General features: G+C 34.5%; 3 protein-coding genes across 9 annotated transcripts in view; 1 reads left to right on the top strand and 2 right to left on the bottom strand.

The window, feature by feature from the left end:
• LOC133647080 (otoferlin-like) overlaps positions 1-7,470 on the top strand; it is an 85,309-nt gene extending 77,839 nt beyond the window's left edge. For all 3 annotated transcript variants that reach the window (XM_062043161.1, XM_062043159.1, XM_062043160.1), the window contains 2 exons: positions 3,811-3,911; positions 7,156-7,470. In XM_062043161.1, coding sequence (XP_061899145.1) covers positions 3,811-3,911; positions 7,156-7,336 — 282 coding nt within the window. In that variant the 3' untranslated portion in view covers positions 7,337-7,470. The remainder of the gene's footprint in view (positions 1-3,810; positions 3,912-7,155) is intronic.
• Positions 7,471-13,082: 5,612 nt separating this feature from the next.
• On the bottom strand, positions 13,083-40,143 carry mapre3a (microtubule-associated protein, RP/EB family, member 3a). 2 transcript variants are annotated; one of them, XM_062043156.1, is made up of 7 exons: positions 39,992-40,143; positions 37,409-37,536; positions 37,201-37,346; positions 31,987-32,179; positions 24,626-24,768; positions 20,611-20,757; positions 13,083-13,757 (listed from the first exon to the last, which is right to left on the bottom strand). In XM_062043156.1, exons 2-7 carry the CDS (start codon positions 37,527-37,529, stop codon positions 13,689-13,691), a joined length of 819 nt encoding a protein of 272 aa, XP_061899140.1. In that variant the 5' UTR covers positions 37,530-37,536; positions 39,992-40,143; the 3' UTR covers positions 13,083-13,688. The 2 variants fall into 2 exon arrangements, with proteins under 2 accessions (XP_061899140.1, XP_061899141.1); XM_062043157.1 differs by having other exon boundaries at positions 32,023-32,179; positions 39,992-40,142.
• Positions 40,144-47,279: 7,136 nt separating this feature from the next.
• The window catches only part of dpysl5a (dihydropyrimidinase like 5a), a 38,209-nt gene continuing 30,488 nt past the window's right edge, over positions 47,280-55,000 (bottom strand). For all 4 annotated transcript variants that reach the window (XM_062043155.1, XM_062043153.1, XM_062043152.1 and 1 more), the window contains one exon: positions 47,280-55,000. This exon is cut by the window's right edge and continues 1,376 nt beyond it. The gene's annotated coding sequence lies outside the window, so the exon portion shown is untranslated.

Genomic DNA, 55,000 nt, shown 5'->3' with positions numbered 1-55,000 from the left:
GCAGCACTTACCAGTGAGCTGCCTCTATTTTTTAAATTGTATTTATTTACTAGCAAGCTGGTCTCGCTTTGCCTGACATTTTTAATTCTAAGAGAGACAAAACTCAAATAGAATTTGAAAATCCAAGGAAATATTTTAAAGACTTGGTCTTCGCTTGTTTAAATAAATTCATTAATTTTTTTACTTTGCTTCTTATAACTTTCAAAAAGACAATTTTAGAGAAAAAATACAACCTTAAAAATTATTTTTGGATTTTTAAACACATCCCTTTTTACCTTTTAAATTCCTTCCTCTTCTTTCCTGACAATTTAAATCAATGTTCAAGTAAATTTATTTTTTCTATTGTAAAGAATAATAAATACATTTTAATTTAATTCTTCATTTTAGCTTTTTCGACAAAGAATATTTGTGAAATATTTCTTCAAACGTATTATTAAAATTCAAAAAAATTATTCTAGAAAATCTGTAGAATCAAATTTAAATCTTCTTTCAAAGTCTTTTGAATTTCTTTTAAAATTTTTGTTCTGGAAAATCTAGAAGAAATAATGATTTGTCTTTGTTAGAAATATAGCTTGGTCCAATTTGTTATATATTCTAACAAAGTGCAGATTGGATTTTAACCTATTTAAAACATGTCATCAAAATTCTAAAATTGATCTTAATCAGGAAAAATTACTAATGATGTTCCATAAATTCTTTTTTAAAAAGATTCGAATTAGCTAGTTTTTCCCTTCTTTTTTTCGGTTGAATTTTGAATTTTAAAGAGTCGAAATTGAAGATAAACTATGTTTCAAAATTTAATTGTCATTTTTTTCGTGTTTTCTCCTCTTTTAAACCGTTCAATTAAGTGTAAATATCATTAATTATTAATAGTAACATAGAGTTAAAGGTAAATTGAGCAAATTGGCTATTTCTGGCAATTTATTTAAGTGTGTATCAAACTGGTAGCCCTTCGCATTAATCACTACCCAAGAAGTAGCTCTTGCTTTCAAAAAGGTTGTTGACCCCTGATATAGTATTTACCGCATGTTATTTTTGTACAACAACAACTTCAGCTGTCGAACGTTACAAGGTACAAATTCAACAAGTACAACGTTAGCACGGGCAGTATAGCCAAGTTGTGGTTAAGAAGGTGGATTTTTGTTCCTTATATTTACCAGAAACGAAGCGATCCGAACACACGACCCGGGACTTTGGGGGACTCCAGTGAGAACCGTCCTCGTTTTCCCGGTGTAAAGCTGCGAGCCATTCGTCTCGTCTCTGTGGGCTTTTATCGCGCTTTGGCAGAACAAAATACAACCTTTGTTTTCCCTGTTTCCAGTTGTGGTTAGCACAACCAAAAACAACGCAGTTTTTCGGCATTTTGGAGGCAGAATGGCGGGTTTAACCAGCGTAGGTCGACAGGTTAAAGAGTAATGGCAACGGTTTGTTTTCAACGCCAGTCTGGTTGCTATGGCTCGAAGAACCCGTATGTAGCTCAGTTGCCCGGATGTCGGCCCTCACCTATATGGGCTTTTTACAGGCCTACTGAAAGCCACTACTAGCGACCACGCAGTCTGATAGTTTATATATCAATGATGAAGTCTTAACATTGCAACACATGCCAATACGGCCGGGTTAACTTATAAAGGGACATTTTAAATTTCCCGCTAAACTTCCGGTTGAAAACGTCTTTGGATGATGACGTATGCGCGTGACGTAGCCAGTGAAACAGAAATATCGGTACCCCATTGAAAACAATACAAAATAGCTCCGTTTTCATCTCATAATTCCACAGTATTCTGGACATCTGCGTTGGTGAATCTTTTGCAATTTGTTTTATGAACAATGAAGACTGCAAAGAAGAAAGTTGTAGGTGCGTGCGGTGTATTAGCGGCTGGCTGCAGCAACGCAACCAGGAGGACTTACTTGGATAGCAGACGCGCTAGCCGACGCCCGCACGGATGATCGGGTGAAGTCCTTCGTCGCGCCGTTGATCGCTGGAACGCAGGTGAGCACGGGTGTTGATGAGCAGATGAGGGCTGGCTGGCATAGGTGGAGCGCTAATGTTTTTAGCATAGCTCTGTGAGGTCCGGTTGCTAAGTTGGCTTCAATGGCGTCGTTAGCATGTTACATGTCCATGGTTTAATAGTATTGTTGATCTTCTGTCTATCCTTCCAGTTAGGGATTTATTTATTTATTTTGTTTCCATCTGCATTTGAGCCCGATGCTATCACGTTAGCTCCGTAGCTAAAGAGCTTCGCCGATGTATTGTCGTGGAGATAAAAGTCACTGTGAATGTCCATTTCACGTTCTCGACTCTCATTTTCAAGAGGATATAGTATCCGAGGTGGTTTAAAATACAAATCCGTGATCCACAATAGAAAAAGGAGAGAGTGTGGAATCCAATGAGCCAGCTTGTACCTAAGTTACGGTCAGAGCGAAAAAAGATGCGTCCTGCACTGCATTCTAGTCCGTCACTCTAACGTTCCTCATCCACGAATCTTTCATCCTCGCTCAAATTATTGGGGTAATGGTCGCTTTCTCGGTCCAAATCGCTCTAGCTGCATTGAAAACAATAGGAAAATATGAGGAGGCGAACAACTTACTACGTCGCACTACTTCCGGTAGGGGCAAGGCTTTTTTTTTTATCAGAGCCCAAAAGTTGCGAACTTTATCGTCCAAAAATATGGCAATATCGCGAAATGATCAAGTATGACACATAGAATGGATCTGCTATCCCCGTTTGAATAAAAAAATGTCATTTCAGTAGGCCTTTAATGAACAATGGAGACTGCAAAGAAGAAAGTTGTAGGTGGGATCGGTGTATTAGCGGCGGACTACAGCAACACAACCAGGAGAACAGAGATGGATAGCAGACGAGCTAGCCACCGAACTCACCTTAGCTTCCTCCGTCTCCGGGCCGCCGACCGCATCTGTGATCGGGTGAAGTCCTTCGTCGCGCCGTCGATCGCTGGAACGCAGGTGAGCACGGGTGTTGATGAGCAGATGAGGGCTGGCTGGCGTAGGTGGATAGCTGATGTTTTTAGCATAGCTCTGTGAGGTCCGGTTGCTAAGTTAGCTTCAATGGCGTCGTTAGCATGTTACATGTCCATGGTTTAATAGTATTGTTGATCTTCTGTCTATCCTTCCAGTCAGGGATTTATTTCCTTATATGCAGTTAAGCACGATGCAATCACGTTAGCTCAGTAGCTAAAGTGCGTCGCCGATGTATTGTCGTGGAGATAAAAGTCACCGTGAATGTCCATTTCGCGTTCTCGACTCTCATTTTCAAGAGGATATAGTATCCGAGGTGGTTTAAAATACAAATCCGTGACCCACAATAGAAAAAGGAGAGAGTGTGGAATCCAATGAGCCAGCTTGTACCTAAGTTACGGTCACAGCGAAAAAAGATACGTCTTGCACTGCGTTCTAGTCCGTCACTCTAACGTTCCTCATCCACAAATCTTTCATCCTCGCTCAAATGAATGGGGTAATCGTCGCTTTCTCGGTCCGAATCTCTCTCGCTGCCGGTGTAAACAATAGGAAAATATGAGCAGTCCTTCCCCCGGTGTTGTCACGCTACTTCCGGTAGGGTCTCCGCTCGGGATGGTCTCCTGCCGGCCCCACTATGGACTGGACTCTCACTGTTATGTTAGATCCACTAAGGATATGCGGTCCTCTCCAAGGTTTCTCATCGTCATTCACATCGGCGTCCCTTGTGTGGGCTCTGTGCCGAGGATGTCGTTGTGGCTTGTGCAGCCCTTTGAGACACTTGTGATTTAGGGCTGTATAAATAAACATTGATTGATTGGTTCTTTGTCTTCTCAGGGCAAAGTGGAGGCGGAGCTTCACCTTCTGACCGGGGAGGAAGCGGAGAAAAGCCCGGCCGGCGATGGACGCAACGAGCCGGACCCTCTGGAGAAACCCAAGTATGGAAGAAAGTCATCTCTCTGCCTCAGATATTGCATATTCACTTAGTAGTAAGGTCGAGAATAAACAATAACCAAATGAAATAATCAGGGGTGTCCCATATTGATATCGGTTATATGTCCGATATCAACAAAAAACAAGTATCGGATTATACGGGTTTGCATCTAAGGACTCCGATACGAGCGTTTTTACTTTTAACATAAAAAAAAAAAGAAAGCTCACAAGGTTGGTCAAAATGTAAACAGGCTATAGGCTACTAGGAGCTAGCAGCTACACAACAGCTAAGCACACCGTAGCACACAAGCTAGACATACGTAATAATCATTGAACAATGCTGCAGTGTAAAACAGCACATTTGTCAACATAAACAAGTATCAAATAATCATAGTTGCATTTTACGTACACATACAAAGTCTCCAAGGCAGAATGACAAAAGTATCCAGTAACAAACGTGTCCGCATCATTCAACTTACTTCTTTAATATCTTAACTTCAAGAATTATTGTGGCAAAAAAAAATGAATTACCATATTAACATAAAAAAAAGCACACGTTTGGTCAAAATATGAACATGCTAGGCTATAGGCTACTAGGAGCTGGCAGCTACACAACAGATAAGCACACAGTAGCACACAAGCTAGACATATGTAATAGTTATTGAACAATATAATAGCTACGAACTATGGGAGACCGGGCTTTCTGCTCCGCCGCTCCCAGTCTGTGGAACGCTCTCCCTGACCACCTGAGGGCACCACAGACTGTGGATGCTTTTAAAAAAGGCTTAAATCCTTCGTTTTTTTAAAAAAAGGCCTTTTTATATATACATACATACTAGTTCTAGCTATTAGGCTGTTGTAGTTTTTATTTTTATTTATTTTATCTTTTTATTATTATTATTTTATTTTAATTGTATTTTTTTAATACACTGTAGCACTTTGAGGTTGTTTGCTCAACGTAAAGTCCTTTTTACAAATAAAATCTATTATTATTATTAATATTGCAGTGTAAAACAGCACATTTGTCAACATAAACAAGTATCAAATAATCATAGTTGCATTTTACTTACACATACAAAGTCTCCAGGGCAGAATGAGAAAGTATCCAGTAACAAACGTGTCCGCATCATTCAACTTACTGCTTCATGATCTTAACTTCAAGAATTATTGTGGCAAAAACAATTTATTACCACATTAACATTGGGAAAAAGCACACAAGGTTGGTCAATATGTAAACGGGCTATAGGCTACTAGGAGCTCGCAGCTACACAACAGATAAGCACACAGTAGCACACAAGCTAGACATACCTAATAATCATTGAACAATATAATAGCTACGAACTATGGGAGACCGGGCTTTCTGCTCCGCCACTCCCAGTCTGTGGAACGCTCTCCCTGACCACCTGAGGGCACCACAGACTGTGGATGCTTTTTAAAAAGGCTTAAAATCCTTCGTTTTAAAAAAAAAGCCTTTTTATAGATATATGCATACTAGTTCTAGCTATTAGGCTGTTGTAGTTTTTATTTGTATTTATTTTATTATCTTTTTATTATTATTATTTTATTTTAATTGTATTTTTTTAATACACTGTAGCACTTTGAGGTTGTTTGCTCAACGTAAAGTCCTTTTTACAAATAAAATCTATTATTATTATTAATATTGCAGTGTAAAACAGCACATTTGTCAACATAAACAAGCATCAAATAATCATAGTTGCACTTTACTTACACATACAAAGTCTCCAGGGCAGAATGAGAAAGTATCCAGTAACAAACGTGTCCGCATCATTCAACTTACTGCTTCATGATCTTAACTTCAAGAATTATTGTGGCAAAAACAATTTATTACCACATTAACATTGAAAAAAGCACACAAGGTTGGTCAAAATGTAAACAGGCTATAGGCTACTAGGAGCTCGCAGCTACACAACAAATAAGCACACAGTAGCACACAAGCTAGACATATGTAATAGTTATTGAACAATATAATAGCTACGAACTATGGGAGACCGGGCTTTCTGCTCCGCCGCTCCCAGTCTGTGGAATGCTCTCCCTGACCACCTGAGGGCACCACAGACTGTGGATGCTTTAAAAAAAAAATGGCTTAAAATCCTTCGTTTAAAAAAAAAAAGCCTTTTTATAGATATATGCATACTAGTTCTAGCTATTAGGCTGTTGTAGTTTTTATTTTTATTTATTTTATTATCTTTTTATTATTATTATTTTATTTTAATTTTATTTTTTTAATACACTGTAGCACTTTGAGGTTGTTTGCTCAACGTAAAGTCCTTTTTACAAATAAAATCTATTATTATTATTAATATTGCAGTGTAAAACAGCACATTTGTCAACATAAACAAGTATCAAATAATCATAGTTGCATTTTACTTACACATACAAAGTTTCCAAGGCAGAATGAGAAAGTATCCAGTAACAAACGTGTCCGCATCATTCAACTTACTGCTTCATGATCTTAACTTCAAGAATGATTGTGGCAAAAACAATTTATTACCACATTAACATTGAAAAAAAAGCACACAAGGTTGGTCAAAATGTAAACAGGCTATAGGCTACTAGGAGCTTGCAGCTACACAACAGATAAGCACACAGTAGCACACAAGCTAGACATATGTAATAATCATTGAACAATATAATAGCTACGAACTATGGGAGACCGGGCTTTCTGCTCCGCCGCTCCCAGTCTGTGGAACGCTCTCCCTGACCACCTGAGGGCACCACAGACTGTGGATGCTTTTAAAAAATGCTTAAAAACCTTTCTTTTAAAAAAAGCCTTTTTATAGATATATGCATACTAGTTCTAGCTATTAGGCTGTTCTAGTTTTTATTTTTATTATCTTTTTATTATTATTATTTATTTTTTTAATACACTGTAGCACTTTGAGGTTGTTTGCTCAACGTAAAGTCCTTTTTACAAATAAAATCTATTATTATTATTAATATTGCAGTGTAAAACAACACATTTGTCAACATAAACGAGTATCAAATAATCATAGTTGCATTTTACTTACACATACAAAGTTTCCAAGGCAGAATGAGAAAGTATCCAGTAACAAACGTGTCCGCACCATTCCACTTACTGCTTCGTGATCGTGCTTGCTGGGGGGAAATGACGTCACAGATTAAACTACCAAATTAAAGGCACATGAGACTTTCCTACATCTGGTCAAAACAAATGTGTTGACGCAGGATTTCCGGCTTTTATTTGTGTAACCTCTTTCTTGGCCACAGCCGCCCCGACATCGCCCTGCTGTGGTTCCTCATCCCGCTGAAGGCGGCCAAGCACCTGGTGTGCGACCAGTACAGGTGGCTGACCATCAAGATCGTCAGCGCGCTGCTGGTGTTGGCCATCTTGGCTCTCTTCCTCTACAACATGCCGGGCTACATGGTGAAGAAGATGCTGGGAGCCTGAACTTTTGATGACATCTTTGTTTACTCGCTGTGATCAGTACACGTTTGTTGGAGTGACTTTACTGCACCATCACTTTCACTTTTTATGGCTTCATTGGCAGCGTATGATATTTCACATTTAGGAATAAATCCACTTCACAATCAGACGTGTTCTTGGTTTCTTATGCAGGTTTTATGTAGGCTGCTTTCATGAACTTCCTCCCAGTGCAGTAACAACACACAAGAGCAACAGTCACGTTTTTATTCATAATTTTTTTTATTTTATTTTTTTTATTATTTTTTTAGCAATAAAAAAATAAATACTAAAATAAAATACTTTTCTTTTTTTTTTTCTTTTTTTTCTTTTTTATTATTGAACAACAAACATACATTTATAATTCACACAAAAAGTCAAAGCACTTTCAACATCAAGGAAAGAAAATAAAAGCAAATACAGATAGAGTAATAATACTAAAAATGTGAAAAAATAAAATAAAAAAGGACAAAGAGGGCTATATAATTTTAACAAAGATATCAATTTAAGTTTTTTTTTTTTACTCTTAATAATTCTCCAAGATTTGATTGATCATTGTAACCCATTAGAGCAACAGTCACGTTTTTATTTAATTTTGTTTTATTATTCTTTTTTATAAAAAAAATAAAATAAAATGCTTTTTTAAAAATTTTATTTTATTTTTTAATTACTGAACAACAAACATACATTTATAATTCACACAAAAGTCAAGGCACTTTCAACATCAAGGAAAGAAAACAAAAGTAAATACAGATAGTGAAGTGAATTATATTTATATAGCGCTTTTTCTTTAGTGACTCAAAGCGCTTTACATAGTGAAACCCAATATCTAAGTTACATTTAAACCAGTGTGGGTGGCACTGGGAGCAGGTGGGTAAAGTGTCTTGCCCAAGGACACAACGGCAGTGACTAGGATGGCGGAAGCTGGGATAGAACCTGGAATCCTCAAATTGCTGGCACGGCCGCTCTACCAACCGAGCTATACCGCCCCAGATAGAGTAATAACACTAAAAATGTGAAATAAAATATGAAAAAATAAAAGAGGGCTACCTAACAAAGTTTTTAACAAAGATATCAATTTAAGTATTTTTTGTACTCTTAATCATTCTCCAAGATTTGATTGATAATTGTAACCCATTAGAGCAACAGTCACATTTTTATTTTTTTTTTATTTTTTTTTTCATAAAAAAATTATTTTTCTTTTTTTTTAAATTATTGAACAACAAACATATATTTATAATTCACACAACAGTCAAGGCACTTTCAACATCAAGGAAAGAAAACAAAATCAAATAAAGATAGAGTAATAATACAAAAAATATGAAATAAAATATGAAAAAAATAATAATAAAATAAAAAAGGACAAAGAGGGCTACCTAACAAAGTTTTTAACAGAGATAACATTTCAGTTTTTTTTACTCTTAATCATTCTCCAAGATTTGATGGATAATTGTAACCCATTAGAGCAACAGTCACGTTTTTTTTTTTTTTTTTTTTTTTAAATTATTATTATTTAAAAATTTAAAATAAAATAAAATACTTTTTTTTTTCTTTTAAATTATTGAACAACAAACATTTATTTATAATTCACACAAAAGTCAAGGCACTTTCAACATCAAGGAAAGAAAACAAAAGCAAATACAGATAGTGCAATTATACTAAAAAATATGAAAAAATAAAATAAAATACATTTTTAAAAAAGGCAAAAATGTCTACCTAAATCACTTTAAATGTTTTTAACAGGGATATCAATTTAAGTTGTTTTTTTTTTACTCTTAATCATTCTCCAAGATTTGATTGATAATCGTAAACCATTAAGCCAATTAGAAAATGTAGGCCTTACTTTCATAAATCGACATTTATATACAAAAAATTTTGCCTGCAGCATAATAATGTTGACAAACATTTCTATGTTACAGTCCTTTATAAAAAAAATACCAAATTTGATCTCTTATGCAGGTTCATTGTAGGCTGTTTTCATTCACTTCCTCTCAGTGCGGTAATAACACACAAGAGCAACAGTCACGTTTTTATTTTTACTTATTTTTTTTATTTTTTTTTTAATAAAATAGAAAAATAATAATAATACAAAAATGATTTTAAAAAGTTTTGTTTTTTTTGTTGTTTTTTTTAAATTGAACTATCAACTGCAGTCATTGGCTGCCGATGCTCATTAGAAAAGTATTTATAACACAAAAGTTAGCTTTTAACACAACTATATTGTATAAAATGTTGCCTCGATTAAAGTTTTTGGCATCAGAAGAAAAAAGAAAAAAAAAGGCACGTTTCTGGTCTACCGTAAAACAGTTCTTCGGTCGTAAACGGCAATGTTGTGACACTCTTAAACTTGTATTTTAATTTTTTATTTTATTGAACAACAAACATATATTTATAATTCACACAAAAGTCAAGGCACTTTCAACATCAAGGAAAGAAAACAAAAGCAAATACAGATAGATTGTTAAATATATTAAATAAATACAAATAGAAAATAGGTCAAAAAAAGAAGACAAAATGACAAAAAAGGGCTACCTAAATCACATTAAATGTTTTTAACAGAGATATCAATTTAAGGTATTTTGTACTTGTAACCATTCTCCAAGATTTGATTGATTAAAAAAAATAAACAAATAAAATACCGCAGGCCAGGCCGTAACTTCCTGTTTATTTTGGCGCCTCGCAAAAAGAACCAATCATACGCCTCTTTCTTCGTTTTCTAAGAATGATTGGTGCGTGACGTCACACTATCAAGCGCAGTCATTGGCTGCCGATGCTCATTAGAAATGTATCCTGGTGCAAGCATTTATAACACAAAAGTTAGCTTTTAACACAACTATGTAAACTATATAAATTATATAAAATGTTGCCTCGATTAAAGTTTTTGGCATCAGAAAAAAAAATTTTAAATCCCGTTTTTGGTTTACCGTAAAGCAGTTCTTCTGCCGTAAACAGCAATTTTGTGACACTCTTAAACAGGACAATACTTTATTTTTATTTATTTATTTAAAAAATAAATGTTTTATTGAACAACAAACATACATTTATAATTCACACAAAAGTCAAGGCACTTTCAACACGAAGGAAAGAAAACAAAAGCCAATACAGATATAGTATTAAATATAATAAATAATAATAATAAAAAATATGTCCAAAAAAAAAAAAGACAAAAAGAGGGCAACTTAAATCACTTTAAATGTTTTTAACAGAGATATCAATTTAAGGGCAATTATTTTTCTTCTTTTACTTTCAACATTTAAGCGTCTAAATCAATTTCCGATCTCTCTGTCGATTATAAATTATTATTTTTCGGATGTTTTGTGTGGCTTGTGTGTGTTTGTGTGTTGAAAGCCTTTTTTGTTGAAGAAAACTATGTTTATATCCTCAAAAATCTTCAAAGCGGAATATTTTGATGTGAAGAAACATAACAACGTTGATTTTGATTCATTATTATTTTTTCAACGATGGCAGTTTTAATAAGATAAATCCCACTAAAATTCTTAGGTATCCAAAACTCATAAAAGTTTTTAAAATAAGTCATACATTTTAATTTTTTTATTCTTAAGTCTTTAGATAAACTTCAAATCAAGTTTTTATTACTTTTTTATGTTTTCCGTTTGTTTGTTTTTTATGCCTTTTTTGTTTGTTAAAGAAAACCTTGTTTTTATGAATATTTGATGTGAAATAATCGAAGCTTTAAATAGGTCAATAATTCATAAAAATATCCATTTTAAATTTTTATTTTTTTTTCAGCAATGACCGTTTAAAAGGAAAAAAACAGCCTGCATGGCAGCTTTGTGTTATTAGAATAGAATAGAATAGAATAGAAAGTACTTTATTGATCCCTGGGGGAAATTCAGCACCACAGTTCGCTCACAATAGACAATAATAATTATAAATAATATAATATAATATATAAATAATATAACTATATTAACATTCTCACTTGTTCTCCTTAAATTCAACCTGTTTTGCTCACACATAAAGATTAACATTTTCTAATAATTTTTTTTTTTACTACAAACAAGTTTTTCAAGTGCAAATAATTGTTTTGGAACGTTTACTGTATCAAGCGAACATTTCAAAGAATAACCTCCAGTTGCTGTCTTCAAAGTAACAATGTAAACATCCAGTGTAACAATGAAGCAAAACAATAATAAACAGTTGAGTGTCTTTCAACAGAATGATGCCATTTTTTCCTTGAAAGTTGATTGGTTAACAACGTGAGTGCGTCAAGCTGATTGGTCAATTTATTTGGGCATTTCCGGTTTTGCCGGAAATGACTTTAAATCCACCTCATTGGTCAATTTAAAATGGGTATTTCCGTTTTTTGCCGGAAATGACTTGCCATCCACCTCCTGGCTGGTGCAACTAAAGCGTTAAATCGGGTAAGTTTAATTTGAAATGTACAAGTGAATTGTTACTTTCTTACACCGTCGATAAAAGTATGTTGAAGTCACTTTGATTCATGTTTTTGTTGCGTCGGTAACTTGACTTCCAAAATTTAAATAAAAGCCGTAAAATGTGCAGCAGTTTATATTTTTGCTTTGTGCGTCGAGGATATTTGCAATGTTTTGTTTTTTAAGGGGTCCAAAAGTTGGAGGATGCGGGCATCGATCCCGCTACTTCTCGCATGCTAAGCGAGCGCTCTACCATTTGAGCTAATCCCCCGACAACGGTGGAGGCTCAGTGGTAAATATATAGACTTTGTCAATGGCCCTGTTGACTGGTTTTTGACGGTTTGGCCACATTTCTAAGATTTTTTTTCGGAAATAGGAAATATTTATGTATTTGTATATATATATAAATATAAATATTTTTCGTCAAAAAATACAATTCCGTACATTTGCTAGACAGACAGAAAATAAAAGACTGGAGGATGCGGGCATCGATCCCGCTACTTCTCGCATGCTAAGCGAGCGCTCTACCATTTGAGCTAATCCCCCATGATGCCTTGCCGTACATAATGTACTTTTCTACCTTAGCATAGGGTACGATATTGATAATGATATACATCACCTTTTCACCTTTTATTTATAAAACATGTACCCTAGGCTCCAGAAAATGTATAGCACTATTAATACCGTCTACTTTTTTCTATATTTTCCTGCTGTCTGCGGCTCTGCTTGTCATAAACATTTATACTAATATATCTTATAACTAATATATGTGATGTAACTACTAATATATGTGATATGACTACTAATATATGTAATATGACTACTAATATATGTAATATGACTTCTAATATATGTAATGACTACTAATATATGTGATATGACTAATATATGTAATATGACTACTAATATATGTAATATGACTACTAATATATGTGATATGACTACTAATATATGTAATATGACTAGTAATATATGTAATATGACTACTAATATATGTGATATGACTACTAATATATGTAATATGACTACTAATATATGTAATATGACTACTGATATATGTAATATGATTACTAATATATGTGATATGACTACTAATATATGTAATATGACTACTAATATATGTAATATGACTTCTAATATATGTAATGACTACTAATATATGTGATATGACTACTAATATATGTAACATGACTACTAATATATGTGACATGACTACTAATATATGTGACATGACTACTAATATATGTAACATGACTACTAAGGCATGTGTTTGTCAACTGCACATCTCCAACAGGACCACAGAGGACAGAGCCACAAAGTCACATCCGACACAACAATTAATTTCACATCCGTTTGAAATTTATTGAAAAGTGCGACGATGAGCGTTCAGTCGACGTCGCAGCTGATGATGATGATGATGATGAAAGTTTCTCAAAGCAGATTAGTCGTTAAAAAAAAACTAAACAAGGGGCTCTTTTGTTGTTGCCCCGGTACCTTAATAAGTAACATGATACAGTAGAAGCTGTCAGCAGGACTCCATTAAAATAACACTAGGAATATTAATAACATCCACCATCTTGCAGGAGGTCCAGCAGCCTCACATCCAAGAAGGTATAAGTTAAATAAATAGCGAGAAAACAAAAGTGTCCGCACGGGGAGTGTCCCAATGGCAAGCGGGCTTGTTGGCCTTCCAAAAGTGTGCAAAGAAAGAACTCTCACGGAGCAAACATCCTGGCTATTTACACACCTCCTCACCACGTCCGTGCTCAGGCCCGTCTCGGCGGCTCTGCTCCGGCTCACGCTGAGTACCAGGATATGTTGGAGACGGTGCTGTTTGGTGGGGTGGAGAGGGTGGAGGACGGTAGCAGCAGGGTGGTGGTCGGGGGTTAGTCGGCAAGAGCGTGCACAGAGTAGAAATAAAGTAAAAGAAAAAAGGAAGGGGTTCAGTATTCATCCTGGTCCAGGTGGCCCTGATCCTCAAGTTCTTCATCTTCTGGAGGTGCAAAACCCTCCTGGAACACACAAATACATACTTCAAGTTAGCCTCCGCATACGTGCCGGATTACCTCCAGCGTTCAAGTCCACACCAGGGTTGTCTCCGTACCAGTATTTTGGTATGTATTTCGATACATTTCTAAATAAAGGGTGTCAGGTTCAAACACTGATGACATTTATCAAACAGGACAAGAAGCAAAGAATCAAACAGAGACAGAATTAAATTTGGTTCAATTTTGAGGAGAAACGTCTGGACTAGAGATGTCCGATAATATCGGCCGATAAATGCGTTAAAATGTAATATCGGAAATTATCGGTATCGGTTTTTTATTATCAGTATCGTTTTTTTTTTTTTTTTTTTTTTAATTAAATCCACATAAAAACCACAAGATACACTTACAATTAGTGCACCAACCCAAAAAACCTCCCTCCCCCATTTACACTCATTCACACAAAAGGGTTGTTTCTTTCTGTTATTAATATTCTGCTTCCTACATTATATATCAATATATATCAATACAGTCTGCAAGGGATACAGTCCGTAAGCACACATGATTGTGCGTGCTGCTGCTCCACTAATAGTACTAACCTTTAACACTTCATTTTACTCATTTTCATTCATTACTAGTTTCTATGTAACTGTTTTTATATTGTTTTACTTTCTTTTTTATTCAAGAAAATGTTTTTAATTTATTTATCTTATTTTATTTTATTAATTAAAAAAAAAAAGTACCTTATCTTCACCATACCTGGTTGTCCAAATTAGGCATAATAATGTGTTAATTCCACAACTGTATATATCAGTATCTGTATCGGTTGATATCGGTATCGGTACTTAAAGAGTTGGACAATATCGGAATATCAGATATCGGCAAAAAGCCATTATCGGACATCCCTAATTATTATTATAATATTGCCAAAATCTTACAATTTTCTTATAAAATTGTGACTTTTGTCGAGTAAAATGACAACTTTTCATAAAATTGCCAAAATGTTAAACTTTTCTTGTAAAATTGCGACTGTTATCGAGTAAAATTCCAACTTTTATCATAATATTGATTTTAATTTTGACTTGCGATGAGTAAAATGACGACTTTTATTATAATACTGCCAAAATTCTAAGTTCTTTAACAGTTAATTTTACTAATTTTCATTAATTACTAGTTTCTATGTAACTGTTTTTATATTGTTTTACTTTCTTTTTTTATTCAAGAAAATGTTTTTAATTTATTTACTTATTTTATTTGATTCATTTTTAAAAAAAAGTACCTTATCTTCACCATACCTGGTTGTCCAAATTAGGCATAATAATGTGTTCATTCCACGACTGTATATATCGGTTGATATCGGTATCGGTAATTAAAGAGTTGGATGTCATAGTAGTATCGACTAGATACGCTCCTGTACTTGGTATCATTACAGTGGATGTCAGGTGTAGATCCACCCATAATATATGTAACATGACTACTAATATATGTAATATGACTACAAATATATGTAATATGACTACTAATATATGTGATATGACTACTAATATATGTAATATGACTACAAATATATGTAATATGACTACTAATATGTGATATGACTACTAATATATGTAATATGACTACTAATATATGTAATATGACTACTAATATATGTGATATGACTACTAATATATGTAATATGACTACTAATATATGTAATATGACTACTTATGTATGTAATATGACTACTAATATATGTAATATGACTACTTATGTATGTAATATGACTACTAATATATGTAATATGACTACTAATATATGTGATATGACTACTAATATATGTAATATGACTACTAATATATGTAATATGACTACTAATATATGTGATATGACTACTAATATATGTAATATGACTACTAATATATGTAATATGACTACTTATGTATGTAATATGACTACTAATATATGTAATATGACTACAAATATGTGTAATATGACTACTAATATATGTAATATGACTACTAATATATGTAATATGACTACTAATATGTGTAACATGACTACTAATATATGTAATATGACTACTAATATATGTAACATGAGTACTAATGTATGTAATATGACTACTAATATATGTAATATGACTACTAATATATGTAATGACTACTAATGTATGTATTATGACTATTAATGTATGTAATATGACTACAAATATGTGTAATATGACTACTAATATATGTAATATAACTACAAATATATGTAATATGACTACTAATATATGTAATATGACTACTAATGTATGTAATATGACTACTAATATATGTAATATGACTACTAATGTATGTATTATGACTACTAATGTATGTAATATGACTACAAATATGTGTAATATGACTACTAATATATGTAATATGACTACTAATATATGTAATATGACTACTAATATACATATATCGGTTGATATCGGTATCGGTTGATATCGGTATCGGTAATTAAAGAGTTGGACAATATCGGCATATCTGCAAAAAGCCATTATCGGACATCCCTAGTCTGGACTGTACTCTTTGGACAGTTTCCAGCACGCTCTGACGAAAAAAGGTTAGGATATTCCCTGTTTGCACAACAACAGCTGTTTCTAAAGGAATGGGGGGGGGGGGGTATGTAAACAGACATTGTTTTCAGTCACATTAACACAAAAGAAAAAGATGCCTCGGGCTTGGGCTGGTCCTGGATCGAGCTTGGGCAAGTCTTGGATCACAATAGATAACCCCCCCCTCCCGTCTCCTCCCATCGTACACAATGGAATTTTCCAAGCCTTTGGCTTGGTGTAACAAAGACAGCTTTCATCTGTCCACTGGGAACTCTAAGAACGGGAAGTTTTTTGATAATTTCTTAAAAAATCCTCGTCCTCCTTTACATTAGTTTTGGGATGATACCACACATTTAGGTATCGATCCGATACCAAGTAGTTACAGGATCATACGTTGGTCGTATTCAAAGTCCTCATGTGTCCAGGGACGTATTTACTGACTTTATAAACATAATATACATACAAATATCAGGTTCAAACACTGATGACATCTATTGAACAGGACAAGAAGCAAAGAATCAAACGGAGACAGAATTCAATTTGGCTCAATTTTGAGGAGAAACGTCTGGACTGTACTCTTTGGACAGTTTCCAGCACGCTCTGACGAAAAAAGGTTAGGATATTCCCTGTTTGCACAACAACAGCTGTTTCTAAAGGAAGGGGGGGTAAGTAAACAGCCATTGTTTTCGGTCACATTAACACAAAAGAAAAAGATGCCTCGGGCTTGGGCTGGTCCTGGATCGAGCTTGGGCAAGTCTTGGATCACAATAGATAACCCCCCCCTCCCGTCTCCTCCCATCGTACACAATGGAATTTTCCAAGCCTTTGACTTGGTGCAACAAAGACAGCTTCCAACTGTTCACTGGGAACTCAGAGAACGGGACGTTTTTTGATAATTGACATACCATTTTTCTGACAAAGGGGACCACAAAAAAATTTCATTATTGGCTTTATTATAACAAAAAATCTTAGTGTACATGAAACATATGTTTATTATTGTAATTTAGTCCTTAAATAAAATAGTGAACATACTAGACAACTTGTCTTTTAGTAGTAAGTAAACAAACAAAGACTCCTAATTAGTCTGCTGACGTATGCAGTAACATATTGTGTCATTTATACACCTATTATTTTGTACACATTATGAGGGACAAACGGTAAAAATTGATTATTAATTCACTTGTTCATTTACTGTTAATATCTTTCTTTGTGTGCAAGAAGTTGGCTTTTCCGTTTGAATGTCAGATCAACTAGAGTAGCCGATATGAATGTTTTGGTTAAGCTGTTCTCCTAAAGCTTTAGTAAAACTTGATAATATTCCAATTCTGTCTTGGTGGTCCTTCTGACTCAGCATATATGTCATGGAAAGAACTTGGGATTGACCAGTAACTTAAATTCCCTGGGAGGAAGAACTGGGTGACGCAACACTACACTTCTGTTAAAATGTAATAATCACTTATTCTTCTCTTCTTTGATACTTTACATTAATTTTGGGATGATACCACACATTTAGGTATCGATCCGATACCAAGTAGTTACAGTATCATACATTGGTCATATTATAAGTCCTCATGTGTCCAGGGACGTATTTACTGACTTTATAAACATAATATACATACAAATGTTTTTTTATGCTAAAAATATCGATGTAATCATAGTAGTATCGACTAGATACGCTCCTGTACTTGGTATCATTACAGTGGATGTCAGGTGTAGATCCACCCATGGCGTTTGTTTACATTGTGACGCCACTTATTCTTCTCTTGTTTGGATACATTACATTAGTTTTGGATGATACCATACATTTAGGTATCGATCCGATACCAAGTAGTTACAGTATCATACATTGGTCATATTCAAAGTCCTCATGTGTCCAGGGACATATTTACTGACTTTATAAATATAATATACATTCAAATATTTTTTGATGCTAAAAAATATCGATGTAATCATAGTAGTATCGACTAGATACGCTCCTGTACTTGGTATCATTACAGTGGATGTCAGGTGTAGATCCACCAATGGCCTTTGTTTACATTGGGATGCCGGTGAGCTATTGTATCCTCCTACGGTGTGTAGTGAAGCATGTTTAGATATTCCTCGTCCTCCAGTGATAACGCTACTTGTAAGAAACTTACTTTGTCGCCATGGAGGCAAGGATTAGTGATTTAGAAGTATGAATTAAAAAAAAAAAAAAGATTTAGTGACGATAAAAAATATTGATGTAATCATAGTAGTATCGACTAGATACACTCCTGTACTTGGTATCATTACAGTGGATGTCAGGTGTAGATCCACCCATGGCGTTTGTTTACATTGTGACGCCACTTATTCTTCTCTTGTTTGGATACTTTACATTAGTTTTGGGATGATACCACACATTTAGGTATCGATCCGATACCAAGTAGTTACAGTATCATACATTGGCCATATTCAAAGTCCTCATGTGTCCAGGGACGTATTTACTGACTTTATAAACATAATATACATTCAAATATTTTTTGATGCTAAAAAATTTCGATGTAATCATAGTAGTATCGACTATATACGCTCCTGTACTTGGTATCATTACAGTGGATGTCAGGTGTAGATCCATCCATAGCATTTGTTTACAATGTGACGCCAGTGAGCTATTGTATCCTCCTACGGTGTGTAGTGAAGCATGTTTAGGTATTCCTCCTCCTCCTTTACATTAGTTTTGGGATGATACCACACATTTAGGTGTCAATCTGATACCAAGTAGTTACAGTATCATACATTGGTCGTATTCAAAGTCCTCATGTGTCCAGGGACGTATTTATTGACTATATAAACATAATATACATACAAATATTTTTTGATGCTAAAAAATATTGATGTAATCTTAGTAGTATCGACTAGATACGCTCCTGTACTTGGTATCATTACAGTGGATGTCAGGTGTAGATCCACCCATGGCGTTTGTTTACATTGTGACGCCACTTATTCTTCTCTTGCTTGGATACATTACATTAGTTTTGGATGATACCACACATTTAGGTATCGATCCGATACCAAGTAGTTACAGTATCATACATTGGCCATATTCAAAGTCCTCATGTGTCCAGGGACGTATTTACTGACTTTATAAACATAATATACATTCAAATATTTTTTTATGCTAAAAAATTTCGATGTAATCATAGTAGTATCGACTAGATACGCTCCTGTACTTGGTATCATTACAGTGGATGTCAGGTGTAGATCCACCCATGGCCTTTGTTTACATTGTGACGCCGGTGAGCTATTGTATCCTCCTACGGTGTGTAGTGAAGCATGTTTAGATATTCCTCCTCCTCCTTTACATTAGTTTTGGGATGATACCATACATTTAGGCATCGATCCGATACCAAGTAGTTACAGTATCATACATTGGTCATATTCAAAGTCCTCATGTGTCCAGGGACGTATTTATTGACTTTATAAACATAATATACATACAAATATTTTTTTATGCTAAAAAATATCGATGTAATCATAGTAGTATCGACTAGATACGCTCCTGTACTTGGTATCATTACAGTGGATGTCAGGTGTAGATCCACCCATGGCGTTTGTTTACATTGTGACGCCACTTATTCTTCTCTTGTTTGGATACTTTACATTAATTTTGGATGATACCATACATATAGGTATCGATCCGATACCAAGTAGTTACAGTATCATACATTGGTCGTATTCAAAGTCCTCATGTGTCCAGGGACGTATTTATTGACTATATAAACATAATATACATACAAATATTTTTTTATGCTAAAAAATATCGATGTGATCATAGTAGTATCGACTAGATACGCTCCTGTACTTGGTATCATTACAGTGGATGTCAGGTGTAGATCCACCCATGGCGTTTGTTGACATTGTGAGCTATTGTATCCTCCTACGGTGTGTAGTGAAGCATGTTTAGCTATTCCTCGTCCTCCAGTGATAATGGTACTTGTAAGAAACTTACTTTATTCGTCAACCATGCAGGCGAGGATTAGTGATTTAGAAGTAGCTAAAACACGGTGGATGGACGTTAGCCTCGTCTTAAAGCACCTCCTCCTGAGGGTGTATCAGTGTTATAACTTCACCTTTATCTTTACTTTTTACACCAAAAATGCGTCCGTTCTCCCTTTTCTGTCTACACACTGTGTCTGCTTGTAAGTACTCTGTGTGTGTGCGCTGCCCAACATGCTCCTCTGCTGGTAAAACCAACAAAGGGGGGGAACCGGTACTTTTCAAACAGAGTATAGTAGCGTTTTTGATTCATTAGTATTGTGATACCACACTAGTAGCGGTATGGGGACGTACCTCTGTGGCGTAAAGGATGTCCATTATCTTGCCGAGCACCGGATTGTTGTCGTTCTCCTGGCAGATGAGCTCGATGTCTCGTAGTTTGCTGAAGTAGAAGTCTCTCTCCTTCTCCAGGCCGTCCACCGTCAACTTCAACTCCATCAGCTGGCAGAGAGGAGACCACAGCCAACATTGCAAGTGTTCTAGTGGGGCGACAGCGGCCTCTGCTGGCGCAGGAGGTAACTGCAGCTGCTTTTACAGGACCATTTCAAAAAGTCCATTTATTATGCAAATATAACTTTTTTTTTAATGAGCCGTAGACATGATTCTAATCTATCATCCAGCACCCCCCACCACCCCGAAAGGGACAAGCGGTAGAAAATGGATGGATAGATGACTACTAATATATGTAATATGACTACTAATTTATGTGATATGACTACTAATATATGTAGTATGAATATTAATATATGTAATATGACTACTAATATGTGTGATATGACTACTAATATATGTAATATGACTACTAATTTATGTGATATGACTACTAATATATGTAATATGACTACTAATATGTGTGATATGACTACTAATATATGTGATATGACTACTATATGTAATATTACTAATAATATGTGTGATATGACTACTAATATATGTAATATGACTACTAATATATGTAATATGACTACTAATGTGTGTGATATGACTACTAATATATGTAATATGACTACTAATGTATGTGATATGACTACTAATATATGTAATATGACTACTAATGTGTGATATGACTACTAATATATGTAATATGACTACTAATATATGTAATATGACTACTAATATATGTGATATGACTACTAATACATGTAATATGACTACTAATATATGTAATGACTACTAATATATGTAATATGACCAGTAATATAGGTAATATGACTACTAAAATATGTAATATGACTACTAATATATGTAATATGACTACTAATATGTGTGATATGACTACTAATATATGTAATATGACTACTAATATAGGTAATATGACTACTAATATATGTAATATGACTACTAATGTGTGATATGACTACTAATATATGTAATATGACTACTAATATATGTAATATGACTACTAATATATGTGATATGACTACTAATATAGGTAATATGACTACTAATATATGTAATATGACTATTAATATATGTGATATGACTACTAATATATGTAATATGACTACAAATATATGTAATATAACTACTAATATATGTAATATGACTACTAATATGTGTGATATGACTACTAATATATGTAATATGACTACTAATATAGGTAATTTGACTACTAATATATGTAATATGACTACTAATATAGGTAATATGACTACTAATATATGTAATATGACTACTAATATAGGTAATATGACTACTAATATATGTAATATGACTACTAATATATGTAATATAACTACTAATATATGTAATATGACTACTAATATGTGTGATATGACTACTAATATATGTAATATGACTACTAGTATGTGTGATATGACTACTAATATATGTAATATGACTACTAATGTATGTGATATGACTACTAATATATGTAATATGACTACTAATATATGTGATGTGACTACTAATATAGGTAATATGACTACTAAAATATGTAATATGACTACTAATATATGTGATGTGACTACTAATATAGGTAATATGACTACTAAAATATGTAATATGACTACTATGTGTAATATGACTACTAATATATGTGATACGACTACTAATATATGTAATATGACCACTAATATAGGTAATATGACTACTAAAATATGTAATATGACTACTAATATATGTGATGTGACTACTAATATAGGTAATATGACTACTAAAATGTGTAATATGACTACTAATATATGTGATACGACTACTAATATATGTAATATGACCACTAATATAGGTAATATGACTACTAAAATATGTAATATGACTACTAATATAGGTAATATGACTACTAATATATGTAATATGACTACTAATATGTGTGATATGACTACTAATATATGTAATATGACTACTAATGTATGTGATATGACTACTAATACATGTAATATGACTACTAATATATGTGATGTGACTACTAATATAGGTAATATGACTACTAATATATGTAATATGACTACTATGTGTAATATGTCTACTAATATATGTGATACGACTACTAATATATGTAATATGACCACTAATATAGGTAATATGACTACTAAAATATGTAATATGACTACTAATATATGTAATATGACTACTAATATAGGTAATATGACTACTAATATATGTAATATGACTACTAATATATATATAATATGACTACTAATATATGTGATATGATTACTAATATATGTGATATGACCACTAATATATGTAATATGACTACTAATATATGTAATATGACTACTAATATGTGTGATATGACTACTAATATATGTAATATGACTACTAATGTATGTGATATGACTACTAATACATGTAATATGACTACTAATATATGTGATGTGACTACTAATATAGGTAATATGACTACTAAAATATGTAATATGACTACTATGTGTAATATGTCTACTAATATATGTGATACGACTACTAATATATGTAATATGACCACTAATATAGGTAATATGACTACTAAAATATGTAATATGACTACTAATATATGTAATATGACTACTAATATAGGTAATATGACTACTAATATATGTAATATGACTACTAATATATATATATAATATGACTACTAATATATGTGATATGATTACTAATATATGTGATATGACCACTAATATAGGTAATATGACTACTAATATATGTAATATGACTACTAATATAGGTAATATGACTACTAATATATGTAATATGACTACTATAATATGTGATATGACTACTAATATAGGTAATATGACTACTAATATATGTCATATGACTACTAATATATGTGATACGACTACTAATATATGTAATATGACTACTAACATATGTAATATGACTACTAACATATGTAATATGACTACTAATATATGTAATATGACTACTAATATACAGTGTATGTGATATTTGCAAGTCAGCATTCATTTCAGTTTGTCCAAGGTGTGTTGCCGTAGTCAGGAAGTAGTCTTTGCCATTAAGTGTTGTCTTTTGTTGAGTCCCAGCAAAGATGTATACTGTAAGTATTGTACTCATGACACACGTGCTTCTTGGTTGTAGTTTTCATTACAACATTTAGAGCACAGGTGTCAAGACTCGAGGCCCCCGGGGGCCACATCTAGGTAACTCAAGGCCCCCGGGGGCCACATCTAGGTAACTCAAGGCCCCCGGGGGCCACATCATAGGTAACTGAAGGCCCCCGGGGGCCACATATAGGTAACTCAAGGCCCCCGGGGGCCACATCTAGGTAACTCAAGGCCCCCGGGGGCCACATCATAGGTAACTGAAGGCCCCCGGGGGCCACATATAGGTAACTCAAGGCCCCCGGGGGCCACATCTAGGTAACTCAAGGCCCCCGGGGGCCACACCTGGCCCGCCCCATTACTCTTTGTGGCCCGCCACTGCCATTATTGACTAATGTATTTACATTTTGACAGAACTCAACTCTTAACTCAACATTATTTGATGCAACAAGCTACAGTAGGAAAGGCCCCGTTCCTGGGCCGATCTCGCATGAGAGGAAGAGGAGGCGGTTAATCATTTTGCAATGCAGTCTGCTGAAAATGAGCGAAAGCGCCACTCTACATAGCAACCGACGCTGTGGTCAAAGTCGTAACGGCGGCTAAAGTGGATTAGTGCCCTCCCGCAGTTGGTCACGTTTCACGTGTCAGGTAAACCAAGTAGTGCCTTCTCAATCAAGGAAGATGGCAACATGACGTGGATGCAGTTGACTAACAACACGGTACAACAAAAGGTGAGGAAAGAAGAAGTAGTCAAATGGGGTGTAAAGTACTGTAATATTGGACTTTGTAAGCGGGCGTTATTATGATGGTAAGTATTGCACCTGTTGATTGAGCTCCATGATCTCAGCGTCGCTGCCACCGTTGCGGGTCACGGTGGGATTCTTCCTCAGGGACACAGTGTTGTGTTGCACCCGCTGCGGTGTGGGCATGTTCTTGGGAACTGTTGGGGAAGTCCTCTGTGGTCCTGTTGGTTGTTGGAAAGATGATGTTCAGTTGGCTTGGCTTAGTAGTCATATCACATGTATTAGTAGTCATATTACATACATAAGTAGTCATATTACATACATAAGTAGTCATACTACATACATAAGTAGTCATATTACATGTATTAGTAGTCATATTGCATGTATTAGTAGTCATATTACATACATAAGTAGTCATATCACATATATTAGTAGTCATATTACATGTATTAGTAGTCATATTACATATATTAGTAGTCATATTACATACATAAGTAGTCATATCACATATATTAGTAGTCATATTGCATGTATTAGTAGTCATATTACATACATAAGTAGTCATATCACATATTAGTATTACATATATTAGTAGTCATATCACATATATTAGTAGTCATATTACATACATAAGTAGTCATATCACATATATTAGTAGTCATATTGCATGTATTAGTAGTCATATTACCTACATAAGTAGTCATATCACATATTAGTATTACATATATTAGTAGTCATATCACATATATTAGTAGTCATATTACATACATAAGTAGTCATATCACATATATTAGTAGTCATATTGCATGTATTAGTAGTCATATTACATACATAAGTAGTCATATCACATATTAGTATTACATATATTAGTAGTCATATTACATACAGTATATTAGTAGTCATATTACATATATTAGTAGTCATATTACATATATTAGTAGTCATATCACATATATTAGTAGTCATATTACATATATTAGTAGTCATATTACATATATTAGTCATATCACATATATTAGTAGTCATATTACATATATTAGTAGTCATATTACATATATTGGTAGTCATATTACATATATTGGTAGTCATATTACATATATTAGTAGTCATATCACATATATTGGTAGTCATATTGCATGTATTAGTAGTCATATTACATATATTAGTAGTCATATCACATATATTAGTAGTCATATTGCATGTATTAGTAGTCATATTACATACATAAGTAGTCATATCACATATTAGTATTACATATATTAGTAGTCATATTACATACAGTATATTAGTAGTCATATTACATATATTAGTAGTCATATCACATATATTAGTAGTCATATTACATATATTAGTAGTCATATTACATATATTGGTAGTCATATTACATATATTGGTAGTCATATTACATATATTAGTAGTCATATCACATATATTGGTAGTCATATTGCATGTATTAGTAGTCATATTACATATATTAGTAGTCATATCACATATATTAGTAGTCATATTGCATGTATTAGTAGTCATATTACATACATAAGTAGTCATATCACATATTAGTATTACATATATTAGTAGTCATATTACATACAGTATATTAGTAGTCATATTACATATATTAGTAGTCATATCACATATATTAGTAGTCATATTACATATATTAGTAGTCATATTACATATATTGGTAGTCATATTACATATATTAGTAGTCATATTACATATATTAGTAGTCATATCACATATATTGGTAGTCATATTACATATATTGGTAGTCATATTACATATATTAGTAGTCATATCACATATATTGGTAGTCATATTACATATATCGGTAGTCATATTGCATATATTAGTAGTCATATCACATATATTGGTAGTCATATTACATATATTGGTAGTCATATTACATATATTAGTAGTCATATCACATATATTAGTAGTCATATTACATATATTAGTAGTCATATCACATATATTAGTAGTCATATTACATATATTAGTAGTCATATTACATATATTAGTAGTCATGTCACATATATTAGTAGTCATATTACATATATTAGTAGTCATATTACATATATTAGTAGTCATATCACATATATTAGTAGTCATATTACATATATTAGTAGTCATATTACATATATTAGTAGTCATATTACATACAGTATATTAGTAGTCATATTACATAATATATTAGTAGACATACTACATATATTAATGGTCATATTACATATATTAGTAGTCATATTACATATATTAGTAGTCATTTTACATATATTAGTAGTCATATTACATAATGTATTAGTGGTCATATTGGTGACTGTACTTTTCTAGAAGCTTCAAATGAGCAGGCGATGAATAGCCGGGCGTTGTAGAGGTGATGTAAACATTGTTTACGTTGGGACTTGGACCGCTGCTTTGCTAAGCTACTTGCAGCCAAACAAGCTAAATGACGACACACGTGTTGTGAAAGACAACAACAACTATACCATTTTCTCAAAGTGTCAAACAAAAAGCTTTCACTGCTCATCAAGCAAACTCCTGTTCATGCAACAAAGGCTCTGCGCTTCAACCCCTAAGCATTCTGGGAGTTTATTTTGGCAAAGACACAAAAAAAAGTTGCACCCAAAGTAAATGGCATGGAACAACTGGGAGCATGAGCTCGGTTATAGGGTCTTTTGAACAACAACGTGTCTCATTCCGGCTGCTGCTAATGAAGGCGACAGGTGATTAGATAACAAGGCCCACTTTTTTGTCCTTAATAGTCCGAGGAGTCAATTTAAGGCCACCAAGTAAAAAAAAATACAAATAAAAACATTTCGAATAGTTGTTTTTTTTTAAGATTTTGCGATAGTTAGTCACACTTTACTCTCCACGTAATTTATGTCCATCCATCTTATGCAAGCATGTTCCACAACATACATGGACTATTTTGAAATGAAAGGGGAACCACACTTATTTTGGAATTTTTGCCTATCATTCACAACCTCTATGAGCGTTAAGGACACAAGTTTTCTTCTTTAAATGCATTATAAATCCTAAATAAACATTAGCAAAAGTCAGCTAACGACGGCGTCATTAGGAGCCGCTCTATTTTGCCTATAAAGTGCTGTAAAAAACCTCCATCATTGTTTTGAATACATGCTGTATATATACTTGGACTAAGATAAGACCTTCTGGAGGAACGTTCCGTGGTCAGGTGAAACAAAAATTGTGCTGTTTGGCCACAATACCCAGCAATATGTTTGGAGGAGAAAAGATGAGGCCTTTAATCCCAGGAACACCAGCCTACCGTCAAGCATGGTGGTGGTAGTATTATAAATTATAAATATTAACATTGCTGTATGTATACTTTTGACCCAGCACATTTGCTCACTGTGGAGGGGGGGCGTGGCCTGCGGGCCTGCCGCGGAACGGGGTGTGCCAGGACCGGCCTCGAAGACAGCGACAGGTGCGTAGATGGCCCAGGTGGGCCTTGTTGTCTAATCACCAGTCGCCTTTATTAGCAGCAGCCGGGATGAGACACGTTGTTGGAGCTGGAGAGAGACACGGACACTAATTTATGCAAATAAAACAGTGTTGTAACCCTGATCCGGGCTCCCCTGGCAGCGTGTGGTGGTCTGCCTTGTTGGGCGCCAAATTGTAAAGGATGCCCTCTAGTGGGTTCTGCAGACCACCACACACTGCCAGGGGAGCCCGGATCAGGGTTACGACACTGATTTATTTGCATAAATTAGTGCAGGGGTTTTTGCTTTTGTTAAAATAATCATGTATATATATTATCACACAACTTTAGTATGCTTAAAGTCCGTTGCTATCGTTATTAGCTATTGTACTCAAGTTATACTTTTGTATCTGTGCTAGGACGAAACTTCTTGTCTGAGGGGTGGCCTCAGCCGCAGATGTCATCTTTGTTTTAGCCCGCTAACAGCCAAGGACTTCAAGGACCTCAACGACAGCACGCAGACGAAGCGGAGACAAGGCGAAATCACAAGGCCCCCAGCACATTCCGTCACGTATTGTGCGTCCTGGACCTGCTTTGCATGATATATGTGACCACTCCTTTTAGAGGCGGCCTCAGTGATGTTGACTGTGGAACCCCTGAATAAATAGAGGGACGCGGGAGCTGAACCTTAGAGCGTAGGGCAAGACTGGGACTAAGTGTGCAGCTCCATGCGTTCTCCTCATGAGCTAAATTGAACTCTGTCTCTGCATGCTTCCTTGCTTCTTGTCTGATTAATAGATGTCATCAGTGTTTGAACCTGACAGCTTTCCAGCAATCTGTCGTCTCGCGTCTCTCTCCAGCTCCAACAACGTGTCTCATCCCGGCTGCTGCTAATAAAGGCCGCAGGTGATTAGATAACAAGGCCCGCCCGGGCCATCTACGCACCCGTCGCTGTCTTCGAGGTAAGGCTGAAACGACGCGTCGACATCATCGGTTACGTAAATACGTCGACGCCGTTTTTGTGCGTCGACGCGTCGCATATAGGAAATGGCCTATCATAGCAGCACAACGGCTATGAACGAAACATTTGAAAAGAAAACACCCGACAGCGTTCTTGCCATCACCATCAACTAGTCAATCGTCCGCGTGAGTATACGTTGTCATCATTACACAAAAACATGAATGTGTCATTTGTATCTGCGTTGTAAAATTTTCTGCTGCTGGGAATATTGTAAACAAGAAAAGAACCAGCCTCACCCCAGAGCATGTAGACATGCTAACCTTTCTTCATTACAACTGTTGGAATGAGTAGAATTGGTTATTGTGTACTGTGTTGGACTGGATGTTTATTTTGCACATTTTAAAAGCAATACTTAATGTTTACAGTGCTCCAGAATATTTAGATTGGCACTTTTTTGTATTGGATGTTTATCTTTATTTTTGCACATTTTAAAGCAAAATAAGCAATACTTTTACTTTTGAAATGCTTATACTACTGCAGAATATTAAGATTTGCACTGGATGTTTACTTTTATATTTGCACATTAAAAAGCAAATAAGCTACTTTTAATTTTGTTAAATGTTAAAAGTTTTAAATGTTTACATTGTTACAGAATATTTTGTCATGTTGTTGTCAATGTTGACTGAGTGGCCATACTTTTTTTTTTTTGTAAATAAAAGCCATGCCTTTTGAAAAAACTGGCCTACATTTATTTTTTCATCTTCAAGTTAAATAAAAAAATAATCGGTAAAAGAAAAAATAATCTACAGATTAATCGGGAAAAATAATCTATAGATTAATCGGAAAAAATAATGTATAGATTAATCGATAGAAAAATAATCGTTAGCTGCAGCCTTACTTCGAGGACGGTCCTGGCACACTCCGTTCCGCCCCCCTCCACACTCACATTTTCAGTAGACCCATAATAAATTCATAAAAGAAGCAAACTTCATGAATGTTTTTTGTGACCAACAAGTATGTGCTCCAATCACAAAAAAATAAGAGTTGTAGAAATGATTGGAACCTCAAGACAGCCATGACTTTATGTTCTTTATGAACTTTTGATCGCGACTGTATATAATGTAGCATCATTCATAATAACATGTTGTGTTTATATATTTTTATTTTGCTCATTTTAAGCATACGGAGGCGTATTAATTTCACAGACGCATCATAACGTTCACTTTTCCTTAACCGCTTAAGGCCCAAGCTGTTTGTTTACATGCTTTTTTTTTATTTCTCTTTGCTATTTGGGCTTCTGGACCCTAATTAGAATAAAAACTAAGAATCATCTTTTGATATGATGTACTTAGTCCATAAGTACACAAACGTGTACTTCATGTTTAGTGACATGCTAATTCTTATTTTTACCCTTTTTTTCCCAAAATTCCATTGTATGTTATACTCTTCTGACACCACCAGATGGCAGTATAAGTGTCCACATAAGCGGCCATAAGACCCCAATTCAGTAGTGTACACAATTTTGAAAATAAGAGCTAAAAGGTGCTGTCCACGCATGTGGACACTAAGCCTTTAGAGCAGGGGTCACCAACCTTTTTGAAAGCAAGAGCTACTTCTTGGGTAGTGATTAATGCGAAGGGCTACCGGTTTGATACACACTTAAATAAATTGCCAGAAATAGCCAATTTGCTCAATTGACCTTTAACTCTATGTTATTATTAATAATTAATGATATTTACACTTAATTGAACGGTTTAAAAGAGGAGAAAACACAAACAAAATGACAATTAAATTTTGAAACATAGTTTATCTTCAATTTCGAATCTTTAAAATTCTAAATTCAACCGAAAAAAAGAAGAAAAAAACTTTAAAAAATAATTTATGGAACATCATTAGTAATTTTTCCTGATTAAGATTAATTTTAGAATTTTGATGACATGTTTTAAAAAGGTTAAAATCCAATCTACACTTTGTTAGAATATATAACAAATTGGACCAAGCTATATTTCTAACAAAGACAAATCATTATTTCTTCTAGATTTTCCAGAACAAAAATGTTAAAATAAATTCAAAAGACTTTGAAATAAGATTTAAATTTGATTCTACGGATTTTCTAGATTTGCCAGAATAATTTTTTTGAATTTTAATCATAATAAGTTTGAAGAAATATTTCACAAATATTCTTCGTCGAAAAAACAGAAGCTAAAATGAAGAATTAAATTACAATTTATTTATTATTCTTTACAATAAAAAAATACATTTACTTGAACATTGATTTAAATTGTCAGGAAAGAAGAGGAAGGATTTTAAAAGGTAAAAAGGTATATGTGTTTAAAAATCCTAAAATCATTTTTAAGGTTGTATTTTTTCTCTAAATTTGTCTTTCTGAAAGTTATAAGAAGCAAAGTAAAACAATTAATGAATTTATTTAAACAAGAAATATTTTCTTGGATTTTCAAATTCTATTTGAGTTTTGTCTCTCTTAGAATGAAAAATGTCGGGCAAAGCGAGACCAGCTTGCTAGTAAATAAATACAATTTAAAAAATAGATGCAGCTCACTGGTAAGTGCTGCTATTTGAGCTATTTTTAGAACAGGCCAGCGGGCTACTCATCTGGTCCTTACGGGCTACCTGGAGCCCGCGGGCACCGCGTTGGTGACCCCTGCTTTAGAGGTTTTAACAACGAGAACACTACTAATCATGCAAACTGATGGGATGTTTACATTTTCCTGTTTAGATGAAGATTTAATCATAATGAGGTTCATTAAAAAAAGGGGGAGTCTCCTTATCTTAGTTTTGACAGCAGGATGAAGTCTACAAGTGCATTTCCACTGCACGCTACAGTACAGTTGGGCTGGTACATGGTAGGCAGGGTTTTTTTGTCTAAAATGGTTGGATAAGCGTACCGAACCCAACTGTACCAGCGAGTGAAAAGCCAGCGCCAGCTGATTTTTAATTTTTTTTTGTGGAGCCATCCAAAGCTCAGCCAAGACCGTGCAGCAAAGGCGGAAAGTTTATTTTTTTGACGTTTACCTGAAGTTCTCTTGGGTTTGTGGGTAAAGTGATCACCTGGGTTGGGGGCGGGGGCCATGTCCTGCCCCTGTCTGGCCAGCATGGGGTCATACTCCTTCCCGTCGTAGTTGGCGTCAAAGAACTTCTTGAACCACTGCACAAACTCAAAGTTGTCCTGGAACTTCCCCTTGACCAGCTTCTCTACCGGTATGATCTGTGTGGGGTGAGGCACAGCGGGTCCGGATTAGTTGTTTTTTTGCCACACACTATGGTAAGTCGCAAGTTTAAAAAAAATAAAAATTTAAAACAAAAAATAATAATAATAATAATTTTTTTAAATCCATCCTTTGCGCTCTTTCAGTCAATTAGTGCGCGAGAAATATATAAATATATATATATACATATATATATTAGGGCTGCAACTAACAATTAATTTGATAATCGATTAATCTGTCGATTATTACTTCGATTAATAATCGGATAAAAGAGACAAACTACATTTCTATCCTTTCCAGTATTTTATTGAAAGAAAACAGCATACTGGCACCATACTTATTTTGATTATTGTTTCTCAGCTGTTTGTAAATGTTGCAGTTTATAAATAAAGGCTTATAAAAAATAAATAAATAAAAATAATGCCTCTGCGCATAGCATAGATCCAACTTATCGATGACTAAATTAATCGGCAACTATTTTTATAATCGATTAGTTGTTACAGCCCTAATATATATATATATATATATATATATATATATATATATATATATATATATATACTAGGGCTGCAACTAACGATTAATTTGATAATCGATTAATCTGTCGATTATTACTTCGATTAATCGATTGATAATCGGATAAAAGAGACAAACTACATTTCTATCCTTTCCAGTATTTTATTGAAAAAAAACAGCATACTGGCACCATACTTATTTTGATTATTGTTTCTCAGCTGTTTGTACATGTTGCAGTTTATAAATAAAGATTTATTTAAAAAAAAAAAAAAACTTTTTTTTTTTTTTTAAAAAGCCTCTGTGCATGCGCATAGCATAGAGCCAACGAATCGATGACTAAATTAATCGGCAACTATTTTAATAATCGATTTTAATCGATTTACTCGATTAGTTGTTGCAGCCCTAATATATATATATATATATATATATATATATATATATATATATATATATATATATATATATATATATATATATATATATATATATATATATATATATATATATATATATATATATATATGTGTGTGTGTATATATATATACATATATGTGTGTGTATATATATATATATATATATATATATATATATATATGTGTGTGTGTATATATATATATACATATATGTGTGTGTATATATATATATATATATATATATATATATATATATATATATATATATATGTGTGTATATATATATACATTAGGGGTTACTAAATAGGGGTGTAACGGTACACAAAAATTTCGGTTCGGTACGTACCTCGGTTTAGAGGTCATGGTTCAGTTCATTTTCGGTACAGTAAAAAAACAACAAAATATTAATTTTTGGGTTATTTATTTACCAAATTTGCAAAATGCTTCCACCAAAAATATTTTTCTTAGCGGAATATTTGATGTGAAGTAATGGGAACCTTGGATAGGTCAATAATTCATAATAACATTGATTTTGATTCAATATTATGTTTTGAGCAATGACAGTTTGAAAGAAAAAAAAAACAGCTTTGTTTTATTAGTCAACATTGCAACTTTTTCTAAATTACATTTCACCTTTAAGCTTTTTCATTTCACTTTTGTTATGTTTTTGTTTATTTTAATAGTATTTTTAGAATGTGCCGTGGGCCTTTAAAACATTAGCTGTGGGCCGCAAATGGCCTCCGGGGCACACTTTTGACACCCCTGCTATAGATAATAAAACATTAAATGTGATAAATCTATGGATAAAAAGCAGAGCCATGCGCGTTTATCATAACTCTCTCTCTCTGCCCCTCCCTCACCAATGCTGCTGCACGCACAATTTGTTTTGTTTTTAACCCCTTCTTAACCCTGAACGTACATTGAAAATCCTCGCAACCCTAACTCAAAACGCCGGACATTTGAGGCATTTAAGAAACTCCGCCAGGACAGCCCCGCAAAAGAGGACATGTCCGGTGAAAAGAGGACGTATGGTCAGGACCTAGCCCGATCGGTTTCACCGGACATGTCCTCTTTTGCTAACATGCTAGCCGCTAACGGGCTAGCCCCCCGAAGCTCCTGGTTTTTCACCAATTTAACATGCTAAAATGAACAAAGACAGCACCATTTGAAGAAAATATTTTCGTGTTTAAAGACATGAAAACATCATTAATAGGACATACATAACCCAATTATACTAATGAATCACTGTATATGGTTCAGTCCCAACAGTATTTAGTCACTAATATTTACATCTTGTGTTCATTTCACATCCACATTGATCAGTGTTATTATCTACAGTTTATTTACAGTATTACCACATTACTTCAGTTCACGTAATGTAAACATTTCATTGTTTTCGCCAAAACAGGATATACATTTATGAAAATAATTAAACACGTTTAGTACTGTTTACTCATATTTGAAAATAGGAAATAATAATAATGTGAGGACACTGACATATTGCATGAAACAAGTGTGAAAATATTTACCTTCAAGATTGTTACACCACTGACAATATTGTTTCAAGAGACTACATAAGAACTTAATATTACAAAATAATATTATTTGCAAATTTATTTCAAATAAATTGTTAACTGGAATCAATAATGCGACTCTTTGAATTTCTGTAATTTCATAACATATTTTCACGTGGCTTTTTGTTTTTAGAAAAACCCATTTATATTTCGCAAGCAATAATTGGTTAATATTTAAAACAAACATGCGTATTTCGCAAGCAAATATTTTTTAGCTTACCTCATTATTAACAACCCTGTCTGCAACTGAAGTGGGCGGATCTTTCCTCTCGATGTAAACAAAGGATGAAGTCCGTAAGGTTTGCTCACTTTCGGTTGACATCCAAAAGTACCGGCTAGTGAGAAGTTAGTTTTCCTTGCTTCAAGTTGTTTCGTATGTTTTTGGCGTTTCGCGTGTACTTCCAAAGCCTTGAAACCTCGTGATCCATAGTCAATATTATCATGACACCACGTGCACAAAACCTTTACGGGACGATCGATTTTACGAATAAAATCACCGAACAAAGTCGTAACTTCCTTCTTCCCAACAGTATCAGTGATTTCCCTTTCCATCCAGTCCCATCGAAACTTATTTTTGACATGTTTATCAATTTCTTTTACTCGTAAAGCGTCCTTTCTCTCGAGAACCGACATCGTTTACATATAGGGATGATGTTTGATAAGAAATTATCGAGTTCGAGCCCATTAGCGAATCCTCTTATCGAACCGAATCCTTATCGATTCTCTTATCGATTCTAGATAGGTTGTTGTATATGGAAAAAAACACAATATTTGGTTTAACAAAAGCTCACTTTTATTTTATAAGAAAAAATAAATAAATAAATATTGACTGTTACCCCCCTAAAAAAGAAAAAAGAAAAATATTGACTGTTGTTACCCAAAGTATATTAAGTGGGATTTTTCAGAAAAACAAATATATACAGTAACACAAAAACAACCTGTCTCTGTGATCACTATAGGTGTATAAATAATAGTATAGTGTTAAATAAAATCAGTCCCTAGGGCACAAAACTGAAAATAATATAGCTCTCCAAAAAGTGCACTTCTGCTGCTATTGGAACATACTAACTACACACACTATGACACTAAGAACACCACAGTCATCAATCAAAAATTATTCTTCCCTAACATGAGAGCGAAGCCTGGCAATAATTGCATATTGCCTGTTGTGCCCTCACTTTACGTGTTGAGGTTATACAGCTTTGCAGACAGCTAACAAACAATCCAAGACGTCTAATAAAGTCCCAAAGCAGATTAATCCATTTAGGCTCTTTATTGTTGTTGATCTTGCTTTGTCTTTTCCTATCTTTACTTTTGTTTTGCACTGGACTGTTATTTCTATTTTTTTAAACTGAAATACACACAATGACAAATGTATAAGCTATGTGATTCAATTAACATACTGACATGTAATACACAATATGTAAATATTAGCTTCACACAAATATACAGTACTATCATCAAACAAATACTTGAGTGTTGAAACTATTTCGATGGCGGAAATACACGACTGGCAGCCATTTTAAGTCCTCAAAACATCCAATGAAACAGTGCACAAAAATCGTTTTTCAATAGACATCTTACTATCAAATTGAAACACTTTCCACCTTAATATTGAGTTATATAAACAAGTTAAACAGTTTACTTACAGATGTATCTTTTCCAAGGCTTGTAGGAGCTAACACAACTTGTCTACTTCTCAATTGTCTCATGAACTGAACTGACTCGTAGTATCTCCATATCGCCACAAGGTGTCTGTAAGAATCTACAATAAAATGGGCATAACATTGCGTCTCACAGGGAATTTCCTGTGGGAAGGGATTCGTTCTCAGGGATTCGAATAAAGAACCAACTCCTTTTCTTTACTACAGCGGTCTCGATAACAGGTACCGGTTCTCAAAAGGGGATTCGAGTCCGAGGACTCGGTTCTTTTCTTATCGAACAACCGGGAAAACCGGTTTTGAGCATCATCCCTATTTACATATGGAAAATGGCGGTAATAACCATTATGAATGATGACGTTATTAACGTCATCATTCATAACAGATGTCCTGATTGGTCACAAGGAACATATCGACCAATCAACTACGGCATAATATAAACTACGTCTCGAATCTTGATTTTAGGGTCGGGAAAAAAAACGGGAGATCATTTTTTTTTTCTTCCCGAGATTAAAAAAGACGGAATTCCGACTTTAGACGGAAAAATCACATGACTGTCTAATATACATATATATATATATATATATATATATATATATATATATATATATATATATATATATATATATATATATATATATATATATATATATATATATATATATATATATATATATACACGCTAAAATTGGCCCTAGTGTGTGAATGTTGTGTGTCTATCTGTGTTGGCCCTGTGATGTCCAGGGTGTACCCCGCCTACCGCCCGAAAGGGACAAGCGGTAGAAAATGGACGGATGGATAATCAGCCTGGCCCAACCCAGACCTACTGCCCCACGCGGTCAACGGTGGTCCTCACCTTGTCCACGCTCATCCTTTTAAAGGCCGCCTGAAGAACTTTGAAGTTGTGTATGAACTCGTGCTCCAGCTTGGCTTGAAACTTCACCTTCTTCAGGAGGATGCAGCCGGGAAACAACATGTCCATGAACTGGCAGTACGCCGCCCCTGCAAACGAAACACACCCGGTTTGGTCGCCGTTCCCGTAGCATGCGGGGATCGCTCCTCACCTGAACACAGCTGCTCGATCTTGGTGTAGGTGAGGTGCAAGGAGTCGTTGACCCACGCCAGCATGTCATGGCGGCTGAGGTTGTCAATGGACACGGACGTGGAGTACACATTCACTGCCATCCCTGACCTGGAACACAAAACACACACAAGTGCTCATAAACACGTTGCATGCTGTGTGTAAACGTACAGGAGCTTGTCAATACAAATCCAAGTGACACATGGCTAATTTAGTATTTAAATGAGGGCATGTGACGCTCACCTAATGCGGGGTTATTTTGATAACCTAATTTATTGTCGGCTGTCGCTCATGTCCGTCGCACTCCTGACTTCCTGACCGCGCGGAAGAAGTCGTTGGCGGTTCTTCTGAGCTGTGGCGGCCTTAATCTCCACGTGTGCCGAGCGGCATAATCCTCTTGTTGCTTTACACGGAAACATGCTAATGTGTGTGTAAGTCACCAAAACATCTGGCAACCTTCCCACTGCTCACTTTGACTTCCAAGACCTTCTAGAAGCAAAAAGACCCTCCCTGCAGTGGCAGGTGGCTAAAAAGGTGCTAGTGCAACTTAGTGACACCATATAATATAATAATATATATGTATAATATAACAACGTATACATATTCATAAAATAAATATTATATACACATAATAACGTATACATATAAAATATGTATAATATAATAAATAATGATATATATTTATAATATAATAAATATAATTATATACAAATATAATAATGAATATAATAATATATACCTATAATATAATAAATACAATATGTGATAATAGTATATCCAGCCATCCATTTTCTACTGCTTATAACTACATATATATATAAGATTATATACATATAATATAATACAATTGTACATATAAAATAAACATAATAATAAATACATATTTATGAAATAAATAAATGTATCATTTATGAAATACATATTATATACACATTATTACGTATACATTTAATAAAATATTAATAGTATATTTATAATATAATAAATAATTCTATAATATAGTAAATATAATTATATATAAATATAATAAATACAATTGTACATACATATAAAATATGTGATAGTGGTATATCCAGCCATCCATTTTCTACCGCTTATAACTATATATATATATATATATATATATATATATATATATATATATATATATATATATATATATATATATATATATATATATATATATACACATACAGTATATATATATATATATATATATATATATATAAGATTATATACATATAATATAATACAATAATATATACATATAAAATAAATATAATGATACATACGTTTTTATGAAATAAATATTATATACACATTACGTACACAGAAAATTAAATATTAATAGTATATTTATAATATAATAAATAATGATATATACCTATAATACAGTAAATATAATTATATATAAATATAATATAATAAATACAATTGTACATACATAAAAAATATATATATATATACATATATAATATATATATGTGATAATAGTATATCAAGCCATCCATTTTTTACAGCTTATAACTATATATATATTATATATATATATAAGATTATACAAAAGGGACAAGCGGTAGAAAATGGATGGATACACATATAATATAATACAATAATATATACATATAAATATAATAATACATACGTTTTTATGAAAAAAATATTATATACACATTATTACATATACCTATAAGAAAATATTAAAAGTATATGTATAATATAATAAATAATGATGTATACCTATAATATAGTAAATATAATTCTACTATAATGAGTATAATAATAAATACATATAATATAATTAACATAATTGTACATACATAAAATATGTGATAATAGTATATCCTGCCATCCATTTTCTACCGCTCATAACTATATATGATTATATATATATAATATAATACAATAATATACACATATAAAATAGATATAATAATATATACATATTTATGAAATAAATATTATAAACACATTATTATGTATACATATAATAAATAATGATATATACCTATAATATAGTAAATATAAATATAATGAATATAATAATACATATAATATAATAAATACAATTGCACATACATATAAAATATGTCATAATAGTATATTCAGCCATCCATTTTCTGCTTATAACTATATATATGTACATATAAAAGATTATATAAAATAAACATATCGTATAACTACTATAATATCATATAATAACATTATTATACGTTATATACGTTCTATAATAGCAGGCGTGGTGCACAAGCGCTAACATTCCAGTAGGTGTCATTCTTTTATTTATATATTTTTTGTACTATCGATTATCGTGCGGCGAGTGCCGGGCCTTTTACAGTCGGGAGACTGCAGCAACATCCGGGGTGTGAAGCTCCGCGGGCCCTCGGAGGCAGAAAGGAAATAGGCGGAGTGCATATATTCGCTGCGAACAATAAAAATGCTCACGTTTTGTTCTAATCCTTCCCGCCCGCCCGCCCCTGCGGGAAGGCTGGGCGGACGCGGGCCTCCGCGAGTAGCTAGCGCGGAGATAAAAGGCCACATTTAAGTGTTAAATAGTGGTACTCACGTCTCGGTGTTGCGGTGCTGGTCTGCGGGTCGCTGCTGCTCTGCTGCGGCTGCCGAGCGTCGTCGTGCTGCGACCTGCGACGTCTGTGGTGTGGGCCGCCCCGTCTGCTCGCACTGCGCATGCGCGGCCGGCTCCACGCTGTTTTCTATGAAAGCGCTCGTTTAAAAATAGCGAAGAGACACGTGACGTGACGTGTTGTTGTGTAGCTTTTTTAGACCAAAACACATTTTCTTAAGTCTTTTAAATCAGCCCGTTCATGGCGAAAGTGCAAACTTGTAGGAAATGGTAAGAAACGCCACTATTTTGTATCACATTTACTTGGTGCCATTTTAAGTATGCGACAGTGTTAGCATGCTAACGTTAGCATGCTAGCATTTTAGCTGACGTCGTACTTTTTAACCCAATGGGTTCTTTAACTTGGCACCAAATTTAATGTACACACACTTAGGTTATATTTTAGCTCATTTAGTACATAGTAAACAACAATCATGGATTTTGTTACTTGGTGCCATTTTAAAGAAGTATGCGACAGTATTGTTAGCATGCTAACATTAGCATGCTAATGTTTCATGCTAGCATTTTTGCTTGACGTAGTGTTTTTTAACCCAATAATATAATGGTTCTTTAACTTGGCACCAAATTTACTGTACACACACTAAGGTTATATTTGAGCATTTTAGCTCATTTAGTACATAGTAAACAATAATTATGGATTCTGTTACTTGGTGCCATTTTAGAAGTATGCGACAGTATTGTTAGCATGCTAGCATTTTAGCTGACGTAGTGCTTTTTAACCCAATAATATAATGGGTTCTTTAACTTGGCACCAAATACACACTAAGGTTATATTTTAGCTCATTTAGTACATAGTAAACAACAATCATGGATTTTGTTACTTGGTGCCATTTTAAAGAAGTATGTGACAGTATTGTTAGCATGCTAACATTAGCATGCTAACGTTAGCATGCTAATGTTTCATGCTAGCATTTTAGCTGACGTAGTGCTTTTTAACCCAATAATATAAGGGGTTCTTTAACTTGGCACCAAATTTACTGTACACACACTAAGGTTATATTTGAGGATTTTAGCTAATTTAGTACATAGTAAACAACAACTATGGATTCTGTTACTTGGTGCCATTTTAGAAGTATGCGACAGTGTTGTTAGCATGCTAACATTAGCATGCTAATGTTAGCATGCTAGCATTTTAGCTGACGCCGTGCTTTTTAACCCAATAATATAATGGTTCTTTAACTTGGCACCAAATTTTATGTACACACACTAAGGTTATATTTGAGCATTTTAGCTAATTTAGTACATAGTAAACAACAATTATGGATTCTGTTACTTGGTGCCATTTTATAAGTATGCAACAGTGTTGTTAGCAATGCTAACATTAGCATGTTAACGTTAGCATGCTAATGTTTCATGCTAGCATTTTAGCTGACGTCGTACTTTTTAACCCAATAATATAATGGGTTCTTTAACTTGGCACCAAATACACACTAAGGTTATATTTGAGCATTTTAGCTAATTTAGTACATAGTAAACAATAATTATGGATTCTGTTACTTGGTGCCATTTTAGAAGTATGCGACAGTGTTGTTAGCATGCTAGTGTTTCATGCTAGCATTTTAGCTGACTTTGTACTTTTTAACCCAATAATATAATGGGTTCTTTAACTCGGCACCAAATACACACTAAGGTTATATTTTAGCTTTTTAGCATTAAATTAGCATGCTAACGTTAGCATGCTAATGTTTCATGCTAGCATTTTTGCTTGACGTAGTGTTTTTTAACTCAATAATATAATGGTTCTTTAACTTGGCACCAAATTTACTGTACACACACTAAGGTTATATTTGAGCATTTTAGCTCATTTAGTACATTGTAAACAACAATCATGGATTTTGTTACTTGGTGCCATTTTAAGAAGTATGCGACAGTGTTGTTAGCATGCTAACATTAGCATGCTAATGTTTCATGCTAGCATTTTAGCTGACGTCGTACTTTTTAACCCAATAATATAATGGGTTCTTTAACTTGGCACTAAATTTACTGTACACACACTAAGGTTATATTTGAGCATTTTAGCTCATTTAGTACATAGTAAACAATAATTATGGATTCTGTCACTTGGTGCCATTTTAGAAGTATGCGACAGTGTTGTTAGCATGCTAACGTTAGCATGCTAATGTTTCATGCTAGCATTTTAGCTGACGTCATACTTTTTAACCCAATAATATAATGGGTTCTTTGACTTGGCACCAAATTTACTGTACACACACTAAGGTTATTTATATTTGAGCATTTTAGCTAATTTAGTACATAGTAAACAACAATTATGGATTCTGTTACTTGGTGCCATTTTAGAAGTATGCGACAGTATTGTTAGCATGCTAACATTAGCATGCTAACGTTAGCATGCTAATGTTTCATGCTAGCATTATAGCTGACGTCGTGCTTTTTAACCCAATAATATAATGGTTCTTTAACTTGGCACCAAATTTAATGTACACACACTAAGGTTATATTTGAGCATTTTAGCTCATTTCGTACATAGTAAACAACAATCATGGATTTTGTTACTTGGTGCCATTTTAAGAAGTATGCGACAATGTTGTTAGCATGCTAACATTATCATGCTAACGTTAGCATGCTAATGTTTCATGCTAGCATTTTAGCTGACGTCATACTTTTTAACCCAATAATATAATGGGTTCTTTAACTTGGCACCAAATTTACTATACACACACTAAGGTTATATTTGAGCATTTTAGCTCATTTAGTACATAGTAAACAACAATCATGGATTTTGTTACTTGGTACCATTTTAAGAAGTATGCGACAGTGTTGTTAGCATGCTAGCATTTTAGCTGAGGTCGTACTTTTTAACCCAATAATATAATGGGTTCTTTAACTTGGCACCAAATTTACTATACACACACTAAGGTTATATTTGAGCATTTTAGCTCATTTAGTACATTGTAAACAACAATCATGGATTTTGTTACTTGGTGCCATTTTAGATGCTAGTCTTAACATGCTAAGACTAGCATGCTAACATTTTAGCTAATTTCGTACTTTTTAACCAAATAATCATGGGTTCTTTAACTTGCCACCAAATTTAAAGTATCCATTTTTTTTTACCTGTTAGCATGCTAGCACTAGCACACTAAGGATATATTTTAGCATTTTAGGTAATTTTAGACACGGTAAACAATAATCATGGATTTTGTTACTTGGTGCAATTTTAGAAGTATGCTATCTGTTCCCCTGTTAACATGCTAAGATTAGCATGCTAACATTTTGGCTAATTTCATACTTTTTAACCCAATAATCATGGGTTCTTTAACTTGCCACCAAATTTAAAGTATCCATTTTTTTACCTGTTAGCATGCTAGCACTAGCACACTAAGGATATATTTTAGCATTTTAGGTAATTTTAGACACGGTAAACAATAATCATGGATTTTGTTACTTGGTGCAATTTTAGAAGTATGCTATCTGTTCCCCTGTTAACATGCTAAGATTAGCATGCTAACATTTTGGCTAATTTCATACTTTTTAACCCAATAATCATGGGTTCTTTAACTTGACACCAAATTTAAAGTATGCCCGTTTTTTTACCTGTTAGCATGCTAATACTAGCACACTAAGGATATATCTGAGCTAATTTTAGACATGGTAAACAATAATCATGGATTTTGTTAGTTGGTGCCATTTTACAAGTAAGCTATCTGTTCCCCTGTTAACATGCTAAGGTTGTGATTTTTACATGTCTAGCTTGTGTGCTATTGTGTGCTCAGCTGTTGCATAGCTGCTAATAATAAGGTCCGACTCAGCGGATTTGTCGTGTGGTCTTATTTTTTTTCCATTTTAGTGGTGTTTGTCCAGATTTACAGCTCCTTCAGGCCAGTGTGAGACGTGGATGTAAACTATGGCGGAGCGCTAACTTATAAACAGCATGCTAATGTTTCATGCTAACATTTTAGCTAATTTCATACTTTTTAACCCAATAATCATGGGTTCTTTAACTTGGCACCAAATTTAAAGTATGCCAGTCTTTTACCTGTTAGCATGCCTATGTTAGCATGCTAATACTAGCGCACTAAGGTTATGTTTTAGCATTTTAGCTAATTTAGTATATAGTAAACAATAATTGTGTTACTTGGTGCCATTTTAGAAGAGCTCTAGCTGTTCCCTGTTAAAATGCTAAGGTTAGCATGTTAAAGTTTCATGCTAGCATTTTAGCTAACTTCGTACTTTGTAACCCAATAATCATGGGTTCTTTAACGTAGCACCAAATTTGAAGTCTGCCAGTCTTTTGCCTGTTACACTAGCACACTAAGGTTATATTTAAGCATTTTAGCTAATTTAGTACATAGTAAACAACAATCATGGATTTTGTTACTTGGTGTCATTTTAGAAGTATGCTAGCTGTTCCCCTGTTAACATGCTAATACTAGCATGCTAAAATTTTAGCTAATTTCATACTTTTTAACTCAATAATCATAGGTTCTTTAACTTGACAACACATTTAAAGTATGCCAGTTTTTACCTGTTAGCATGCTAACACTAGCACACTAAGGTTATATTTGAGCATTTTAGCTCATTTAGGACATAGTAAACAATAATCATGGTTGTTGTTACTTGGTGCCATTTTAGAAGTAAGCTAGCTGTTCCCCCGTTAAAATGCTAAGGTTAGCGTGCTAATGTTTCATGCTAACATTTTTGCTAATTTCATACTTCTTAACCCAATAATCAAGGGTTCTTTAACTTAGCACCAAATTTAAAGTATGCTAGTCTTTTACCTGTTACACTAGCACACTAAGGTTATATTTTAGCATTTTAGCTAATTTAGTACATGGTATAAAAATAATCATGGATTTTGTTAATTGGTTGCCATTTTAGAAGTATGCTAGCTGTTCCCCCGTTAAAATGCTAAGGTTAGCGTGCTAATGTTTCATGCTAACATTTTTGCTAATTTCATACTTCTTAACCCAATAATTAAGGGGTTCTTTAACTTAGCACTAAATTTAATGTATGCTAGTCTTTTACCTGTTACACTACCACACTAAGGTTATATTTTAGCATTTTAGCTAATTTAGTACATAGTATAAAATAATCATGGATTTTGTTAATTGGTTGCCATTTTAGAAGTATGCTAGCTGTTCCCATGCTAATGTTTCATGCTAACATTTTAGCTAATTTCGTACTTTCTAACTTAATAATCGTGGCTTCCGTTACCTGGAGCCATCTTAAAAGAATGCTATCCCTTCGCCTGTTAGCACGCTAATGTTAGCATGCTAACAGTTAGCATGTCAAGTACCATGATATATGACTCTGGGGTAAACATTTGCAAAATTAGCAAAAAAAAGTTATCACGCTAATAACTTTAACATGCTAGCATGCTAACATACCAAGTGATATGACTCTAAGCCGGCGTACGGCTATGGAATTATCTAAAAAAAAGTGTAAAATTAGCTACATTGTGTGTAAACGTTAGCATGCTAATGCCAGCATTTTGACATTAATATGCTAGCATTTTAGCTATTTTCTTACTTTTAACCTAACAATCATAGATGCTGTTACTTAACACCATCTTAAAAGTATTAGTATTAGCATAGCATGCTAGCTTGCCAAGATTGAAAAAAATGATATTTCTACTAATTGACCTACATTTTAAGAGCTATTTACCTATTTTGAGTCATTGACTTTACCCGGCACCCACAATGCATTGCGAAATCCCCGAGCCCTATTTGCGAGGTGTGTGAAAAGTGACATCCAGGCGTCTGTTTCAGTCATTTATTTGCACTCAAAACGTGACAAAAACCCTGCGAGAAGGAAATAAACAAGATACAAAGTGACAACAATGTTCAGCACCAGTGTTTGTTTGTTTGTTTTATACAAAGAATCAACTCTGAGAAGTGTAAACAACAAAGGAGTTGTATGGTATTGTAGTACACGGTGTGTATACTCAACAAAGGTAACTCAAACACAAATACACAGTAGCGGAACACAAATACACAGTATTAGGAAACCTTGGTCGTAAATAATCAGTGCGTTTGCGGTAGTTATAGGATTAGGTGTTGCGATACCGATATTGATCCGATATCAGCAGGAGTCGTCACATGCTTTTATTTAGTTGCGTTGGAAAAGTTACCAAGGTATGAAAAAACACTAACATATTTATTATGAACCGCCTGGAACGGGCTTATGCTGTCTTTAAGTTGACGCGGGGTGGTCATTGTTTTTGGTGACAACCTACCTTTGAATGATGCGGACACGTTTGTTACTGAACACGTTCTAATACGCCTTGGGGACTTTGTATGTTTTAACATGCAACTTATTTGATACTTGTTTATATTGACAAGTGTTATTTGTGATTTTTACATATGTCTAGCTTGTGTGCTAGTGTGTGCTCGGCTGTTGCGTAGCTGCTATAATAATAAGGTCAGAGTCAGCGGATTTGTCGTGTGGTCTTATTTTTTTTCCATTTTAGTGATATTTGTCCAGATTTACAGCTCCTTTAAGCCAGCGTGAGACGTTAGTGGACGTGAACAATGGCGGAGCGCTAACTTATAAACAGCATGCTAATGTTTCATGTTACATTTTAGCTAAATTCGTACTTTTTTAACCCAATAATCATGGGTTCTTTAACTTGGCACCAGATTTAATGTACGCCAGTCTTTTACCAGTTACACTAGCACACTGAGGTTATATTTTAGCATTGTAGCTAATTTAGCACATAAAAAGTATGCCAGTCTTTTACCTGTTAGCATACCTATGTTAGCATGCTAACACTATCCATCCATTTATTTTCTACCGCAAGCACACTAAAGTTATATTTTAGCATTTTAGTTCATTTAGTACATAGTAAACAATAATCAGGGATTTTGTTACTTGGTGCCATTTTAGAAGTATGCGACCCCGAAAGGGACAAGCGGTAGAAAATGGGTGGATAGGATGCTAGTGGGTTTTTTAACTTGGCACCAAATTTAAAGTATGCCAGTCTTTTACCTGTTAGCATGCCTATGTTAGCATGCTAACACTCGCACACTAAAGTTATATTCGAGCATTTTAGCTAATTTAGTACATAGTAAACAATAATCATGGATTTTGTAACTTGGTGCCATTTTAGAAGTATGCTAGCTGTTTCCCTGTTAACATGCTAAGGTTAGCATGCTAACATTTTAGTGAATTTCATACTTTTTAACTCAATAATCATGGGTTCTTTAACTTGGCACCAAATTTAAAGTATGCCAGTCTTTTACCTGTTAGCATGCTAACACTAGCACACTAAAGTTATATTTTAGCATTTTAGTTCATTTAGTACATAGTAAACAATAATCAGGGATTTTGTTACTTGGTGCCATTTTAGAAGTATGCGACCCCGAAAGGGACAAGCTGTAGAAAATGGGTGGATGGATGCTAGTGGGTTTTTTAACTTGGCACCAAATTTAAAGTATGCCAGTCTTTTACCTGTTAGCATGCCTATGTTAGCATGCTAACACTCGCACACTAAAGTTATATTTGAGCATTTTAGCTAATTTAGTACATAGTAAACAATAATCATGGATTTTGTTACTTGGTGCCATTTTAGAAGTATGCTAGCTTTTTCCCTGTTAACATGCTAAGGTTAGCATGCTAACATTTTAATGAATTTCGTACATTTTAACTCAATAATCATGGGTTCTTTAACTTGGCACCAAATTTAAAGTATGCCAGTCTTTTACCTGTTAGCATGCTAACACTAGCACACTAAAGTTATATTTTAGCATTTTAGTTCATTTAGTACATAGTAAACAATAATCAGGGATTTTGTTACTTGGTGCCATTTTAGAAGTATGCGACCCCGAAAGGGACAAGCGGTAGAAAATGGGTGGATGGATGCTAGTGGGTTTTTTAACTTGGCACCAAATTTAAAGTATGCCAGTCTTTTACCTGTTAGCATGCCTATGTTAGCATGCTAACACTCGCACACTAAAGTTATATTTGAGCATTTTAGCTAATTTAGTACATAGTAAACAATAATCATGGATTTTGTTACTTGGTGCCATTTTAGAAGTATGCTAGCTGTTTCCCTGTTAACATGCTAAGGTTAGCATGCTAACATTTTAGTGAATTTCGTACTTTTTAACTCAATAATCATGGGTTCTTTAACTTGGCACCAAATTTAAAGTATGCCAGTCTTTTACCTGTTAGCATGCTAACACTAGCACACTAAAGTTATATTTTAGCATTTTAGTTCAAGTAGTACATAGTAAACAATAATCAGGGATTTTGTTACTTGGTGCCATTTTAGAAGTATGCGACCCCGAAAGGGACAAGCGGTAGAAAATGGGTGGATGGATGCTAGTGGGTTTTTTAACTTGGCACCAAATTTAAAGTATGCCAGTCTTTTACCTGTTAGCATGCCTATGTTAGCATGCTAACACTCGCACACTAAAGTTATATTTGAGCATTTTAGCTAATTTAGTACATAGTAAACAATAATCATGGATTTTGTTACTTGGTGCCATTTTAAAAGTATGCTAGCTTTTTCCCTGTTAACATGCTAAGGTTAGCATGCTAACATTTTAGTGAATTTCGTACTTTTTAACTCAATAATCATGGGTTCTTTAACTTGGCACCAAATTTAAAGTATGCCAGTCTTTTACCTGTTAGCATGCTAACACTAGCACACTAAGGTTATATCTACGAGGGGCTATACGGCGTCAAATGGGTGCTACAAATTGTGCGTTCAAATATTGTATTTATTTCTTTTTTTCACGTTTAATATGTTTTTTTTGCTATTTTAATTTCGACAGTGCCACATAAGATATGTTTTTCACCATCTACGGTCCGTAATATCATCAAAAGGTTCAGAGAATCTGGAGAAAGGCCGAAAACCAACATTGAATGCCCGTGACCTTTCGATCCCTCAGGCGGTACTGCATCAAAAAGCGACCTCAGTGTGTAAAGGATATCACCACATGGTCTCGGGAACACTTCATAAAACCACTGTCAGTATCTACAGTTGGTCGCTACATCTGTAAGTGCAAGTTAACATGCAAAGCCAAATACATTTATCAACAACACCCGGAAACGTTGCCGGCTTCGCTGGGCCCGAGCTCATCTAAGATGGACTGATGCAAAGTGGAAAAGTGTGCTGTGGTCTGACGAGTCCACATTTTAAATAGTTTTTGGAAACTGTGGACGTCTTGTCCTCCGGACCAAAGAGGAAAAGAACCATCCGGACTGTTCTAGGCGCAAAGTGTAAAAGCCAGCATGTGTGATGGTATGGGGGTGTATTAGTGCCCAAGGCATGGGTAACTTACACATCTGTGAAGGCACCATTAATGCTGAAAGGTACATACAGCTTTTGGAGCAACGTCTTTTTCAAGGACGCCCCTGCTTATTTCAGCAAAACGATGCCACGCCACATTATTTCAGTGTGAACATTAAGTATCTTGTCTTTGCAGTCTATTCAATTGAATATAAGCTAAAAAGGATTTGCAAATCATTGTATTCTCTTTTAATTTACCATTTTTACGGCTTTTAGTCTGTGAAAGGTGCTATGTAAAGAAATGTGACTTACCTACTAGCTCCTAATAGCCTATAGCCTTGCATGTTTACCTTTTGTAAACGACTCCACTAAAATACAAGAAATTGCTTTTCTTGCGCTGATATCGGCTCGATATCAATATCGTATCGGGACGCTCAGTGCCACATGAAGACGGGCTTTTTTGAAGTGGATCATGGCGGTATGACGGATTCAGAAGCGATGCATCGAACAGACGGTACAAAACCACGTGTTTCGGGTGATAAAAAGGCAGTTCAGGTGAGACTTTTTTTTATTTTCATTTTATTTTTTGCATCGGCAAAGGGTGCAGACAATTAGTGCTTTTCTATTCCTGCGGTCCGCACTTTGCACGCCACGTTCTCGCTTTCCACATTCGGTGCGGGTGCAACAAGTCGAATAACAAAAAAAGCTTAATGTGGTGGACGACGGGCGGGGGAGGGGGCCATTTGCGGCATACTTTTTCAAAAATGTGATGTTTTGAAGCTTAAATCGAACAAACTTGTCATTTTTTGGACTTCCTTTTTCAATTTGTAACCTCAACAATAATAGGAAAACAAACCGTGTCGTTTTACTCATTTTATACCACCCACAGCTCGTTATCAAATGACTGTAGTGTTGTAATCAATTCTAACCTTAAACGTAACTATAGAAACACCACCAAAGGCTTCCTTATTGTCGTTAAGAACATGTGTGAACTGTTGAGCACGATATATACATAAATAAAGGACAATGTGAGATTATCATCACACCTCAACATCTCGAACATGTAAACTCCGCCTCTTTGCTAGGTCAGCGTTGCAAATGAAAATACGTTCTTAATTGTCGTACCCTGGTTAAATTGTTAAATAAATATATAAATACATGTCAACGAGGAAGTCAATGTTCACGTACTACATTACCCAGAAGGCTTTGCGTCGCAGACAGGAAGAGGAAGTAGGCGTGAACTATGCAAGCGTTGATGTGTTGTTCCTGCTTCGTCTACAAAAGAAATAGGTTTTGATTGGACAGGTGACGTAGACAAATTTGATTGGTGGAAAGGCCCGGGATAATTTGCAGGGACGGCTTGAATTTGCACAAATCGGCAAATTTTTGGACCCGTGTGAAGTTGGTCTTCCTTATTGCAAATATTAAAAAAAACACTGCTATTTCTTTGTGTTACATTTGTGCTGCAAAATGTTTTTGGTCTTATGTTGTTATTAACATGTTATTATTCATAACCAGCCCCCCCTGTCATAATTTGTGCTAACTATTATACTTTTATTGTTATTGGGAAATCTGGGAATTTTAGGACTTTGTCAAGGGAAAGTTTACGATTCCCCAATAGGCTGAACAGTTTGAAGTTGGAATTTTTCAAATCGGTCGAGAAATGTTGAAGTAGTAACATGTTGAATTGAGGAATGGTATCACGGAATTTCTGGAAAATTGGGAATTTTTCCAGTTCTAAATCTACTTCGTTTTTTGTCCTGATTAAGAGGAATGTTTTGACGGTGGAATGGTTGAAGTGGGTTGAAAAATGTGGAAGGTATAGTCGCCAGAAAAAAGGGTGGAAATAGGGCTTTGGAAAACCAGGAATCCTGGAAAATCCTGGAATTTTTTTGAACTTGGAAAAAAGGTAGTTCACATTTCTAGGATGGTGGAATATGTTGAAGGTGGAATAGTTTGAATCGGTTGAAAAATGTGGAAAAGGGTGAAAGTTTGAAAAATGGCCAATTCATTTTGAATGGGAAAAAGTCCAGGAAAACCTGGAATTCTGGGAAATCTGGGAATTTTTCCAGTTCAAAATATACTTCGTTTTTTTGTCCTGATTAAGAGGAATGTTTTGACAGTGTAACGGTTGAAGTGGGTTGACAAATGTGGGAGGAGTAGTCGCCAGAAAAAAGGGTGGAAATAAGGCTTTGGAAAACCGGGAATTCTGGAAAACACTGGAATTTTTTTGAACTTGGAAAAAGGGAAGTTTGAATTTCCAGGATGGTGGAATGGTTTGAATCGGTTGAAAAACGTGGAAAAGGGTGAAAGTTAGAAAAATGGCCAATTCATTTTGAATGGGAAAAATGTCCAGGAAAACCTGGAATTCTGGGAAATCTGGGAATTTTTCCAGTTCAAAATCAACTTCGTTTTTTGTCCTGATTAAGATGAATGTTTTGACGGTGGAACGGTTGAAGTGGGTTGAAAAATGTGGAAGGAGTAGTCGCCAGAAAAAAGGGTGGAAATAAGGCTTTGGAAAACCGGGAATTCTGGAAAACCCTGGAATTTTTTTGAACTTGGAAAAAGGGAAGTTTGAATTTCCGGGATGGTGGAATGTTTTGAAGGTGGAATGGTTTGAATCGGTTGAAAAATGTGGAAAAGAGTGAAAGGTAGAAAAATGGCCAATTCATTTTGAATGGGAAAAATGTCCAGGAAAACCTGGAATTCTGGGAAATCTGGGAATTTTTTTAATTTGTCAAGGGAAAAGTTTGCGATTCCCGAATAGGCTGAACAGTTTGAAGTTGGAACGCTTTGAATCGGGTGGAAATAGGGCTTTGGAAAACCAGGAATCCTGGAAAATCCTGGAATTTTTTTGAACTTGGAAAAAAAAGGTTGTTTACATTTCAAGGATGGTGGAATATGTTGAAGGTGGAATGGTTTGAATTGGTTGAAAAATGTGGAAAAGGGTGAAAGTTTGAAAAATGGCCAATTCATTTTGAATGGGGAAAATGTCCTGGAATTCTGGGAACTTTTGGAAGTTGTCAAGGGAAAGCTCGCGATTCCTGAATTGGCTGAACAGTTTGAAGTTGGAATTTTTCAAATCGGTCGAGAAATGTTGAAGTAGTAACATGTTGAATTGAGGAATGGTATTACGGAATTTCTGGAAAATTGGGAATTTTTCCAGTTCTAAATCTACTTCGTTTTTTGTCCTGATTAAGAGGAATGTTTTGACGGTGGAATGGTTGAAGTGGGTTGAAAAATGTGGAAGGAATAGTCGCCAGAAAAAAGGGTGGAAATAGGGCTTTGGAAAACCAGGAATCCTGGAAAATCCTGGAATTTTTTTGAACTTGGAAAAAAGGTTGTTTACATTTCAAGGATGGTGGAACATGTTGAAGGTGGAATGGTCTGAATCGGTTGAAAAATGTGGAAAAGGGTGACATTTTGAAAAATGGCCAATTCATTTTGAATGGGAAAAATGTCCTGGAATTCTGGGAACTTTTGGAAGTTGTCAAGGGAAAGCTCGCGATTCCTGAATTGGCTGAACAGTTTGAAGTTGGAATTTTTCAAATCGGTCGAGAAATGTTGAAGTAGTAACATGTTGAATTGAGGAATGGTATTACGGAATTTCTGGAAAATTGGGAATTTTTCCAGTTCTAAATCTACTTCGTTTTTTGTCCTGATTAAGAGGAATGTTTTGACGGTGGAATGGTTGAAGTGGGTTGAAAAATGTGGAAGGAATAGTCGCCAGAAAAAAGGGTGGAAATAGGGCTTTGGAAAACCAGGAATCCTGGAAAATCCTGGAATTTTTTTCAACTTGGAAAAAAGGTTGTTTACATTTCAAGGATGGTGGAATATGTTGAAGGTGGAATGGTCTGAATCGGTTGAAAAATGTGGAAAAGGGTGAAATTTTGAAAAATGGCCAATTCATTTTGAATGGGAAAAATGTCCAGGAAAACCTGGAATTCTGGGAAATCTGGGAATTTTTCCAGTTCAAAATCAACTTCGTTTTTTGTCCTGATTAAGAGGAATGTTTTGACGGTGGAATGGTTGAAGTGGGTTGAAAAATGTGGAAGGAGTAGTCGCCAGAAAAAAGGGTGGAAATAGGGCTTTGGAAAACCAGGAATCCTGGAAAATCCTGGAATTTTTTTGAACTTGGAAAACAGGTTGTTTACATTTCAAGGATGGTGGAATATGTTGAAGGTGGAATGGTCTGAATCGGTTGAAAAATGTGGAAAAGGGTGAAATTTTGGAAAAATGGCCAATTCATTTTGAATGGGAAAAATTTCCAGGAAAACCTGGAATTCTGGGAAATCTGGGAATTTTTCCAGTTCAAAATATACTTCGTTTTTTGTCCTGATTAAGAGGAATGTTTTGACGGTGGGACGGTTGAAGTGGGTTGAAGAATGTGGAAGGAGTAGTCGCCAGAAAAAAGGGTGGAAATAAGGCTTTGGAAAACCGGGAATTCTGGAAAACCCTGGAATTTTGTTTACACTTCAAGGATGGTGGAATATGTTGAAGGTGGAATGGTCTGAATCGGTTGAAAAATGTGGAAATGGGTGACATTTTGAAAAATGGCCAATTCATTTTGAATGGGAAAAATGTCCAGGAAAACCCGGACTTCTGGGAAATCTGGGAATTTTTCCAGTTCAAAATCAACTTCGTTTTTTGTCCTGATTAAGAGGAATGTTTTGACGGTGGAACGGTTGAAGTGGGTTGAAAAATGTGGAAGGAGTAGTCGCCAGAAAAAAGGGTGGAAATAAGGCTTTGGAAAACCGGGAATCCTGGAAAACCCTGGAATTTTTTTGAACTTGGAAAAAGGGAAGTTTGAATTTCCAGGATGGTGGAATGTTTTGAAGGTGGAATGGTTTGAATCGGTTGAAAAATGTGGAAAAGGGTGACATTTTGAAAAATGGCCAATTCATTTTGAATGGGAAAAATGTCCAGGAAAACCTGGAATTCTGGGAAATCTGGGAATTTTTTTAATTTGTCAAGGGAAAAGTTTGCGATTCCCGAATAGGCTGAACAGTTTGAAGTTGGAACGCTTTGAATCGGGTGGAAATAGGGCTTTAAAAAAACAGGAATCCTGGAAAATCCTGGAATTTTTTTTAACTTGAAAAAAAGGTTGTTTACATTTCAAGGATGGTGGAATATGTTGAAGGTGGAATGGTCTGAATCGGTTGAAAAATGTGGAAAAGGGTGAAATTTTGAAAAATGGCCAATTCATTTTGAATGGGAAAAATGTCCAGGAAAACCTGGAATTCTGGGAAATCTGGGAATTTTTCCAGCTCAAAATCAACTTCGTTTTTTGTCCTGATTAAGAGGAATGTTTTGACGGTGGAACGGTTGAAGTGGGTTGAAAAATGTGGGAGGAGTAGTCGCCAGAAAAAAGGGTGGAAATAAGGCTTTGGAAAACCGGGAATTCTGGAAAACCCTGGAATTTTTTTGAACTTGGAAAAAGGGAAGTTAGAATTTCCAGGATGGTGGAATGTTTTGAAGGTGGAATGGTTTGAATCGGTTGAAAAATGTGGAAAAGGGTGAAAGGTAGAAAAATGGCCAATTCATTTTGAATGGGAAAAATGTCCAGGAAAACCCGGAATTCTGGGAAATCTGGGAATTTTTTTAATTTGTCAAGGGAAAAGTTTGCGATTCCCGAATAGGCTGAACAGTTTGAAGTTGGAACGCTTTGAATCGGGTGGAAATAGGGCTTTGGAAAACCAGGAATCCTGGAATTTTTTTGAACTTGGAAAAAAGGTTGT

The sequence above is a fragment of the Entelurus aequoreus genome, linkage group LG03, assembly GCF_033978785.1.
Source record: "Entelurus aequoreus isolate RoL-2023_Sb linkage group LG03, RoL_Eaeq_v1.1, whole genome shotgun sequence".
Lineage (NCBI taxonomy): Eukaryota > Metazoa > Chordata > Actinopteri > Syngnathiformes > Syngnathidae > Entelurus > Entelurus aequoreus.
Note: the sequence above shows the minus strand (reverse complement) of the source record. Positions and strands in the feature narration are given on the sequence as shown.

What these genes read in the sequence shown, in the direction of transcription:
- mapre3a (XM_062043156.1), bottom strand. Translation starts at nt 37,529, where the DNA reads ATGGCAGTGAATGTGTACTCCACGTCCGTGTCCATTGACAACCTCAGC. An exon ending in CAAACCCAAGAGAACTTCAG is followed by an intron (nt 24,769 to 31,986) that starts GTAAACGTCAAA and finishes AACAACCAACAG; the next exon opens with GACCACAGAGGACTTCCCCA. An exon ending in TCATGGAGCTCAATCAACAG is followed by an intron (nt 20,758 to 24,625) that starts GTGCAATACTTA and finishes CCTCTCTGCCAG; the next exon opens with CTGATGGAGTTGAAGTTGAC.